Source organism: Channa argus, chromosome 13, assembly GCF_033026475.1.
Source record: "Channa argus isolate prfri chromosome 13, Channa argus male v1.0, whole genome shotgun sequence".
Taxonomy (NCBI): domain Eukaryota; kingdom Metazoa; phylum Chordata; class Actinopteri; order Anabantiformes; family Channidae; genus Channa; species Channa argus.
The window spans coordinates 11,090,138-11,162,226 of NC_090209.1; the positions used below are offsets into that span (position 1 = coordinate 11,090,138).

The 72,089-nt window shown below is 38.3% G+C and overlaps 3 protein-coding genes across 4 annotated transcripts; 2 read left to right on the plus strand and 1 right to left on the minus strand.

Moving 5' to 3' along the window:
* Window positions 1-8,344: 8,344 nt before the first annotated feature.
* Window positions 8,345-23,457, plus strand: opn7b (opsin 7, group member b). Its single transcript, XM_067526280.1, has 5 exons — window positions 8,345-8,432; window positions 8,523-8,685; window positions 10,501-10,628; window positions 15,781-16,115; window positions 16,208-23,457. Exons 1-5 carry the CDS (start codon window positions 8,345-8,347, stop codon window positions 16,706-16,708), a joined length of 1,215 nt encoding a protein of 404 aa, XP_067382381.1. The 3' UTR covers window positions 16,709-23,457.
* An 8,758-nt stretch (window positions 23,458-32,215) lies between these two features.
* spata2 (spermatogenesis associated 2) lies at window positions 32,216-47,851 on the minus strand. 2 transcript variants are annotated; one of them, XM_067527258.1, is made up of 4 exons: window positions 47,750-47,851; window positions 45,911-46,738; window positions 43,800-45,160; window positions 32,216-33,910 (listed from the first exon to the last, which is right to left on the minus strand). In XM_067527258.1, exons 2-3 carry the CDS (start codon window positions 46,259-46,261, stop codon window positions 43,805-43,807), a joined length of 1,707 nt encoding a protein of 568 aa, XP_067383359.1. In that variant the 5' UTR covers window positions 46,262-46,738; window positions 47,750-47,851; the 3' UTR covers window positions 32,216-33,910; window positions 43,800-43,804. The 2 variants fall into 2 exon arrangements, with proteins under 2 accessions (XP_067383359.1, XP_067383358.1); XM_067527257.1 differs by lacking the exon at window positions 32,216-33,910 and having other exon boundaries at window positions 39,904-45,160.
* A 1,373-nt stretch (window positions 47,852-49,224) lies between these two features.
* On the plus strand, window positions 49,225-56,216 carry rnf114 (ring finger protein 114). The gene is made up of 6 exons (XM_067527931.1): window positions 49,225-49,420; window positions 50,427-50,577; window positions 51,817-51,923; window positions 53,767-53,881; window positions 53,986-54,093; window positions 54,382-56,216. Exons 1-6 carry the CDS (start codon window positions 49,284-49,286, stop codon window positions 54,445-54,447), a joined length of 684 nt encoding a protein of 227 aa, XP_067384032.1. The 5' UTR covers window positions 49,225-49,283; the 3' UTR covers window positions 54,448-56,216.
* Window positions 56,217-72,089: the final 15,873 nt, after the last annotated feature.

The window sequence follows — 72,089 nt, forward strand, 5'->3', positions numbered from 1 at the left end:
TCCAAACTCTGAATAGAAGATGATAGATACAGCGATTAAAAGCAGTGGACAACTCGTCTGTCTGTCTGTCATATGAGGTCCTGCACCTCTCTCATCACTTGGCCCACTCTTGTCTAACTACGAACTTGCCAAGCTAATCTCGGCCTGGCAGACTGCAGCTTCAGTGATGTTTAGACACTATCAGTGACACCCAGTTCCAGAAAGCTTTTCTTCCCCAAATATTTCACTCCCAGCCTTTCTCTTGTCCACTATTATGTGGGGCTACTAAGACATGAACTAAAATGCTTATAGTAATCACACCTTCTCCCCAGAACAAAAATTAAAGAAAAAGAAGATGTCTCCGTACTGGGCATCAAAATGTCTGGAGACATTCTTGAAATTATTTATTTGTGTCTTTTATTAACATTGAACGTGAACCATAATTTCCCATCAAAGTGCTTCACCTAACCACATGCAGCACACGGCCGTATGCTGATAGCCCAGTCCCTGGCACCATCCACTACTAATCACCTGTCTGCACACTGGTTGCTCCATACAAATAGTGGCAAAAAGAAAACTTTTCTATATTCAGCGCATGGTGGTGGAGTGATTAGCACTGCGCTCTCACAGTTAAAAGGTCACCTGTTTAAACCTCTGGCCAGCTGCAGGCCTTCTGTGTGGAGTTTGCATGTTCTCCTTGTGCTTGCGTGGGTTTCCCTGTGGTGCTTCGGTTTCTTTCCACAGTCAAGACATGCATTCTTGGTTGTCTGACTGGCAACCTGTTCTGGATGTACCCCACCTCCCACCCATTGACAGCTGGGATATGGACCAGCCCCACTATGAAGATAAAAAGGGGTTTTACATAATTAATGGTTTGATTTGATCTTTGCACTCTGGGCAACCACAGCTTTGCCAATACTTATACTTATTATATACAACGTATATATTAGCACAGTCTTTTGGCTCCTTTTTGCAGGGCCACACTGCCTGTTGAAGGACTCATCGTTCTTCTTACCTAAACAAAGTTCTTCATGACTCTGGTTGAATGTTTGGGATTTTTGCCATCCTGCAGAATGAACTAAAGACAATTCACACACCAACACTATTCTGCACATTAATTAGGGGACCAGTGGAGAAAAAGACACAAAAACTGAGTCTTGTTTTGAAAAAGAAAGCACCTACAGATTTCACTTGTTGATGTTCCTAATCTGTGACAGACTTATTTGTTCTTCATCTGTATTCTCAGGTTTTCTTTTCTGTCAGAATGTAATAGGATTCGGGTTTGAGGTTTTTTATTTATCATCAGATGTTGTTTGTGTCAACAGCTGCTGTGGTAAACGTATTGGAGAAGAAGAAAATTAAATGTTTCTTACAACCTTCAATTACCATACTTAAATTACCTCATTTAAATGTAAACACAATAGGTGTTTCGCATGTATAATATATGTACCACTACCACAGCTCCCATTAACAAGGAATGGAGAGAGAGTGATAGGAAACGGGAAGGTTGAAGCAGAGATATGAGAAATGAACAGGATGATACATGGAAGAGACGAATAATTTGTCATCCTTAAGCCCCAATTTCTTAAGCACACATGACAGAACTTGCCAGTGGTAAATGATATAGCTTGAACCCTGGTTTTCTTTAAAAGTAAACAATCAAAACATTTTTTCTGATTCCTGTTATAAATGAAGCTCAAATGCGTTTCAATTTTTTGAAACGCATCCATCTACATCAGACTGTTGGTCAAAATGATAAATCTGAGACTTGTTTTTGGAGCGTGCAGCAGCTGAAGTTGGGGTGACAGATAGAAAACTCATGTCAACATTTGAGCTTCTGTTGGTGTAACTGGCAGAGATCAAGCAACAGATGACTGTAATTTCCATGAACTTAAGTAAAGAGGTGTTGTTTAAATGGAGGAATAGCTGGAAGGTAGAAATGAGTGAATGAAGGTGGTATAAAATAAGGGAAGATGATAAGAAAAACACTAGCAAAACTCAACTCTATGTTGCAATACCTATTTTATTGTGAATTATAGATAGGTTTTCAAGCAATATTTGGGTGTTCAGCAATATTATTTAGTAATATTTTATTATAAGTCATAATATTGTGGCGGTGTGTTTTCAATCCCCCTGATGCTTGTGCATCCTCAATTTTTTTAGAAACTGGAAACTTGTCTATAGAAGTAGTTCTTACAACTCATACATGTCCAGTCTTTTTTTCCTTTCGGCTGTTCCCTTTCAGGGGTCACCACAGCGAAACATGTGCCTCCATCTAACCCTGTCCTCTGCATCCTCTTCTCTCACGCCAACTAACCTTATGTCCTCTCTCACTACATCCATAAATCTCCGCTTTGGTCTTCCTCTAAACCTCCTGCCTCTAATATCTCTTAGCTGTACAACATCTGTGGTCTCACCACCGTCTTGAACACCTTTCCTTTCATTCTCGCTGATACTCTTTTATCACACAACACTCCTGACACTTTTCTCCACCTGTTCCAACCTACCTGCACTCGCCTCTTCACCTCCTTTCCACACTCTCCATTGCTCTGAACCGTTGACCGTTGAGTACTTAAAGTCCTTCACCTTCTTCACCTCTGCTCCCTACAACCTCACCGTTCCACCTGTGTCCATCTTATTCACATACATGTATTCTGTCTTACTGCGGCTAAGCTTCATTCCTCTGATTTCCAGAGCAGACCTCCACCTCTCTAGATTTTCCTCCTCCTGCTCCCTACTCTCAAATCACAATGTCATTTGCAAACATCATAGTCCATGGAAATTCCTGTCTAACCTCATCTGTCAGCCTGTCCATCACCAGAGCAAACAAGAAGGGGCTCAGAGCCGATAAGATGCAGACCCACCTCCACCTTGAACTCCTCTGTCATACCTGCAGCACACCTCACCACGGTCTTACAGCTCTCATACATGTCCTGCACCACTCTAACATACTTCTCTGCCACTCCAGACTTCCTCATACAGTACCACAGCTCCTATCTCGGCACCCTGTCATACGCTTTCTCTAAGTCTACGAAGACACAATGCAACTCCCTATGACCCTCTCTGTACTTCTCCATCAGCATCCTCAAAGCAAATACTGCATCTGTTGGACTCTTTCTAAGAATGAAACCATATTGCTGCTCACAAATCTTCACCTCTGCCCTTAGCCGAGCTTCCACTTCTCTTTCACACAACTTAATTTTACCTCCCTTGTTCTTAAAAATGAGCACCTCTCCTCTCATTCTGTAAGGTCTTGTTAAATAAACTAGTCAGAAACTCTCCTGCCACCTGGACACTTCCATGGTATGTCATCAGGCCTTTCCACTCTTCATCCTCTTCAATGTCTTCCTCATTTCACTCTTACTAATTTTTGCTATTTCCTGCTCCACACCAGTCACCTCTTCAACTCTCTGTTTTCTTTCATTTTCCTCATTCATTGGCTCTTTAAAGTTCTCCTTCCATCTTCCCATCACACGCCTGGCACCTGTCAATATATTTCCATCCTTATCTTTAATCACCCTAACCTGCTGCACATCCTTCCCATCTCTATCTCTCTGCCAAGTCATATGCTCTTTATGCTGCATCTTCCTGTACTCCTGTCTACTTTCTTAGGACCTCTCAGTGTCCCACTTCTTCTCAGCCAACATCTTTATAAACTCTGAACTTCCTTGTTCCACCACCAAGTCTCCTTGTCTCCTCTTTCCCAAAGACACTCGTACATGTCCAGTGGAATTGGTCATCATCGGACCTCTTAGGGATTCCATAGTAAAGTTCAATCCTATTTTTGTATAGTAATTAAATACAAAAGGGAGAAAAAAAACAGTTCCTCTAAGTTCCTCATCTCTAATGAGTATTGTATGAAATTAAATGTGTTGCTTTAAAACATTGTGGGTTTTAAGAAGCAATAAATTAAGCACAATGCCGAAAGAAAGAAATATGATTTATCCTAACAAAGTTAATATTTTAATTGTTTTAGTGGCTCTTTGTTTGACTTTACAGTCTGTAAATCAAATCATGAGCAATCAAAGCCTCTCCATAATTGTTTAAGACATTGGGTATAACTGGATAATTTTTCTTAAAGGTATTGAGTTTGTAAAAACAAAGATTTTATGTACACACATCTGGAACTGTAGTAATTACAAAGCCTTTCCATTTTACTTAGTATATGAGGTACAATTCCCCTGCATTGAAGACTTTAGATACTAGCTCACAGAGCCAAGCCAAAAACCTGTCATTGGTTTTTTTGCATCTGTGTCATTGTTAACAGTTGGCTTTATGCCAAGCAGAGGCATGTGGATTTGTACTCTGAAACTGCCATATGTGCAAACTGTGACTTCACAGCAACCTTGATAACAGTGAATTAAAAAGAGAGAAAAGCAAATTTTAAGAGAAACAAGATTAAAATGGAGTTAGATGAATTAATACCTGCAGATGAAAATACTGAGTGAAAACGTGAACTGATAGAAGCAAAGACAAATGATGGGGAGCATTTTTAACTTACATCCTTTCCCTTAGTTACCAAGTATAGCAGGAAGTGACAAGAAAAGGAGAGTTGAGAAATGGAGGAAGCAAGCCATAATGGAAGCAATTTGTGGTGCTTTATTTTCCACTTCATCATAAAAATAGACATGTTATTGATGAAGTGGACCTGTCATAAATGATGTAGACTGAGACTGAAGTTTGAATAACAGCCAATGCTGAAAATGTAACTGCTGACACTAACTGGCAACTTCACAAGTTAAAGCTAACATGAATGGCACGGCTCCACTTACAGTGTGTTATGAGTTAGTGTTATTCTCACAGTTTTGACAGTGTTGGGTGTTACTCATCCACTGATGTACTTTCCAGAGTAGCTTTAGGTCACCAACTATCATGACTATGCTATGAAGGTTACTGCTAAGAAGACACAGTGATTCTGAGACATTGATTATCTTCTGCATCTTTATTATAGGTAATATCTCGAGAAATATAGAGAAAGATAATTACTCATGTCCCGTTTACACAGTTATGGTTATTTGTTATTATTGGACCACACAGTGTCATTTCTTCAATCACAGAACATTGAATGTTCTGATGTTGAAACTAATAAAAACTGCAAACCAGTCAAGAGGCAGTTTACATGCAGTTTACATCTCATTTAATTAGTTAACCCATGAGTCCATGTATGCTTAGTCAAGCTATAATGAAATCACCTCCAGGCATCTTTGAAATATAGTGTTAACGAGAATGGGTTGGTGTCACACTGACCTTGATTTTAGACTTTTGACCAACAAATTCCAATCAGTTCATCCTTGTGTCATGGTGGATGCTTGTGTCAAATGTGAAGTAATTCCATCAAGGAATTCATGTCATTCTGTCATACAAAAATGAGAAGTATGTGAGGCCACAGTGACTTTAACCTTTGACCTATGACTACCAGATTCTTAGCAATTTAACCCCCAAACTGTAATCAGTTCATGTTATATAATTGTTTTTCAACCAAGGACAGAGGTGCGAGCACGGGTCCTGTGTGTTAAGAAAAAGAGCACAGAGCTTCTAAGAGTTTACCTCCAGGCTCTGGTCATCGGTTTTGGCAGAATTGTACTTTCCTTTTAGTGGTGGGTGTCCAGTATTGCATACGATCAGTATCAGGATACAGAATAAAATTCAAAATAATGTATTTGCTTATTACTTCACAGCTAAGATAAGGTTTTAAACCCCATTTAACTGAACGGGGCTGTGTTCCAAACTCAGACTGTATATAAATACAAATACAACCTTTCTTCATCATGTGCTAGTAGTAGTGTGCAAAGCCAATATTGAAGCCAAATGTGGCCGATTTAAATATTTTACAGTAAACTTTGAAACAATTAACATAACTTGTAATTTTGTAGTTTTGATGTCTCTGGTATGTATATGCAACAGTAGAAAACAATAGAAGTAATTAAATACAATTTGTATATAAAACATAGTAGATTATAATTTTGTATGTCTGAAATTATTACTAAAAAATGTCTAAGTAATGTTTCAGTAACACAGAAGTTTGATGTTCTTTGTCCAGTTTGTCTCCTGGGTAATCTCAATTCTGTTTTCAAGCCTTAGCTTCTGACAGTTTTGGTTATAGGACTTTGCGCATCCTTCACTCATCCTTACCTATTCGATCCAGTGCTCCATTGTTTTTGAACCATCTCCACCTCCCTCTACTTGACAAATTTACCCTCTCTCCTTGATACTGTTAGTACTGTTTGTCTGTGTGTGCCTGTGTGTTTGTCTATCTGTACGTTGGACTGTAAGTTCCTAGCTGTATGATGGTCTGGACATGGTCTAAGTTGTCACAGATGTTTAGCCTGAATACAACCATTCCCTTACTTGCTGACAGTGGTAGCTGTCTGGTTTAGCTACTCTAGCTATCTCAGGCTTAGTTAATGTAGTCGGGGAGCTAAGTGTCACAACAGCATATGAAACCACTGGAGCTAATGTAAAAACAGGTGTGAAATATAAAGTCAATGCTACCTTAATTTTCCAAAAAGTACTCGTGTTATTACAATTTACCACCATCACCACCAACAGTTTTACTCCAGATGACTTAAAAGGGCTTCATAAGTAGGCCATGTTTTAGGTGAAACTAAATGTAGAAAATGCAATGTGGTCGACTAAGCTCATGTTTCAAGCTCTGAACTGCAACACCAATGAAAAACAGATGTAAAAACATGATGTTTAAGTCAGATGGAATCTCAGTATGAAATAAAATACCTATCAGTAATTATTCATGTCTGAGAAAACATAAAGATATTGTTGTAAAGAAGTATTAGAAGAAGAAGAACAAACTCACAGGAATATCTGCATGAAACACGTATCCAACGACTGCAGAGCTAAAAAGTGTTGAATGTTGACTATTTTTTGCTTTTGAAAAGGTTTAGTAAAGAGCATGGTGTGATGTCTTAATAAAAACAAACAGAGCCCTGAAGGAAAGTGTGCATGTGTAATTATTAAATGTAGTTATTGTTTATTATCTAATGCCTCACTGCAAAAAATTACTACACATACGTCTTTGCTAACCCTGCACATTGTGCACATTTAATTTCATTAACTAGTGATTTAGTGCATTCATGTTAGTCTTGCATATACAGTTATGTCTGCACTTTTTATAATGTTGACATTTTGATTACAGCTTACTTCTCTACTTGTGAAACGTATCTTTGTAGCAATCTGCTGTGGGTGTGACCTCTTAAGCTCCCCGCAGGCCTTAATAAAGCATTAATACACCCCATTCATTCTTTTCACAGTCTGCAGACCTCTGAACATCTGTGGGAACAATCTCAGAGGAAAAAAGGAACAAAAAGAAACAAGACCAGACACTTTCTGGGATACTGTCACAGACTACTGTTTTAATGTTAGACTTCACTTTCAGGATGTAAAAAATAATTATACTGTATTACATTTAAATGTCTTCTGTAATACAAACATGTAGAATATATGAAACCCCCAACTACACACTCATGAACAACTGCTTATATTTCATGCACACATAGAGTATGAAGGGTGCACTAACCTATTCAAAATAATATCCACATACAGATTGTGCTAAATGTAAAGGGGCCATATAACATTCCACACAGAATAACATTAAATACATTTCCTCACCCCTGGTTTCCTTTGAAGTTAATCTCCTGAATGTAAAGCAATAGGGATTGATCCACAAGCAGCACCACTCACAACTGCAGGTGATTTGACATGTGTTTGCTTTGTTGTGTGTGTCAGTAGACTTGAAGCCATTGAGTAAATATAAAAGCTATGAATACATTTTCATCTTATCTCCACTTATACATTTCTTGAAAGAGATCGACTAAGCATCTTGCCTTGGCCACCAGGAATACTGTATTGGTAACAGGTCATGTAGTGTATGCAAATAACCTGCCTGGTTCCCATGTTGAGACTGATTTTGAAATTAAGAATTGGAACAGAGACACAGGCCTCACCTCTTTTCTGCTCTTTGATGAGACTGACTGCAGGGTGGAAATTATAAAAAGAGATAGAGGTGGAGACTTGGTAAATGTCCTTCATGGTTTGTTATGTCAGCATTTACAGGAAATGGGTAAAAGAGCTCACCGAATACAACTTCAGTACCGCAGCTCATACGTGTCTTGTGCTGTTAATTATAGAAAATAAATTTCGTGAAATTGAAGTCAAACCACATGAGGCTTCATGTGAGGGGATTAATTTCTTTTGGCCACTTACTACAAGCTGTTTTAATGAGGCTTGTGAAGTGAAGCTAGATTGTGTTTATTATCGCAGTTGGGTTTTAGCTCATTGAACCAGTAGCTGTGGTCTAAACAAGTCATTCTTTACATGTGTTTGTTTTTTCCATTTTCCATTTCCTTTCTAGATGGGAAATGCCTCTGAAACATTTCTGTTTTTGTCCAAAATTTCAAAAAGCAACGACTTCCTCATTGGAACGCTGTATACCATTTTTGGTAAGATTTCCTAAAGTTAACAGTATTTAATTCTGTGAATGTCTGCTCAGTTCCAACAGCACATTTAAATCCTGTCACTCTGATCCCCAGGTGTGCTGTCAGTGCTGGGGAATGGGACCCTACTGTTTGTGGTATATAGAAAGAAGTCCTCCCTGAAGCCAGCAGAGTTCTTTGTGGTGAACCTTGCCATCAGCGACCTGAGCATGAGTATAACCCTGTTTCCACTGGCTATTCCCTCAGCTTTTGCCCACATGTGAGTGAACTGTCATGTTTCCATCACTCTTATGCCGCTATGATATCTTTACATATCCATTGTAGATATGACGAATGAATGATTTGAAGGGATGTTATCGAACTTAACAGGAGCTCCGTTGATATTGCACAGTAATTGCAGTAAATCACAGTTTTACTTTATTTTGGCCTTTTAAGCAAGATTAGTTTACATCTACATAAGTTTGGTTGATTGATTAACAACAGCAGCGCTTCCAGCTGCTAAAGGCAATCTTCTGATGTATTCAGTAATCCTTTGAGAAAAAGCCTTCATACATTGTACAATGAACTTTATCAGCTTACAAATAGTGTATTTATGTCCATTGTGACCACTTTTATTCACAACTTGGTCCTTTTCAGATCCAAATACAGCATGACATGAAACAAATATTTTGTGTCACACAACCACAAATCACTCAAGTTGTCAAATCTTAAAAGTACAGAATGGTTTTCAAACTCCAACACTGTTTGGAAACACACAAACATATAAGATGGCATCATTCCATCACAGCTCGGCAAGGAACTACTGTTCAGGAAAACACTACGAGGGAGGTTTATTAAAGAGATTGTATCTCTGCATAATATGACTCTATTCACCTTTTGGGGACTGCTGAATCTTCATGTGAGTCTCAGCTGAAAGCTGGAGAACATTTTTGGATGGAATGGGGTTTGTATAGTCTGTCCCGGATTTCTTCCAGCATTGCTGCTTTTCCAGGGAAAAGCCTGAGGGCTGTTTTGGAAAAGTTACAACAACCAAAACCTATTCCAGTGTACAACCTGGGCACATTCATATTGTTGTAAGACAGACTTTAAAACTTCCAAATCTTTCTCTTAAGCTTTACAAGCTGTAGAGAGTGATTTCTAGACTTTTTAAATTGATTTTACTTTCAAGGCTTCGTGCAGCATGCCACACCTTAGATTTTACTGAGACCATCTGCTGCCATTTTTTCACCTGCTTCCAATGTTGCACTCAATATTCTCCCAAAAAAGATACAACTGAAAGAAGATGAATGAAAAAGGACAGCAAAGGATAATAGTCTTTGTATTAAAGATTAAACATGACTTTTGTGCCATTTATATATGTAACAAACAAAATAGTATTTTAAAGAGGGTTAAGAATGTTTTTGTTATGTTTTCCTGAACAGTAGTTTCACAATATGTAACAAAATAGCACTCATTTTTAGTTTATGGAAGAACCTGTTTTTCTAAAATAAGCCAGAACCCAGAGCTTGTTCAGGGTGGATACATCTAACTATGATCCTTGTATGATAACATCCAAGTAGGAAAACTTCATTATCATATGTCTTACAAGAAGCAAATCTAATATCCAGATTGGGACTATCATGTTACCAATGGAATCTGGATTTAGGATGTTTCCTTGAAGGACTCAGACATTGTCCCGTATTTGTAGTGTTAATATATATATATATATATATATATATATATATATATATATATATATATATATATATATATATATATATATATATAAAACATTACTGACATGTTGACTCTACATCATGGGGCTGCAGACAGCAGTTAGGATAAAAAAGGTTAAAAAAATATTTTTGATTTGTGGCACTTTCTTCTTGTATGTTTCTCTCCTTTTCTGCTTGCTCCTCATACCAAAAATTAGCAGGTAATAATTATCATATGCACTCTGTGCCACTGCTCACATTGGGGAAGGCAAGAAAATATATTTCCCTTGTTATCAACTTGGTGGGAAACCCTTAATGTGGATGTCAGTCAAACACAGATACGCATTGTCTTCTGAGTCTCTCCTTCCATCTTTCTTTAGGTGGCTGTTTAATAAGACAACCTGTACTGCCTATGCTTTCTGTGGCGTTTTGTTTGGTCTGTGCAGTCTGACCAACCTTATGGTGCTGTCCTGCGTCTGCTGGCTCAAGGTCTGCTGCCCAAACTATGGTAAGACAATTCAATTCAGTAAATCTACCAATATTACATAAAAACATCTTATTTTTGAGAAAAGTGTTTGAAAGGATTAAATGCACTGATTAGCTCTAAAGCTGCTCTACCCCACTTTGTTCATCACCGTATTGCTAAGTTTTGATTGCTGCCATCCTTTACAGGTAAAAACCTTGAAGAGAAAGTAGCTCAAGGGCTTGTTACAAAATAAAAGGGGCCATGCTGCAGAAAGGTTTGTGGCCATGTTTTAGCCCCTTTAAAACTGCAGGATATGTTAATAAGGAGATGTTTACAAGGCATTTTAATATACTCCCTTCCTGTTTTAATGTATTTCCCTGCAGGGCCTTGGTTTGAAAAACTTACAAACAATCTAATTATTGGTATTGCACAATTCCCCGACTGCATGTTTTGGCTATATCCACACTGTCAGTGTTTACCACTGAATTTCAGTTTGTGTTTTTCATTTTACAGAGGAGCATAGTGAATGAGCAGTGACAGGATAAAACACATTTAGGTTCTTTAGCGAGTTTCATGAGAGGGTTGAATAAATCCCGTGAGTGTGACATTATTTGTCAGTGACTGTATGTAGTATCTACTAATGAGCCATTTACTTTATGATGCAGTATTAAGCATTTATAAGCAGTATTCAGACGCGATATCAGGGATTTATAACACTCTGTTCAGTGGATGTAAGCAAATATAATCTAATTCTTAATGTTTGATAATGTTCACAATTATAGCTTCTTATATGAAAACATTTTTACTGATACAACTGTGTTTTAATACTGTATGTTGGGTGCCGATAGGAGTATTTCTAGTTTAAACAAAAACATTAAATTTTCACATATGTCTACAACTACATTATACGTTGTCATTATTATTATTTTATTATTTAATTCAGCCATGATGGTCCTTGCAGCGAGAAAATGTTTCCTTCACATACAGCCTACAGAGATAATATGTGTGGCTTAACTCAAGGTCTGCAGAACACATTCAAGTGTCAAACAATCAATTATTTTTCTAAGCACTAAATAGCAGCTGTGTGCACAGGTTACACTGATGTGAAACTAAAAGAGTTCTGTTTCATTATAATCCAATGAATCTTATTGTGAGCTGTTCTCAGGTTGCAAATCCATCATCAGAGCTCAGCCGAAGACAAACAGAGAGATAAATGAGTGTCATAGTGTTCTCTGGCCTTGTTTGCATTTGTTATATCAAAAGTCTCACATTAAATCCTGTACAATCCTGACCAGATTTCATAAGCTTGAATTTACCTGTATTCATATCTTATTCACATCTTTGCTGGCTACATCATAAATCTGATATCAGGTTCAGATCCACTGCAGGCCTGGTTACCAACTGTGAGTTGGCCCAGAAAGTCATATACTGTATGCGGTTGTACATTACCTATAACATTTATGTGTGATTTACTGTATATCTATTAAGCAAGCAGAGGATCAGTGATTTGATCAGGGACACATACAGTACTGTGCTTCCTGCAGCCACTGTAACTATACTGGTCTTTATAGGTGGTTTCACTCAATATCAGTTTCTGATTTTGTCTTTTCACCTCACTTTTTGTTACTGCAAACTGTTCAAGCTGTGAAATACTAATGATCATAATTTTTCTTCTTGTCAGTGAAGCCATAGAAGATTTATTTACATGAGAAAAAGCCAACTGGCGCAGATACATGAGTTAAGGTCCATTTCTTTTCTTAGAGACACTGTGAAACATACTGACCAGTGTTGGTTCCAGACTATTTCCATTAAGGTGGCCACACAAGGGTCAGAACTGAATTTAAGTTTTTCATAGAAATGAATGGGTGTCTTTTTCCAAGAGACACTCTCATTATTATTGAATTCAGTACACATATTTCTGGGCAGGAATTTGCAGAAACATATTTTCCATTTACAATATATTCAATTAATTTAATTTCAACTTTATTATATGCTACACACACTCATCCATACCAACCACACCATTAAAAAGACATGAGCTAATCTACCTTGTATCAATACAGTACAGGAGAAAGCAGATTTCTGGCACAAACATCCACTTGGACTCATGGATGAACTGATTCAAATACAAGTCTGGACAGAAATGCATGTAAATTGCTAAGGCGGTAATAAAAAAGCTTGTATCCTAGAAAAAAGTGTTCAGGAAACACTGTAAGAAGATTTCTACCTGGGATTATTAGGGAATAAAGAGATGGCTAAGCAGGATGGAGAATTCTCTCTCATTCTCTTTTTGTCAATTTTGCCACATTCTAGTATCTTATGTGGATGTTACTGTTCTTATCAGGCTCTTGGTCATAGAGAAATTACCCCTAAATAGTGTCCTATCACCAGCACCTGAATCTAATGCTTCCTGTTTTATTTAATCATCTACGGTCACATTTCAAAGTCCATCAGACAACATGCTCATGGTAGGAGGACCTAAATGTTCTGGCAATGTCCGGGTTCATTGTGGGAACAGCAGGTGGTTTACAGGACAGTTCTGCTTTGTTTTCTGTTTTTTCCAAAATGCAATAGACAAGCAACTATTGTATTTGTTTACGTTGCAGCCCAACAAGCTTGCGTTAAATAAGTCAGCAATTGTGGGGGTTGTGAATACTTTCTGAATGCACTGTATGCGCCAATGGTTTGTATAGTGTCGTAAATTCACCAGTTTTAGCGCTGTGACTCTTTTTGAAAATTAAACCTACTACTGGATATAAATGCATTGAATCCGAACTACAGGAAACAAAATTCATTCTCCAAGATGATTTTGATTCAATGGCCATCTTGTCATAGGGATATAACATTCAGTTAGAGCAAGCCCCTCGTTTTTGTGCCACACAAATCCCTGCCGTGACATTAAAATGACAACGAATAATAAGAGCCATGAGCTGCATACACAGACTTTTAATTTCACAATAAATACAACTGATATATGTTCAGTAGTTAGCATCAGCAGATGGCATTTAAGGAATAATTTGAGAAATCATGTTTTAGGATTTTTGTTAGAAATTCAGTTCAGTTCCTTGTGTAAAAAGGGCTCAGATTGAAACTTTAATTTGCTGCTCAGATAGCTGGAGAGTTTGTTCAGCTATGGGCTACTTCACATCAGGTAAAAAACAGCTATAATGGCTACCCACCCTCCTTTCCTAGAAGGGGCAGCTGAGTGAATCCCACAGGGCATAATCAAAACACTCCACCCTCAGCTTGAACTGTACGAAGGCTGAAATCTTGTGGTGTCATAAATAAAGATCTGTTTGCTCACCCAAAACATTCCCATTCCAAAACACAAAATAATGACACTTCCCATGGTGTCAAATATTGACATTTATAAATCCTTTGATGTTGACGCTACAGGTACAATTTGGCATCACTTTGGACGCCCCGGGAGGGCCACTATTTGATGCCATGGGAATGTTAATGCTTGTATGTCAGAGCTCTTGATATGAAATGCTCTGTTACAGTGGAGAGAACAACATGCTTTGGCTGACTGTTACTGGTGAAGGGGTGTTTCCTTTATTCATCCTCTGGATTAAAATGGCGGTAATGCAATACTGTGCTCTGTACAAAATACAAGTTTACAACTACACTCAATTGGTTTCAAATGGTTAAAATATAAAAAATTAAGAACATTACAGTAGGTATTGCAACATATATTGCTGCATGTTTTCTCAACCTCAGCATAGGACACTAAGACACCAGAGCTGTCATATCATATTGTTACATTTTCTTAAATTGTGACTTTTAATTTCACAATAAATACAACTGATATATGTTCAGTAGTTAGCATCAGCAGATGGCATTTAAGGAATAATTTGAGAAATCATGTTTTAGGATTTTTGTTAGAAATTCAGTTCAGTTCCTTGTGTAAAAAGGGCTCAGATTGAAACTTTAATTTGCTGCTCAGATAGCTGGAGAGTTTGTTCAGCTATGGGCTACTTCACATCATATATAAAAAATTAAGAACATTAGAGTAGGTATTGCAACATATATTGCTGCATGTTTTCTCAACCTCAGCATAGGACACTAAGACACCAGAGCTGTCATATCATATTGTTACATTTTCCCTAATATGTTACGAATCTGCTTCAAAACCTCAAAATACATTTTCCAACTGATTTATTGACTTCAGAACATTTAATCTGCTATGTTTGTTTACAGCAGATTTGCTGGGTAATCAATTGTTTGTTTCCTCTTTGCACATCTCCATAGGAGAGAGAGAGGTCAAATATTTAAAGCGAAACCTAGACCTTGAATTTAAAGATTTGATTGAGATATGTTTGGCCATGGATCTTAACAATTCTACAAACCACAGTAATAAATTAGGATAGGTGCAACAGCCAGTTCCATTTGGCATCTGGATCTGAGTTAGCAAATTACCCTGAGCTGCATACACAGACTTTTAATTTCACAATAAATACAACTGATATATGTTCAGTAGTTAGCATCAGCAGATGGCATTTAAGGAATAATTTGAGAAATCATGTTTTAGGATTTTTGTTAGAAATTCAGTTCAGTTCCTTGTGTAAAAAGGGCTCAGATTGAAACTTTAATTTGCTGCTCAGATAGCTGGAGAGTTTGTTCAGCTATGGGCTACTTCACATCATATATAAAAAATTAAGAACATTAGAGTAGGTATTGCAACATATATTGCTGCATGTTTTCTCAACCTCAGCATAGGACACTAAGACACCAGAGCTGTCATATCATATTGTTACATTTTCCCTAATATGTTATGAATCTGCTTCAAAACCTCAAAATACATTTTCCAACTGATTTATTGACTTCAGAACATTTAATCTGCTATGTTTGATTTGATTGAGATATGTTTGGCCATGGATCTTAACAGATCAGGGTAATTTGCTAACTCAGATCCAGATGCCAAATGGAACTGGCTGTTGCACCTATCCTAATTTATTACTGTGGTTTGTAGAATTGTATTTTTTGTCCTTTTAAAATCTACCTATGCATCTTGAGAAAATATTACAGTAAAATAATCTGACCATCCTCTTAGCATTCTCCTCCCTCGGTACACATTATCAGCATTAGGTAACCAGAAATCTGCTTTAGCAAAATATTGTTTCTATTTCCTCATCCATCAGTAATCATTCCTCCAACTCTGTTTCTGCATCTGCTCTCTTACACCCTGCCTCAGGTAACAAGTTCTCGTATTGCCACGCCTCCCAGTTGGTTGCTGGAATCTGGTGCTATGCTGGAGTGTTTGCTGTAGGCCCCCTATCAGGCTGGGGAGAGTACGGGGAGGAGCCTTATGGTACAGCATGCTGCATCAACTGGCATGCACCAAGCCAAAACTCTGCAGCTATGAGCTACATCATCTGTCTTTTCTTCTTTTGCTACATCATGCCTTGCACTGTCATCTTCCTTTCCTACACATTCATCTTGCTGACCGTCCGGGGCTCCCGCCAGGCTGTGCAGCAGCATATGTCCCCACAGAACAAGATCACCAATGCACATGCACTTATCGTTAAGGTAAATATATAGAAGGCTCACTTAGTTGTCTGAAATATTATTTACTAAATGAATTTGACACAGCATTATTTGTGCGTTGTTATGTCTTCAAGCTTTCTATCGCAGTTTGCATCGGTTTCCTGACAGCATGGAGTCCATATGCTATTGTGTCAATGTGGGCAGCATTTGGAAACCCAGAAACTGTACCACCCATGGCTTTTGCCCTGGCGGCTATTTTTGCCAAGTCCTCCACCCTTTACAACCCTATAGTTTATCTGGTCTTCAAGCCCAACTTCCGCAAGTTCCTCTGTCGGGATGTGGCCCAGTGCAGAAGGACACTCTGTGGATGCCTGTGTCAGGAGAACTCAGGACTGAAGAGAACTTGCAGTCGATCTCATCACAGAGATGAGTGCAACTCCACAAGGTTGTCCAACGGGCTACCAGAGAACCACAGGACATGCAGACACTGTCCTTGCACTGAAACAGTCATTTGTACCACAAACAATTTTACAGACTACAATCCCCAGCAGACGGCCACGATACTTAAAGGATCACTGCACAGTGAGGCAGTTGTCAGTCAGCTCTCCATGGAGTTGCAGAGCGACTTCTTGTAGAGGAACAAACAAACAAGGCAGTTAGAAGCTGAGAAAAAAAGACCAATGTAGTGTGAAATGGCAAGATAAGGAAAAGGTAAAATTTAATTTAAAAAAGATACAATTCTCAAAAATAGTACAATTCTGAAGGAATAAATATTGTTCTTATGCCTCAAAAATGCCATGTTGCCACAATAAAATAAAAAAGACAACACATTTTAAAGTCAAGACAGAAAGATAAGCAAGACAATCAGCAAACATGCAACCACTGATGTGTACATCAGTATTTAATCGGTTCAGATTACCAAGGTTCAATAACAACTTGGACTGATCAACATTCAGCAAGAAACCATGAAGCCAAGATGGCATCAATTGAAACTTTCTAGTCCTGAAAACTACCTTTTATTTATTTTTAATATTTACTGTATTGGATGATGTATTTATTCTTGCATGGCTTACATAGAAGGGTCACAGGGTTGCCATTGTTGGCTATTTGTTGTGATTCTTGTCGTCATTGTTACATGTGTAAACATACCGTATAATGTATGATGTACACAAAATGTTCGTTCCTCTATAGATGGGGTGTTTTTCAGCTGTGATCATCACAGACTTAGTATAACCAAATACTTTATAAAACATTTTCTCTCCCAGTTTGCTAGGTGGAGACATCTATTTTACAAAGTGTGTGTTATACATTCGTCACACCGCAGCAAATACTATACTTTACTTTTCCAGGTACAAATATACAATAAATACACTAATGTGGTTTGGATCTTATGAAAATTTGATATGTATCTAGAAAAACAAAGTTTTTAGCCATAGTTTGAGTGTTCAGAAAACCAAGCAATTGTGTTCACATACTGATTTCTGAGGCTGCAGTCAGGTGCAATCAGATAGTTATTTTAACCCAAAACATCACTTTAACTTTAACTTGAGACACTGTAACTTAAAAGATTTAGTTATGATTTTTACTGATTATGACAACACTGTGTTTGACAAAGTAATTGCAGAGATCTCGAAAAATGGGAATACTGTGATTACTACAGTAAAGTCAAACGGGGTAAATAACCAGTGGTGAGACTTTAGTGAGATTATCAAACCACTTTGTTGTATAACCCCAATTCAAAACACATTTGGATGTGTAAAACATTAATAAACACAGAATGCAATGGTTTGTAAATCTCATTAACCCACATTTTATTCATAATAGAACATAAACAACATATCAAATGTATCAGATGTATCAGAAACTGAGACATTTTACCGTTTCATGGAAAATATTGGCTCATTTTGAATTTGATGGCAGCAACACATCTGAAAAAAGTTGGAACATGATGATTTTTACCATTGTGTAGCATCCCCTCTTCTTTTAACAACTTTGCCAAATATTTTCTATTGGTGAAAGGTCTGGACAGCAGGCAGGGCAGTTCAGCATCCGGACTCTTCTCCTGCAAAGCCATGCTTGTTGTGATGGATGCAGCATGTGGTTTAGCATTGTCTTGCTGAAATATGTAAAGCCTTCCCTGAACAGACATTGTCTGGATGGGAGCACATGTTGCTCTAAAACCTCAATGTACATTTCAGCATTGATGGTTCCTTTCCAGATAAATAAGCTGCTAACACCATAGGCACTAAATGATCCCTACACCATCAGAGATGCAGGCTGCTGATAACAAGCTGGATGGATCTTTAGTCTATAGGACAATTTCCCAAAAAAGTTTAAATTTTGATTTGTCTGACAACAGAACAGTTTTCCATTTTGCCTCCGACCATTTTAAATGAGCTTTGACCCAGAGAACACAGCGGCTTTTCTGGATCGTGTTCACATACGGCTTCTTCTTTGCATGATACAGCCTTAACTTAAATTTGTGGATTGAACAGTGAACTGTGGTCAGACACAGTGATTTCTGGAAGTGTTCCTGAGCTCATGCACTGATGTCCAGTAGAGAATCATGCCTGTTTTTAATAAGGTGCCACCTGAGGGCCTTGTCACTAATGCACAGAGATTCCTCTTGATTCTCGGAATCTTTTAATGATATTATAAACTGTTGATGGTGGGATCTTCACAATTTTAGATTGAGAAACATTTCAATGAAATTGTTGAACAGTTTTTAGAAGCAGTTTGTCACAGATTGGTGAACCTCTGCCCATCTTTACATTCGAGAGGCTCTGCCTGTATGATTTGCTCCTTTTATACCCAGTCATGTTACTGACTGGTTCCCAATTAACCTTTTAGTTGTCAAATGCTCCTTTATTTGTTTTTTTATTTGTAGCAATTTTTCAGCCTTTTGTTTCCCTCTCTTCCAACTTTTTTGAGATGTGTTGCTGCCATCAAATTCAAAATTATTTGAATTTCCATGAAATGGTAAAATGTCTCTGTTTCAACATTTGATATGTTTTTTCTGTTCTATTGTGAATAAAATATGGGTGCTTGACAACTTTTTTTAAATTGGGGTTGTAAAATCAAAACTGCAGCACTAGTGCTCGTAAGGATAAAAAACAGTTGCAGAACTAAACAGGTCAAAGTTGCCAGGATGTCTGTCTGTGAACTGAAATGGATGTTTACAAGAAGAGAGCTGGGGAAATTAAATTTGCCTTTCTTTTTTTCTTCCAAACAGTTCGGTTACCCTGGGGTTCTTTTCCATATGAATTCACAGTGGCATCCTTCATCACACTATATTCAAGTGATGTTGCTAAGCTCAAATTTCAGCAATTCACTTTATCTTTGTTTGGTAAAGTTTTCTTGTGTTTAGCAAGTGAGAGAAGGAAAGCTTCGTTGGGTTGTTTATACTCTATGTGTGTCTGTTTCTATGTGCAGTTCCTAAGAGAGAATGCCTGTGTATCAGCAGTTTCTTTCTCTGATGCACCAAAAGCAATGAAAATAGAAATAAGATTATTAAACGTGTAGTTAGGCATTATTAAAAAGAAGAAATTAACATAATGTCTATGCTTTAAGCAGCAATAAAGCAGGCCACTTACCTTTAATGCTTCAGGCGCATCTGAAAATTAAGGCCTCGTTGTTCAATAAAAAAATTGGAAACATGAGAAAGACAAGGCTTTGTCCTCGCAACTGCCAAAATTGCTGCAATAAAAAATGCCAGGCAAGCACAGTTTAGCTTGATCGCAGTCTTTGGCCAGCAAGCAGTTCTCTACTTTTCCCCTGGCAGTCTTTCATAGGTCATCAAATGAAAGCCCAAAAACCTGCCAAATACAAAATTAGTTAGATGTGTTTGCAAAGCAGTTCTCATTTTGTTCGATGACTTTTACTGTGTCATAAAACAATTTGCTCTAAATCATGCAAAATAACCTTGGCAGCACTTGATGTATTCTGCTGCTTGCTGGTCTCATCAAATTGTTGCTCTGTCTTTTGTATTTGCTTCTTGACAAAACTGATCTCAAGCCAGATGACCTAATTCCCCACTTTAGGCTTTTTATATGATACTTAGCTCCGGGATAAGAGTTTTGTTCGTTCAGGGCTTCCAGCACCGTTAGCCTAGGGCATAGCCATGTTCAGCCATGTATTATCTCTGCATGTTTAAAAACATACTGGAGGCCCGTTACTCATTTCGATGGGGCCGATGCATTATGCAGAAACCTCCAGGCAAAAATGTTGAGCATAGCTCAGTTTGTGCTGTGATGCAACACTCTGTCCATCTCACTACATACTAAAACATGCACAAAAACCTGCATGTAAACCTATACTGCTGGGCATAAATCATGAGACACTGGGTTGCTATTAACCCCTGAACACAACATACATCAGTCAATGCACATTAGCATTGTTTTCACTTCAGAGGTGTTTTCAGTCTGAATGCTCCAACATTGTGGGACATATCCATCTAACCATTACAATAACAATTAATGAAACAATAAAACAGAGATGGGATATTTTAATGAGAATCTTTTACCTGGGGCAAATACAAGCAGACTTTGTAACTGATCAGCGAGTTAGTGATTACTATCAGGACGACATCTTCATTATTCTTTCACCTTAACAACATCTATTGTATACAAGTACAAGTATGGATATACAGGGTTGCAGCATGTTAAGCTTTCTTACTGTTTAACATCCAAACCTAAAACAAACAGAAAACTATTTGTCTGCAAACAAAATGCATCTTTGTACAGTAGTTACTCCTCTGGTATGTCGAGAATAATGCAGGTTTCATGTTGGCTTTTCTTTTTATGGAGAAAGGGTGTTTATAAGTTGCGTGTTTAAGGATCAATGAAATGTAAAAGGAATTATTTGCTCTTCATGCTGGAACCAAAGGTTAAAAGTTACATTCATTTTCAAAGCCAAAATTTTGTTGTACACAGATCTTTCTACCAATATGCAGGTTACCATTAAGACAACATACATATCAAAGACTGAGCTTCCAGTGGTGCACAGGCTTTGTTTGACCCAGTCTCTTGGGCAAAAACAGATTCAGATTCGGATCTTTTTTCTATTTTGTTGTATGCATACATTGTGCACTATTAGCAGTGGTGCTGCTACGTCTGAATCGGTGTGTGTACAATGTCAGGTCCATGTTTTCACCCAGTAAGTGGCGTTATTAATGTTTGACTTGTCATGTGTGTTTATTCGCATGAGACTTTTAAAACCTGACGTTCTCTAGAGACTCAGATGGGAGTAATCAAATATCACTCCTCTCTCCTGAATTAACATGGTGCTTGGTAACTCCCTGTCCTCACTGTTGGCCTCTCTTTTCTTTCCTCTCTTATCTGCACCACTTAGCCTTCTATCTAATAATAGAACAAAATTTAATGACCAGTATATTAATTGGTTTTCAGTCAAGCATTTACATATTTACATACAAAATAAGCTTTTCCCCTGACAAGCTTAAAAGTGTAATAGTTTGGATTTCCACACTTTATTAACCTCAGCTCATACATCGTCAGCATCACCCCATTTTATTGACCCCATCTTTAAGGCACATATGAACAATAAATACATTTTAAATATCATGAGTGACTTGACACAGCTCCACCAGTTTATTCTAAGCTTGTACATGTTGGCATCCAATATGATTTGGTTATTCATAAAAAAAACATTTATTTTACTTAGGCATTGTTTGTGCAGATAAAATAAAATTGGTATATTTTATGGCGGCATAGCATTTGTGAGAAATTGAACATCCTCTGTTTCTACTACCTTTGAACACATGCCATTAAGAGGGGTGGGTAGGTCAACTTCATCACTGTTTGCCATTTCTACAGAGTGAATTAGCTAGACACACACATGCACATTGCTAAATAGTAATGTCACTGTGAATGTGTATGTGTGAAAACACAAACAGCCATGTGATTGGTTGCATGTGTGTAGATGTTATGTATGTTCAGATGCCAAAATTAAAAGATATATTATTATAAATATCAATCTAATTGTGTAAATCAGGGATGAAGACACCCCCTGAAGTGTTTTGTAATAGAGTGATTGGTTTTATTTGGATGTTATTTCAGGTGGTGGCTGGTGGCACTGATCTTTTATGTTTTTCTAGCATTTTTATGTTTTTCTAATGATCAGGTTTTAGTGCAAAACAGCTTCCAGATTTGTGGCTTCCCTCACTACAGCTGGAATCTATTTTCCTTTAGCCAATTTAAAAGCTGTGTGATAGAAGAACAGACCTCATAGCAACACCAGTAATATACACATATTATAATGGTCATGAGAGTTTACCCTTATTATTTAGGCTCCATTTCCTACCATGGTGTTGCTGGGTAACTTAGACAATATTACTGTATTATTATGTTATTCTATATGCAGCTTTGATAAAGGTGACTCTTTCTACCTCCCAAATAATCATTGAATGTATTTTTGTGCTTTTGTGGTTGAATATTAAGTATTAATTAAGAGAGGTGTTTGATGTAATTACAGTCGCTTAGATGAGCAGTTTACTGCAAGCAAGCTTGATTATAAACCAAGTGCTTATTTGTCAGAAGTATGCATGAATTGGCTTCAGCTAGATGCAATTATCATTTGCCCTGTTATCAAGAAATCCTCTGTCAGCACTGGTAGAGCAAAATGCGTCATTTGTTAATTATTTAAATCTCAATTCTCTTTATTTTCTGTATTTTAAATGTCAAGATGCAGCCTGCAAACATGACAAAAAGACTTTGTTAAACTCAGTATTTAATATGTATTGGTTTATATATAATGCACTTACTGAATCTTTAAACCTACACTGAGGGTGAATAATTCATATATTCACCCGTTTCTATGTTGGTGCTCAACTGCTGTAAATAAACATAATTTGATCAGGAGGGTCCATCTTGAATCTGAATCTTTATCTGTAGAACAAAGTCTTTGTAAGAATCCCAGTTTTACCTCTGTCTTTGGAGAATTTGTCCTCAGGAGATATGCACTGTATTGTGCTGTCAAATGTAAATACAAGTGCACCCCTACTCCTCCTGTTTCTAAGACACAAACAAGGCTGAATGTGTATTGTAAATGTATTGTGCATAAATTTGTGTATAATTGTATATAGAAAAAAAGTCTATATAGATTTTAAAATGCTAATACATCTTAATTGTTGAACTAAACATCATGTTATTAGTGGAAGGTTAAGATGCACTGTGAAAGATGATCACATCTTTGTTCAAAAGTACTGAGGATTGTACAAAAAAGTATTTCATATGTTTGTCTAAAAGCATATCAGATGTTCTTGAGTAAAATGTAAAAATAAATTGAAATCAGAATTCAGTGAATGAGAGTGTTACTTATTTTATGTTTCATTGGCTGATTCTTAAACAGCTTTATTCCCAAAACACAAATTTGCCTCTAATGCTGTACAGCAACAATGTCCTCTGTCATTAGTCTCTTGATTAGAATTGGTTTACAGGAAAAAGAAAATGAAAGAAACACTCTCTTCCAAGTCGGACTGACATAAGCAAAGGAGGTTTACATACAGATCTTAAACACATAAGAAGTTAATCAGGTAGGAGGTCGGGCCATTGTCCTCAGGTGATCAGGTGGTATATTCCCATAACATTGATTCTACAACTTCATACAATGAGCACTAGAAACCACCACAACTGACTGTTGAACCAATATTAGAAATGTTTCCATTTCAACCCTCCATACTGGATGTGCATAAAGAAACACACAAAATGTCTTGCAGGGTTCTGTTAGCAGGATGGCAGTGATTTTTAGCTATAATTGGTCACAGTGTTTTCCATCTTTAAAACAAGACTGTTGATATAGATGCTGCTACTACTTGATGCTGAAGAAAAAAATCATGCTTTACTCAGCTCTGCTGCTTTTACCATCATAGGTTCATATGTAACAGTAAGAACTAGTAAAGATGAAAAAAAAGAACATTTGGTCAACTTATGCATTATATGCAATATATTGCAATATATGCAATATATGCTTAACACCATCTGCCAAAACAATCACACTCTGTATTAAAGCAAGATTGGGAGGTATATAACAATGGGAGCTGTCAGCCGCACACAAGTTCATGTCAGTCATTAATGACTGTGGTTAACTGGTGTTTGAACTATGAGGAAAAAGCAGAGAGATTTTAACCCTTAGAAGTTTGTGATCACGCCAGCTTCTAGCTTTGCTTTACAGTCTAAATTCATACAGCCAATCAAGGTCTTTGTCAATGGGCATGTTGTAAAATGATAAATACGATGAATCGTTTTCTTGCGTGCACAGTAAGTTAACATCCTTTTAAGATCTGTGCAATTGATTATTTAAAAAGGTTATATTACAATTGCAGAAATAAGGTCATGAAGAAATTAATAAGGTTGCCAGAGACAGCAGTTTATGACTAACCTTTATATAACAACTACTATGTATTTGCTAAATTTACTCAGATTTCCTTATTTTGCCCCTTCATGGATTATTCATAATTTTCTTATTAAACTTGCTTTGATGTGGGTTATTTTTCTTGCTTGTTTATCATCTTCCTTGGTTTCTTTTTTTCCTGGTGCTCTACTTCCAATTCTCAAGATGTGAAGTCAGGCATTTGTTGCTGAAAACAAATCTTTTAGAATGACTTGCCTTGTCTTCATGTCCACAGTGTGGATGGCAAATTCATACAAATTATGCTGCATTGCCAGAAAAGATAATTTCACTCTCCCATACACAAATGTGACATTAATATTATCCCAATTAATCTAAGTAATAAAGGAATCTCTGTCCCTAAACTAAGCAGTAGCTGTATAGGGAAAACTGAGCAGCATTTTTGTTTATTTGTTGACTTTCAGATTTTACATTTCTACACAGGTTCCAATGTTCTGGTATGAGCTGGTAATGTTTGGGGGTTCATATGTGTGTATGAATGACTTATCATTTAAAAAGCACTGAGGTTATGTTTTATGGATTTTTCTTTTGCCTGAGACACAGTGAGATACAATAAGCGTTGAAGTAAATGGGTGCATTGTATGAAATGTTTCCAAGCCACACAATGACACCACATTTTTAAAATCAAACAATATTTTCAGTTGGTTTGACAAAGATAAACAAAAGTTATAATGACTACTGATGATAATTACAGGAACAGATGAACTACAGTATGATGAGCTATTGCAGTTTAATAAAAAGAAGAACAGGCATGGCCAGTAGTAATGTAAAATATGTTTAATGTCCAAAACTAAAAGCATTGGTCTTTGACAAGATTCAACAGTGTAGTAATTGAACCAATCTACACGTACAGCTGGGATAAGAACACAGAGCTTCAGGCAGAGAAGTAAAACTGTACCAGTCAGAAGCTGGATTACTGAGAACTCGTAGTCCAGTTCTTACAACGAAGATCATTACAGATTTTATGATGCAATGCAGGAGGGAGCGATGGAGCGGTGAGTCGCTTCCACCGTCCTTCCAAGAGGACGGTGGAAGCCGAGGATTTAGGTGCCTCGGAAACGAGGAGTTGGGGAGGATGACTGGGTGCAGCAGGTTCTGTAGGTGGGGAGACACAATGAACGAACAAGGAATTCTCACATAGTTCAAATAAGAAGCCTTGAGTAGTCAAATACCGTGAAGGTTACTGAGACGATCTGGCGACTTCTGGCGTGCAGGAAACCGGTATATGAACAGCTGTCATCACGGTGAATGATTGCATGCAGATGTGGCCACCGCTGCAGTCCCAGGTGCGCTAATAAGCAAAACTAGCACACACATACACAAAACAGGCAGGGAGAGGGGGAAGAGGAGAGAGGAGGATGGGGGAGCGGGTGCTGTGACATGATGTAAGAAGAATATTCTCCTTTGTTCTTCTCTTGTTCATTAGGTCAAAGTTTTTGCATTTGGCCCATGAAAAGCTTTATTACACCAGCTTTGTGTACTATTCACAATCAGCAATAATGCTGCGCTTTAGAGAAGTGCAGTGAATCACATTAGAAAGAGATAAGCTGGAATAGTCATTTTAGATCTATCTGATCTTTGCACACTGAACAGTCTAAGAAGAAATGGCATGATACCAGTGCTAAGACATTCTTGTGGGTGGTTATTCTCCAGTTACTTGTACTTGATTGAATCACATTACAAACTGTAAGTAAAGATAATTCCCATAGAATAGTAGTAAAGTCTTGCATGTGTGACCAAGAAAACAAATAGGAGTCTCCACATCTTAACCATAGTAAGACTGTATTTTAGTAAAAGTAATGTATGCTTTGAGTTCAATTCCAACATCTGATTTACTGGTATGTTGCAATTTATGAACTGAACCTAAATTAAAGCTGAGGCTTACTGAATTTATAATCTGCAAATTAGTTGTCTTAACCTAAAGTGTTGTATACACTGAAGATTGCTGCTGGAACCAGGCGAAAAATCAGTCCAACAGTTATTAGGATTCAGGGCATCATGACAACTTATGAGCCCCTGTTCCGTAAGGGTTGACATATTTAGTTTAGCTGACACTGCCATTCTTACAGCTTTATTTTTATTACTCATTGCATCCAAGAGCAGCAAAGTTTCCTCTCTGTGTTTAATTCATCCTGTGTTTACTAGCTATTACTGCCTTGAAGCCATACATGTATGGTAAGCCATGAAACCTTTTTTTTTTAAAGCAGGTGGAAAACAGTCATGTAATGACTTTTTACGTAAATGTAAGTCATGTAAGTCACTTTTTCCATTTTGCTGACCTTGTAAACTCAGTTGACAGTCCTCATGGTGGATTTAATAATCTGAAAAGTCCAAATTTAACTGGATTAAACATTAAGCTTCAGGAACTTGTCAAAATAGGGTCTCTCTCTGTGAAGTAAGAGACCATAATTTAGGGCAATGCTATAAATATTAGAAGAGGTTTATGCCATATTTAACTTTGTGTCTTATATAAATGTCAGTTAAGAGTCAGACTCAGATGTTGCTATTCAGGGAAAAAAATCAGGACATGTTTGCTTTTTCACTGCTTGACATTTCACATGCCACATATACAGTAGTTTTCTTTTTATTTCAATGTTCTTTCTATAGAGTAAAATCTTGTTGCTTGCTACATCCTACATCAATAAACCTCTAACTTTTAAAAATGTTAAGCGACATCCTCATTCCCTTCAATTAGTTTCCACTGCATATAGCTGATCTCCACTTTCAGTCACTCATTTCTGTTTCTTTTTCCCAACATTTGGCTCAAAGATGTCAGTATGCACCCAAACCTGTTGGACGTTTCCCCAACATAAGCTAATCGTATTATAAAACCCTCTGTTTTATTATACTCTGTTTCTGCCAATTGTCCTTGCTATATTTGCTTTAACTGCTTTGCATGCATACATTTTTGTCTATTTAATATACTAGCTATATACAATGCTTGGTTATGTATTTCATTATGGCCTGTTCCATACAACATAATTCTTCCTAATTTAAAGTAAACCTATACAAAATAAGCACTGATACATATATCTATGCAATGTTGGTACAAGGGAGCAAAATGTAAAGTAAAAAATGGGTAAACAATCAGGGCAAGTATTAATACTGTGGGTGTTTTTTTTAAATGAGTCACTATGTTAATATGACATGGTACATGTAGCCCAGTGATAAATTTAAATATTTAAAATATATTAAGTGATTTAAATAGATAAATAAACAAAGTTTGTTAGATAAATAATTATTTGAAAATGCACAGATGAATAGGTAAAACTGGGTCAAATTGTATATTTTGTTATATTGGTTGTAAAATGTTTCTGATATAAAATGTTGAATTCATGGGTTAAAATGTTTCAAATGTTTTGTTGTATGTGGTATCTATTTGAGGTGATAACGTAGGATTTTATTTTGTTAACGGAAGTGAATGTGAACATGCGCTGAGAACGTGATCAAGAGAGAGCGAGAGGATGTTAACGAGCTAACGAGTTAATTGAAAGGGAAAAAGTTTGAAGCTGTACGCTAGTAACCTGTGGTGACAGTTTTAGATTGTCAGCTTGATAATCTGCAAGTGTATAGTTTTTTCTGATGGACTAAGTATTTCAACGAGACATACGAAGTGTTTATCAGGAGAGGACCCGCTCATCAATTCGATGAGGAGTAGTAACAACGTCGACCGAGGGAGGCAGCTAGCTAACCCAGCTAAACCAGCTACACGTGTCGTGTTGAACTGTTGCTGATTTGGAGGACAGAGACACCTTTGGACAGGCTCTACAGCTCTACAGACGTCTGACTCGGAGACAAGGACAGAAGGAGTCGCAGGATTGGTTGGATATATTGCTCACCTGTGAAAAAGGTATCACATTTTATTTTGTTTGTTGCTCTAGTTGGAGTGAAGCGGCCACTGAGTTTTTGGCCACAACGCCCCCGAGCACCGACTCAGGCCTGCAACTATTTTTTGGTTTTATTAATTAATTGAGTTTTTGATAAAAGGACAGTTAAACATCTGTAACTCAGGTTAAACAGCCTTGAAGGGTAAATGTATTTTTGTTTTGATACTGTGCCATATATTTGAGAATATATTTTATTTGGGAATAAGGAATGCAAACATTTTAAGTTATTATATATATTTATATATCTTTTTATTTTTACTTTTCAATTAAATAGGGATTTAAGTTTAAACTATAACTGTTTGTGATGTTATTGCTTCAATAATTTCAGATAGTTCTAAAAAGGTTTCTTAAAGGGGAGTTAACTAGTGTATTTGAAGTTAGTAATAATCTGCTTTTACAGGTGAAACTCAAGACTATAAAAAATATTAAAGTAATTAAAATTGTGTTTAGAGCTAAGTAAAAGAACTCAGGGCCCCTCATACACCTAAAAGAGAGTAGACGGGCTACATACAGTATAGAACAACTTGAAAAGAATTTACAAATATGACATTGCAGTAAGCACATCCACACATTATTGGTATGTAGTGTAAAATGTTGATGCACTGTGTCATTGTATTTTCTTTTACAATTGTTTTTAGTTGAGTTTGTTGTTATGTGTTGATGTCTGACTCAGAAGTTGCATTTTAACTACAGTAGCATGCAGCCATTGGCCTCGGTATAGTGTAAGTATTTTTTCTTTGAGTTAATAAGCATTCACGCTGCATGGTGATTAGTGATCAGTGGTTAATTAAGATAAATGCAATCTTGTTTGCTTACAAGTGCAGAGGTAACCTTTATCCATAACCATACGATGCCCAGATTTTAAAGCGCTGTTGAAGCTATACTCTCCAGTGGCAGCAGAGCTCAGGAGCTTTTGTGCATGATTTAACAGGAAAAACATGTAATAGAAAAACAGGCATACGGCAGAATAATGATCCTAAGCAACTATGCTAAATCCAGCATTCTGTATGAATGCATCATCTTACATAATTGTGTATGTGCATTTATATACTGTGTGTGTGTGTACGCCGTTATTAACACTGTATCTTTCCTCAGATCAGGATGTTACCAGACCTCCGTGTCCTTTCTGTCACTGTGACAGCACTATATGATTCATAATCCCTGGTTCCTAAATAACCTGATGTCAGTGACAACATTTAATGCATCCTAGTAACGAGTCACATCCTGTTTCTGATCATGTTTTGGACATGATGTTTCTAGTAAATTGGACTAAATTAGTTAGGTTTCCACATTTATATGTGACATGGTTCTGTATACATTAATGGGTTTTAGTTAATACAGACAAAGACCAGGTTAACAAGGTATGTCTGCATCTACATTTAACAAATGTTTTATTTATTTATTTTTATCGGTGAGTGTCTTCAACAGATATACATTTATGATCTAACTAACGTCAGCACTTCCTGTAATAAGTGTTCCTGTTAGATGTCAGTGGCATGTAACTTACCAAAGTGACTTTGTGATTATTTGTGTTCAATGCGAAATTATGTCTGGCTCAAGTTAGATACCTGTACATTTTTATTGTTATTTACACATCTACCTGTCTCTAATATTTTTATACCTTCTTATAGGAAAAGTATTACTCCATATCTACCTTCAATTGTGTGCTTTTTGATCTTGTGTGCTTCTTCAATATGAACTGAAATCCAAACCATGATTCCACTTTTATCTGTTACAGTCCACCTTCGTGTGGGCTACTCCATTGCATACAATACATCCACCTGCCTCAGAAACTGCTTTTTAATCTGCAGAGTAAATCCAAAGTGAAAGAGAGTGAGAGATTGCTCTGAGCTCAAGGCTTTTTGCCTGGTTATAAAAACATTAGTATAACATCCAGGTTTTTTATTAGTGTTTTTGACTCCGTGACATTTTCCCCCACTTCTGTGATTTCTGTATAGAATGACCCGCATCTCAGAAATTAGGACAAGGACCCACTTGAGTAAGAGGATGAGGGTGGAAGTTTGCTGCAGTTTGTCATTCTGTATGAATCATGAAGTTGGATGTTTGATCCCATTCTTACCACATGTCAAAGTTTCCTTTACAAGAAACTGAACCCAAATCAGTTGATTCTAATGGTTATGTGGCATTGAGGCTGCTTGGATTCCCAGAGTGTCAGAATGGATGAATGAGTAACAAATTACATATAATCATATAATGCTAATAAGTGTTAAATCATTGCAGACTAGCTTTCACCACTGAAGCTGCACTGAAGTCACTGAACATTACTGTCTCAAGCTTTCACTATTGAAGTTTTATCAATGTGTCCATAAGCTGACAGAAGCAAAACGTAAGATTCCAAGAGCATCATTACCATAGTTATGTATACCAAAGTATACACAGTTCCTTTTGTGTAGGGATAATGTTTACTCCATGCTGTCCTGGAGAGGATATTATTTTGCGTCCTGCAATTTACTAACTGCAGCAACTACAGTAAAAGGGAAACTAAGAGCTGTCAGCATATTATACTATTCAGTGAACTCACAGAACGTGTCATTGTGCATCATTTTTAAACATGTAATCTTTACGTCACATGTAGAAGATCTTCCATAAAAACAGCTAAGTAATCCAAAAGTAATCAGCATAAAGTCACCTCATTAGGGATTCAAGTTTTTATGCTCCGTGCTCCATCTTCACACATTACCACTCCTTCATTCATCCTCGTTACATCTGATAATTTTCCCAACACCAAATTAGATAAAGTGTTATGATGCATTTTTTCATGTTAAAAGCGGACAGACAAATATTTAGTCACAACACAGTGCACACCATCTGCTTTCCTGCAGTTTAAAGAAACTATGATTATGTGATACTGAGCTGATAAGCCTTCCAGCTGTCATATGATCTACAGCTTCAGTTTAGGAATCTACATTCCACCCTCATCCTCTTACTCAAGTGGGTCCTTGTCCTAATCTCTCTACTCACTCAGAAAAGCAGCACAGCCTATCTTGAAATTTTCTTACTTTTCCTTAGAAACTTTCCATTAATATAATTTAAAAGGTTAATGGCCCAAAGGTAAAACCGGTACGACGTGGGTAATTCCTTCACATATTCACGGAGGATTCACAGACTGCAAGCTTTGTTTTGCAGGAAATGCCCAGTTCTCAATCACACATTCCACACATTCACACTTGGGAGCTGCAGTTCCGCTGACCGCTGGGTAAATCCTCTGGAGAAGTGGCTCATTAAGGGGCTTCTCAAGGGCACTTCAGTTGTGGTAGTCAGTGACCTTCCAGCCTCATGCCCACTTTTCCAACATTAAGCCCATCACTGCTCACATTATATCTCCCTACATTACAGTGAAGATAACGGGGGCACATATGTGTGGTTTGACATGTAATATGCCAGGCTTTTAAAAAAGACATTTTGAAATGTCACAAAACCACAGGTGGGAATTATAAAAAAAATAGTGATGACTGATTCCATTTGGCTGCTTTAGTTTCAGGGTCCTGGTATTGTTCATGCAGGTTCACAGTCCCCCTGTCATGAATTGCTGAGCAAAAAATTCTCGATAATAAATAATAAAATGGTTGCATGTTCCTTCACAAAGGAATTTTATGATGACATACTGTATCAACATGTCTGCTGAAAAAAAGGCCAATTATTCACACATGTACTGTACTATCGTCTGTATGGAGAAAGGCCTCACACTGATCACTTGCAAACTATTTCCACAGAATGAGGGCAGCACCTCATTAAACCAGATTCACCTGCAGAGTTCTTGTGGAGCATGAACAGCAGTCATATGAGGCTGCTTCTACACTGACAGCCAATAATGACACTGAGGTGAGTCTCCCTAACCCCCCACTAGGGCAAGGGTCTTCCCCACCAAGCACCACTGACAATCACACGGCAGCGCGGCCAGTGTAATCAATTACAGGGTTTAATCTAAGTCCTGTGCAGAGAACCTGTGGAAAAAGTAAAATACACTTGACAAAATAAATGAATAGATGCACACTGTACAGTGAACAAGAATATATCTAATGTATCATATTTTTTAAGCAAGTCAGCTGAAATGAGGTAACGGTTGTAAACACACTACATTTTTAGTTTAGACATTTGTTAGTCTACACAGTATACAGAAAATAATGACAACAAGCTGCAATAATAATAAAAAAAATACATGGGACATGCAGTGTAAGTATTTTAAAAGCAACACTATGATCTCTGTATCAGCAGAGGGGCTACTTGGCAGCAGGCAAGGCAGGCAACTGCTTGGGGCCCCAGGCCAGTAGGGGGACCCCGAGGGCTGACAAAAGTTAAACTATCTACAGCACTAGCTTCTTTGGAAAGTTTGCAGCAACACTACAAGCCCCCTAAGGGGACCCTGGCTCTCACTCCGTTGCAAGTGGCACATGATTCATTGCAAACAAACAGGTCTAACGATACAACGAAAACCAGCTAATAAAAATGAAATGAAAATTAAGATGAGTTATAATTCTGGAGCAAAAAAAGAGGAAGAGGAGAAAAAAGCAAAGTAGTGGTAGCAGATAGTGGAGGAGAGTCAATATTAAATATAAAACTAAATAGTGTTAACTAAATGATGTTATTGTAACCTTAATCGTGGTGAATAGACAGTTGAATAACAGAACATCCATTGGTATCACATTGTTTCTTTTCTTTACTTGGAGTCGGGTCATCAAAAGTCAACATCTAACTATTTGTTACATGGTCACATACTCACTTCAATTTGCTGCATAGAGTATCTTAATATTTTAAGAGAAAAATATGAAAAGGCAACAGATCAATAATGTGTAATTAATCTCTAAGAATGTACAGTACTTGATGCCCTGGTATGTCCCCTACCTTTTCAAAAAGTCTGAGTGATCTGCACATTTAAAATCACAAACACATTTATCTATGCTTACATCTTTAAGTCCCTTTTAGTATAAAATACTTAAAATACTTACCAATATAATCAATTCTAGTATTGATAACTACTTTAGGTGTCCAACGATTACCAAACTTGAGCCAGACCTGAGTTGACCGGACACTGGGCAGGTCTCCTCTTTACCACAGGGCTGCGACACAAACACAGGCAACCATTCACACTCACATTCACATCTGGGAGCAATTTAGAAGAGCCAATTATGCAGGCTCAAAGAAAACTCATTGAGGCATATATTTCCTCCACCCTTTCTTTCTTCACCCCACCATTCTCTTTCCTGCCTCAGTTTCTCCGTCACTTTCAGTCCTCATATCACTCTGTCACACGCCCATGTCGGCCGCTCACTCCACTTCTGTGAAACACTGCACTCAGCTTTTCTGCTGATGGCTCACACTGATCTTCAACTCCCCCTGGTTCTATGTCCTTTAGTTCCTTCTTATTTCCCAGGATATTGCACAAATTATTTTTGCTGTCTGTTGAGTCAATGCACTTCATTCATCTCATCATTCCTCATCATTTTATTCGTCTTCCACTGGCCCTTTTCCATCAAGCAGCCCAAACAAACATTCTCTGTCTGTTTCCTAAACATAAAGAGAGAAAAAAAACACTCATTTAGCATGTTCTACATTCTACCTCAGCTTTTACCTAATGCAGGTCTTATATAACCAATTTTAAAGCACTTTTATGTTTTCTCTTTTTAATTATTATCATAATCAGCATTGCTTACGTGATTAAAATATCTTCTTATGTATATTAAAATGTTCTTACCTGTGAAATTAGAAGAAAAATGCTGGAGTAATCTACATTGCACAACATGATGTGTAGGCTGCATGACTTATTCATTATTTATGATACATGTTTAAAAATCCACTTAAACAACCTAGGTATAAGGGTGGCAGAAACAAGATTTAATATGAATCTCTCTGTCTACCACCATGAGATATACACCAATTAGGCATAATATTTTGACCATTCGTGCAATTTCAACAATCCTATACCGTGGCTCCACCATGAATTCTACTTTTACATCTAAAGTTTTGGCCACCTCATTAATTTTAAATACCACCTCTTCTTATAATCCACTTTGACCTCAATAATAAACACATAGTGGAATTATCACCTTTCTGAATGTTTTTTGTAAAAGTACAATTCATTGCGGAGCCACTGTTTTGGATTCTCTTAAATTGTACAGGTGGTAATAATGTTATGCCTGATTGGTGTATAACATATACTGTATATTGTGAGAAAATGAAATACATGAGTTTAATGACGCTAGCATGTCTCATGATCTTCTAGCATCAACCTCTGCACCCAAACTACACACACTCTATTATAATGGAGGGCTATGCGTTTTCTTTTGCAGCAGATCAGCACCTTTGGAGGCTGGCAGAAAACCGTTGAACTAAATGAACAGTAATGAGCAAACAGAAAGAAAGATCAATGTGTCAGCAAGAATGGTGAAGCACAAAGACTCAGGCTGCCTGTGAAGAAACGCACGTGACTCTGTGTGTATATGTAACACAATTTTAAAAAATTTTGTAAAATTTTACAAAAAAAGTGTACTTAAGTATATAGTGATTTCATTTCAACTCATGGTTGGGCCTATAGTATGTATAATAGGAAGTAAGCATAAAACTGTATTCACAGAACCATAGATAGACTGAGGCTAATATATCAAATTTTTCATATTATAGTTGTAAAAAATAAGATACGTGTTTTAAATAAAACACTCCAGTCAAAAGAAAAACACTTATTGCATAAGGATGAACAAATCAAAAATTCTTCAGATTTAACAAATAAAAGCAGAGGATGTGTTCTGAAGAGAGTTGATTGGACAGACATGCTTCTCTTTTAAAAGCTCTGCTTCTCTGATTAACACTCAAAGAACATAGCTTGCTAAAACCCTTATGCAGCACAACCCTTGTAAACCAGCTCTGTTTTTTGTTCTTTCAATTCATTTCCTTTGATGTGGTTGTGGCTGTTTTGTGAGTGACACATGTTGATAGAATTTCTGCCCGTACATGCAGTAATCTCTATAAATTATTTTAATTAAATACCTCTGGCAACATCACATATAGGCTTTGTTCCAGTCTAAAAAGTAGTGAGGTAAGCAGTTTCCCGCTGAATTATAAATTCAGCCTAACAGTCCCACGAGGAGTAGTTTCGGATTCTGTAGATGTTCATGGGTTAGCATGCATTTGAAAATAAGACAAATGAATTATGAGTCTGACAGAGTATTACATCAGTTTAAATCCAAGTAGCAAACAACGGTGCTCATATAGTAGTAGTAGCAGAGAAAATGCTAAGCAATACATAAATCATAGTTGGGATTTCTCAAATCAGCCAACCTGTGTTTTGATGAAAGCTTTCCACACTCTTGGCATTTAACCAGCTCCATGATGTTGTCACTTGGTATGGCTTTCCAAGGCCTTCCCTCCTATCCCCTTACTCTGCGATCTAACAAATTGAAATTCACATCTCAGCTGGGCTTAAGTTGGTTCATAGTGGAGGCCACATGATACAGCACAACATCATACTCCTTCTTGGTCAAATATTCCTTACAGCCCCTGGTTCTGTTGTTCGGCTCATGCTTTAATTCACTCTCTCTTCTCCAAGCAGCTGATGCTGAGATGTGTATGCTGCTTCTGAGGAGCATTGATGTGAGCCCTAATCTGAGGTGTGCTCAAATTTAAACACCAGTGGATTTATCATACACTCTGCTACATGGTCATCATGCAAGTTTCAACATAACGTCTGATGGTTTCAGTGACTTCATTTTCTTTTGGATTCACGTGTCTTAAGAAAGGTGTCTGCCACAGTTTTAAGACTATCACTAGGAGTCACCAAAGATGGACATTTTGGATATGTATTAAAAAATAGTGAAATTGGAAGAACAGAGCAGATTGACATTATGTGTTATAACCAGCATCCGTATGAAATCTTTCTGTTCATTACAGTTTATTACATGTCTGAATCAAAACACAATGTTTACCACAGCCAGCGATATTATGGGCAGATACTTCATCAAATAGTCATGGAAATATTGTGCTAAAGCAATATGTCACTTGACTTTCATGATTATTTGTTCAATATGTTACATAGATTATCAAAATTCAATCTGGAGATTTGATACAGACATATTATGTGTAGTGTACAATTTTGTTATGTGCTGCAGTCAGATGAGATGGTAATTAGAATAAAAGTCACCAGTTATAACATCAGTCGTAATCACAATCTATTTAGCATAATGAATGTATTATTCACATGGTTGCTCTGTCTTGTTTACATGTTGAGAGTTAAAATATCTACAACTGTATCTGTCCTATAAGAAACTACTTACCACATGCATTGTCAGTTTTCAGGGATAAAGATTATCAGAGCTTGCTGCTTGCTGTCATCCAGTTCTTTTTTTTTTTTTTTAAAGAAACAAAAGAAAATGCACTTCACAGGGTTGGATAGAGTCTTTGCGATGGCAACAGTAGTATGGAGCTTAAAAATAATGTAAGGTAAAGGGAAGGCTAGGGCACATTTAATTAGAAATCATTAAGCCCATATTAGCTTCAGGCTCTGAGTGTAGCAGAATTACACAGGGCAAAGGCCTCTAATAACATTTGCCTTGTGAGAACAAGAGCTAGAAAAAGAAAACATAATGGTTAAGTGCTGGAGTTTGCATACACTATATCTGTCATGGGGAGCTGTGTGCATTCATAGTGTGTCATTGTTCAAGCTCTGATATACTGTACTGTAGAGCATTTGAGATAAAACGCGATTTCATGGGTGGCATTTAAGATATTTAATTATTGAGAGTGAAATGTTGAGGGTCAATTGACCAATAAGATAAAAGATCAAGAGAGGAAGACAAGACGAGAGTGAGTCGCCCTGCAAGTGACATATGGGGAGAGACACCGTCACAATTGTTCTCCAATATGCAGTTATCTAGTAACACAAGGCATCCTCGGAACTGAATCACATCAAGAACACACACAAATTCTCGGCTTTGTTCTTGAGCTCTTCAGCATCAGTGTGTGTGTGAGTTATTTTAGGTGCGTGTGTAGTGTTATAGGTAATGTTGTCATTGATTGCATGTGGGAAATGTAGTTTATCTTTAATTGCTGTGGTAAAAAGAAACATGCTTTCAGATTCCAAAACTCACCTTCTTTATCTCATGGCATTGTGGTGATACATTGAATAAAAGTAGAAAATAGAAGTAAAGTTGAGACACATGACAAATGCATGGCTTTGTGCATTGTGTACTGTCAAAATACATAAACAAATGCTGTACATCTTTAATTGTAAGAGTTTCTCTGACTGCTGGTGGTTTTATTCAAAGACTAAACAGTGCCATCACTCCTCATCTTGCTCTCCTGCTGAATGCTGATGTTCTTTACTTAGTTTGGCTTATGCTCCCCAAGGCTGGTAAAGGCTGTTTGTCAGCACAACTCTGACATGTCCCAGACAAACAGATGATGCAGGGTACAGGGACTGGCACTAACTCAGCATTTATATTTTTTGTCACTGCAGAGGACCCGCTGATTTCCATCTCTGCTATTCCCTTGTTATGGATAATTACAGCTACAACTCTCTCACATCTAAAAGTTTGTTGTAGGTAGGCGCTGGTCTAAAATCTGACTCAATATAGAAGCTTATTAAAACTACTGATCAGCTCCAGATGCCAGTTCACATTTGTTAATGTACTGTGAGCCAAAATAAACTTCTGTAAACTTATTCTAAGCAAACATCTAGTTCAAATTACCCACTTGAACTGAGTTTTGTTGTGTAGGGTTTATATAAAAAATGTCATTCCTGTATTTCTTTTCGTCTAACAAGTTTCTATTGATTATTGATTATTTTTAAGTTTTTTTTTTTTTAAAGATTTATATTTTAAGTTTACAAACTCTACTGCCTGTCAGTCAGACTGAAGTCATGAGGAGCAACCTACATACTGATAATCACACTGTGTGTACGCTGTAATAAACCTACCGTTAGTTAAGGTGTCATTTAAATCCTCCTTTTGTGGTAACTGATTAATTTGGTTCTACATTGAACTGAAGTAATTTCTTAGTTTTTGTTCCATGTTATGCAAAGTTTGTTTCAGGTCAACCATTTTGTTTCTTTTTTCAGATAAGTTGTTCATCAAATGTAGAAGTAAGAAATTAATGGGGTAAAGTCATGCTTTTAAAACTCTCTGTCATTCAGATGAACATGTAAAGTTTTTAACAGGGCTGGTGTTTCATTCAGCTTCCGTAACACTATGTTTGGGTATTTATCACCATCTGCTGGTCAAACATGGAAAATAAAATCATCAAAACTAAATAGCCTGCAAACCTTACAAAAGCTGGTACAGTGGTCCTGATTGAGTGAGCTAAAAGGGTAAATTAAACCCCATTAGCTGAAAATGGTGAGAATATCAAGGCTGTAGCATGGAAGATAAGGGGGGGGGGGGTTACTTCTCTTTGTTAAATATGCAGAATAACAGTTTCAATCACCCACAAACCCAAGACATAAAACAGTTTCTTTTCCAGAACTTTATTCTTTAAATTATTTTATAAAATCTCATTTACATTTCTCATATATATATATATATATATATATATATATATATATATATATATATTTTTTTTTTTTTCATATTCATTTTTTTTCACCGATCAACAATTTTGGCAATTGTCCTTTCCACTCTCATGTATGCCCGCATATTGATCGTACAGTCCCTTCCCCTTCACATAGACATTGTGCAATGAACCTCAGTGCCAAGGTGGAGTGGGAGAGGGGAGGTGGACGGTGGGTGAGGGTACATGTAGCGTTGAGGGAGAAGAGGTATGGGTTTGGGCCTTGTACAAAGCATGCTGAGTAAGGGTAAGGGAGTTTAGGCATGGTGAAGGGGCTACCTAACTACATCACCACTGTTTATATCATTAAGATAACCACACAAGAGGTAAGGGGAGTACTGACTTCCACAATGAATCGAGTGTGTCCGGTGTGTGTTAAATTAATCACGTTCAAATGGCTCAATGTATTCCATGACACTAAATAAAAATAGGTCTTTTGTAGTTTTTTCCTTATAGGTAGCAATTCATACACACTGATGAATGTAAAGTAAGCTCCACCCTAGTTCTTTACCTATGACAAGTTAGTTTTTCCCAAAAAAGATTAAAACAGAGCCCACAAACTTAGCAGCAGCCCTGAAGATTGTTTAGCCCTTTGTAGTGACGAACACTAATAATTAGTCCACCGATCAAAGTTAAATTCATGCCCCATGGTGGGTAGGTAGGTATCTATGTTGATGATGCTTTCGAGGCTTCTTGAAAGGCCAGCATCTACAGACACAAGGCTAAACTTTAGCAAAACCACAGACTTATGATACATTAACTGTACATCCAGGAAAGCCACAGGATTGTTTTCCGTTCCAATACGATATTTGCTCTTCATTTGGCAATATGATCACTTGCAACATGGCTCAAAACTTGAAAACTTGACTGAAAGTCATCTTAGTTGCTGGTATGATTTGCAATGAACACAACTGAACAACTAAAATATATCTGTGATAAATATTTAAGATATTTAGAGAAGTTCATTAGATTAAAAAAAAAAAAACAATCAAACAATTGCACACCTCCCTTAAGGTCACTCAAATATTTTGTTATACTCATTTTAGCTAATGTGACCCTGGAATATCTTCACAGAACATTTAGGCTAAATCCTAACATCATCCCTTCTTTACACCATGAAGACAAACTCTTTAAAAGAGAAGGAATGAGCAGAAGTATCAGGTCAGATGTCCAAGTTTCTCAGCCATCCATAGTTGCACATCCAAAAGTGCAACTCAGTGCAGACTTTTCAACTTTCATCTGAAAGGCATCTTTAAATCTGAACAAGCTTGAGGCAAATCCAGGTGCCTCTGGAAAGCAATTGGAGAACCATGACCTGGATGATGGAGATTCTCTGAGATCATGTTTTTAGGCAAATCTGTCAAACAAAATACACCTCAAATTTGGCTTCCTTAAAAGAAAATAATAATAATAATAATAATAATAATAATAATAATAATGTTATTTTACACACATTGACCTTGATGAGTATTAAGTCAATATCATGTGTATTTCTGTTAGTATGCATGATACAATATGTTGCCTGTGTGGTGATTAATCCATACTACTGTGTATTTTTGAATAGCTCAGTGATTCCTTAGCTGTCACATGCATTTAGTTCATGTCATTTGGCAAAAACTTGTCTAACCTACAGGCTGGTAAAAAAAAAAAAAAAAAAAATACTCATGACTATATTAAAACCCTTTAAATGTTCTATGATAAGACAGCTGAAAGAGCTTAAGGCATTAAGAGGGTATTCTAGACAGAACCTAAAGGCCACAGTAGCCTAAACATTCTGTCAAAATAACGCCAACATGTTTCTTTTATTTCCCCTTTTTAAGTAAATGTGACTTAAAATTAGCCCTTAGTAGCTATCAACTGCAAAATACTGCATTAATTCTCCTCTTACATTGGGTATTCAAGCCTAATCACTAAAGGTACCTTCTAAATTTATGACCCCAGAGTTTATTTATGTGTGAGGCCTCTTTAAGGCATACAAATGAATTCACTTAATGTCACAGCATACTGCAATTTGCTTGAAGAAGCTTTGCTAAAAGCATGCACCAATATAGCCGTAAAAGAAGGGCCTCGAAGGGGGCTTTCAGGCTGTTAAATTATGCAAAATAACACAACATGTCATAACTAACAAGCTTGGAAATTCACCACTAAACATACAAATGACTGAATACTTGAAATCACTACGCTGTACAAGTGGCTCCAGAAAACAACATGAATCCCTGGAAGATATGTTGCAACAGTTATTTCATAAATACTGATTTTGTTATGCAAATAATGTTACGTGTTATTAACACTGTCAGAAAGGCACCAGTTCAACTCTATTGTCACTTTTGAACCTATAGTCATGTTTTGTAAACTGTAAGCTGTTCGCAAAATGGGCAAAAAGTACTATGCAAGGCATACACCACTGACACAAAATACAGGTTCAGAAATGACAATACAATTTCTTTAGCACCTTTCGGACAATATCAATCAAATTTAACAATTTCACAAAGACAGAATTTGTTGCATTGCTCAATTATAATGTACAGGTTGTCGTGTATTTTGTGTTCGCCCCATATATAAAGAATTTGAAAAAAGTTACAAGACAGAAAACCTTATGTAAAACCCAGGATTAGCTTTGTGAATAAATAACAATAATATTTTTATTCTTTAATAGTTACTGTATCAGTTTTAAGAGATTTAGAGATTGTTTAAAAAAAAAAAAAGAAAGAAAAGAAACAAGTGGGAAACCATAGAGTATAATGTAATAAATGCAATATTTCTTCTTAGGTTTTTAGGGCTAGTTTGAAACCACAACGCCAAACTTCATGAATATTCTGAAGCCTTTTGAGGTAGACGGAAACCATGTCAGAGTATACACCTACATACTGTCTAAAACCAATTAACAGGCGCACACACTGTCCAAGAACTGCAATGACTCGGTTTGTGGCCCAGCATGAGACTTCCTGTGACAATGCCTGAGACTGACAGGCAAGAAACCACTGATCTGGTAAGGGGGCACCACAACATCATGGATGATGGAGGCTTAAGGAGTGTAATGTAAAGGAATAGGGTGAGGGGTTCAGAACTGACACAACTCAACAGGCTATTTACCACAAAGAAGTCAATACCACAAATCTTCAATAATATCTCAAGTCAACAGCAGCAGTTAAACCAGTCATATAACCAGAAACAATTGAGGGTTCATTTACAAGGTATAATGTTTTAAATAGAATATATGGCATCTGACCATTGTCTCAATATGTCCCGTTGATATATCACCCACCCCACACCCACAGACATAATTAACCCTCAAAATCCCAATGCCAGACCTCATGCCCATTAACAGTCTCACACTGTTCTAGAGAATAGAGATCAAAAACATATACTATTGACTTACTGACTTCCAGTGTTTTTCTCTGTTTCCCTACTATGTTCAAGTTTAAAAAGATCTGCTTTTTTTACAATGCAAGCTCAGACATCTTTTCCACACACACGCGCACACACACACACACACACACACACATATATATACTGTGTATATATATATTTATATATATATATATTTATATATTAGAGGAATCTTTAGCTGACATGTTAGGCTAATAATATATATTTATTTGGACGAAATTCATTTAAGATGAAAAGGAATTAAATTCTCTTTTCTCCTGTTTCCCTTTCGAAGAGGACAAAACTTGAGGAATTTGGGAAGCGCTACAACATCACATGACTACTCAAGAGCAGGTAGCAAGGCAAAAGAAAGAAGAAATGGGCCTGATCTTGTACAAGGCAGAGAGATGAGCAGAAGATATGGTTCTCTGTAGCATGTGTAATTCAGGGCCCTACCAACATGACCATTAGAGAAAATGTACAAAGTTCAAGAAGGGGTCAGAGGGTGCGAAAAGACCATCAGATAAAAGGGAAGATAGTGAATAAAGTTATTTAAGCAAGAGCAGAGCTAAAGCAATAGTGCAAGACTATGCCATGGATTAACGGGCTGTTCACACATATAGATTCCAATAGCTGGGCCAACAATACCTGGTACCAATTGTGAATGAGACCAGACTTTGAAGCTAGTTGATCACTGATTATAGCTAAAGTCTGGATTCCAGTGGAAACCAAAGTGCAGGTTTGCTTACTACCTCACACCACTATGTGTAAGAACCTTTAACAGAATGATGAGAAAAGCTGCTTCCCAATTCTCTACAACTTGTCTGTAACAAGTTCAGCTCGATTTATACTCATGCATCAAATCTAAGCATTAGGTCTCAAGTAGGTTCTGCATAGTTGTGGAAGCTACTGAGACCCCTACACGTCAAAGCAAGCCAGACTGCAACAACTGTGATTGGTACACTCTGCCTCATTCCGTTCAGTGGTCATATGGACCATCCCCTCTGGCGTCTCCTATCCTTCCTGCCTTGAAGTAATGTCAGTAAAACTAACTGGTTTTCATCTGTAGCTGCGACTGAACATTATCTGCTCAGTTTCGGTCACTATTGTTTGTAGAACATCAAAAAAAACTCACCACAGTGGCAATTAAAACACAATACCATATCACAGAAGTAACTGCAGTGTGACAGAAGCAATTCCACAAGTGCTCAATACGGCGTAGATGATGTAGACTTGCATATCCTATGGCGTAGCCTCTGTAGAATTGATGCATCAATATAAATCAAGCTTTACACAAATACAAAAAACAGCCATGTGGAAAAAAATTGTTGGATATGTGAGAAAACAACTGTCCAGTCTAAGCAGTGTGTGTAAATAATGTGCTCAACACAACATACGGTACGGTACATACTGCCAGGTACTTTGTATCCATATGTGTGAATGCACCATAAAAGGAGCAGACTCTAGCAATAAACAAATATATTCCGCTTGCCTGATTCATCGGTACACCAGGTGAGATATGGTGCCAGATTTGAAATTGAGCTGATGGTTGGGCACAAAGTTGTGCTGAGGATTCTTTCGTGTGCACATATCCTTTGCATACAAGCCCATGCATGAGTCACATGACACCTTAGAGCAATTCACACAGGTGTGTGATGCACTTGGCTTGTTGCAAAACCCACATCTTGATCCACCCATGCTTATTCGCTCACTGCTGACTCCCTTTGGTGTTGTCAACGCAACAGACTTGCTTGAAAACAGCTTAGCGGACGTGAGGGGTTTTTCCACCATTTGTGGGTGAGGATGGGGGTGGGAGTGTGAATGTGTCAGTGTCAGGGGGTGTGGGTGGAGATGGGAGTGGGAGTGAGTATTAGAGTAGACAGAGAGCTTTTCCTTGACGGGGATGTATCCATCAATGGGACGTGGAGATTTTGGGTGGTAGTCCTGGAGGCCACAGCAAGGGGTGGGGTCCACATCATGACAGGCAGAACAGAGAATCATGTCACACCTCTGGCAGGAGGCCATATTGGAGCAGCCCAGCCCACAACCCTGACATTTTACACTACCATGAGCTTTGAGCAGCCACCCATCCCTTGCATCCCGAGGCTCTCTGGATGGAGGTCGAGAGGGGGTCTGCCTTCCTCCTGTCCCAGCAACACCTCTCTCAGTGTACAAGTCAATCTCATCCAAAGAGGAGAGGTGGTAGGATGTGTAGGCATCAGCTGAAGGAGGTGACTGAATTGGGAAAAAATCTGCAACAGGGCTATAGGATGGTGGAGCTGCCACAGAGAAGAGAGACGCTGAGGTGCTGGGCCTGATGATCTCATCCTTCATATCCTCCTCTGCGTCGACAAAAAGAGGCTCCTTCCTCAGGCTCAAGGACGCCTTCAAGACAGGCTTGTTAACTGCGGCGTGCCAGTGACCAGCCCCATCTGTAACATCCACAGACTTAGATGGCCGGCTACCTCGCCTCAGGTGATGGGCATGAGGCCTCTCTATATCCAGTGGCCGTACAGACAGTCGAGCCATATCTGCCCCAAGGCTGTCACGTCTACGTAGTGCCTCAGCACAACCAGCTGCATCATCTCTGCAACCTCTGCGAAGTTCCAGGGCCTCCAGCTCTGAGGCTGAACCTCGGGCCAGAGCCACAACCTCTCCCAGAAGACGACACTCTGCCTGGGCAAGGAAGAGTTCAAAAGATAACTGGCGGAGATGATTTATGCCTCCTGAATGCTCTTGCAAATAAAACTGTGAATCGTGGTCACATGTGTAGCCAATGGTGCGCATTAGAGATCGGAGTTCAGCATCAGACATGGCAGACTGCAGATGGTACACATATGGGCCAGTAAATGTCTGAAAAAGAAAAGGGTGAATCATCATTACCATGTATCATTTGAAACAACTTAAACCTCACATACTCTTCAGGATATAATATAATTCTAAGTGTGTTTGTTTAGCTACTGTGTTAAAAGAAATCACAGATGGTTACAGTATCAGAAAACATTGCATAAAGATGTCTAAATATACACACACAAATTAATAAAAAAAACATATGAACATTCCAGTGTACATTCCCCGTTTTTGTTTGAATATAACTTATTTTACTTTGATCAAAAAGTTGCACTAAAAACTTCTACTAATTAAATTAACTAAATGAAATGTGTAACTTGGAAAGTTACTATGTTTTTTTAGGTGTTCACTGTCACTTTAAAACTGTGCCGTAATGATATATAGCAAATACAAACACCTGGGGAAAGTAGTAATGGAAGCTGATGATTGATTCTTGTAAACCACATCTTAAGTAATAACTGGTTGATGTCAGCTTTAATAAATAAATAAATAAATAAATAAATAAATACTACAACCATCTATGAACTCAACAGCTTTCGGCTTGTCCCTTCAGGGGTCCCCATAGCGGAATGTGTTCCGCACCTTGATTTGGTTTTTACGCTGGATGCCCTTCCTGCTGAAACCCTCCCATTTTATCCGTGCTCCAAGGTTTCCCTTGATGGCTGGGCGGGATTCGACCTTCTGCATCCCAACCAAATGCTCTACCACTGATCCACCAGTCCTCCACTACAACCATCTATAAACTAAACTAACCTTTATACATCTGAACTCCTTCTTCCACGGGAAAAGCAAGAGGTTGGTGCAAATGGTTTCCAGGGTGTGGAAGGCTCTCTCTAGGCTCTTGAGGTTGCTCCCCCTCTGGCAGCGGAGTGAGTTCTCAACCACCTCATAGAAATGAACCATGCGGAAACGTTGTCCTGGATCTGGCTGGTAGGCTCCTAACAAAGCTGTGGCTGTGGAGAGTAGGGCCTCACTGTCCTTGTGTCTGCTCTTGCCCCCCTCTGGTGCATTTCCAGGCGTCGTATATTCTCCCTCCTCTTCCAGACGCCTCTCTAGTGCTGTCGCATACCTCCGGAACAAGTCCTCTTTTAACTTGGCATCCATTATCGGCAGCAGACTATCAGTCAGCTGTTAGATTTTTCTGAGAGAGTCTCACCCCTTTTAACACACCCCACACCGTGATGCCACATTCAAGCATCATTTTTGGTCATCATTATTCACTGTACACACTGGCACACACTTGACATTAATAACGTTTTAGAGAGGTGAAAAGGAATGAGACTTTGTGTCCAATCAGCAGCACATTGTCACAACAAGAAATCCAGTTGTCTGTTGATTTCAGTTGGTGTAGCTAGGGTGCAGCCTGTAGTGATGCCTTCTTATGGGCATCTCCGGGATTGGCTCGAAGCTTGACTTGTTTCCAGACAAAAAGACCTATGTCATGCAAGATGGGGTCGCTTCATGCGCCGTTTATGCAGGCTGGTATCAATTCCATTTGTGGTTTCAGCAAGTGTAGAGTTCAATGTCACTCATCATGAAGGCATATTCACGATCATGTGGATCTTCTGAGCCATATCCAAGCTGTAATGACAAAAGGAGATAATTAGAAAAATGCAAAGCTCTTACTTCATGCACACAAATGCAGAAAGAAATTTCTGCAGACTCATTGAGTTGGAATTATGTACAAAAGAAAACACAATTTTACCATGGTCCACAAGTAGTTTTTATTCTAATGGTTTTGATAGGAGGGAGATAAAAAAATAAATAAAAACATTACTATTTGGAGTAACTGTGACCGTTTTCAGACTGGGATAATTATGAGGATGCGCACATATCGGTCGTATAGTCTAGTAGGTTGCTAAGATAGATGACAGGGGGAATTGGTGTACATGAATAGGATCGGGATTTAAAGTTAATAACATTAGGCATATGTATTTTGTATTGCGCTCCTGTTTGCGCCAAAGAATGTGAGATGCTATTGGAACTAACCTGCATGCGTGTAAACAGTAGTAGTACGTAGCTAACTTTAGTTAGGTCAAAATCAGACGGTAATTGTACACATTGGTGACTGATTAAGGCTCAAGCTTATTGCTAGGGTTAGACCACAGCAAAGATAAGGATCAGATTCCTGTTCACAGACAAGCTGCCCGGGTATTCTAGTTCACTCACAGATCAACCGTAGCGACCATTCCTATACAGAGCTAGCATGCTTTAGCTTACACTCCCAATGCCTTACTACTGCGCATCTACTTCAACAAAAGCAGTCAGCCAAGGGTAATAATAAAACTATGCGAGGCCCTCTAAGAACAGCTTGTATTTCAATTCTTCATGAATCTTAAAGCTCAACCAACCCGATGCTGTCACTGGCATGGGCCCCAGTGAACGCCCATTTCACCGCAGCTGGCTAGCTAACAATTTGTAGCTAGCAGTGCGGTTCAACGCTAGGAAAAAAATCTCTTTCGATTTTATAATTATTTATCTAAACAGATACTGTCGTTATAAGACAGCTTAAATAGGACAACGTCTTCGCCTGTTTAAACTGCTAAATCACACAGTTTTTTACTTAAAAACACCATAACACGCTGATCTTACCTTTAAAAAGGGCTAGCCGTGGCTAACTACGCCTCCTCAGCTGTTGGATTTTCCCATCATCTCAACGCGCATGCGCTGGGTTCTGACAGGTCCTCAGCATCAGTGGCCCACGTGGTTAAGAAGGAAGAGATGCAAAGCCTAATACAGACGCTTTGGAAAGTATTACAACTATATCCACACTACCCCCAAACCCAAATTAAGCATAAACATGCTACATTTTTACATATTATTACTGATTAATAAAATATCAAAAACTGAAATTACTAAAGAATTCAGACCCTTTCTTGTGGTAGTCCAAAATTTGGTCATGTGCTTTGTTTGCCTTAAGTTTTCTTGATATTTTTCTAGAACTAGACTTTTTAGTTTTTTATAAATAATTAATTCCTGAAACAATATCCTTTCATGTTGTTGTTATGGGTTATAGTATGTAGATTGTTTGAGAATAAATTTTCATTGCAGTTAAATGTGCAAAAGGAAAAGTGTCAGAATGTCCAAAGCTGCGTATGCGTGTGTAGGGACGTGCACAGTATGCGAAGACATGAAGTTTTAGACATTTAAGAGGTAAATGTGGATATTCACTTAACGTGCAGTACACACACAAAAAGAAAGAACAGGTCAGGACTCCTTTTTCTACTTATACAGTCCCCAATGGTGTTGGAATATAAATTAATTTCCGTTTGTCTTGCTGTAGTCATTTTAAAAGATATGAGATTTAAGTTCAGAATTTCAGTTTCTATTTCATTATATTTACATATAGATATATGTAACAACATTAAATGTACCAATAATAAAATATTGATTTTAAAATTATGATTAACAGATACAAATGTGTAATTGCAAGCTCACAGGACCTATTTTTACTTTTCGGTTATCTATGACAAAGCAAAGATTACAGAAAGGTTTTTGCAGGCATCACTCAGACATAGAGAAAACAGTTTAGTTTTAGTTTATTTAGTTTAGTAGTAGTTTTAGTAAAGAAATCGTACAGGCAAAGTTTTTTTTTACCCTTATCTTCATGTGGATGATAAATAAACTAATCGTCAGTTACTGTCCCACTTACTGTAAATCTGCCTGATTGTATATTTGAGTCTTATACTGTTTACCGTTAGCTAGTATTTTAATAAAACAATTGTAATAAGTAATACTAGTAATAAATAAAACAATTGGAACTAGTGGTCTATTAAAATAGACCACTAGTTCCAATTGTTTTAGATTACTTGCAATATTCTGCAATACATTTCTTCCCCAGTAAAAAAACAAACAGACAAAACTGTACAAGATCTCCAAGTGTTGGAAGATGACAAATGTTTCTGGCGCTGGTCCTGTACAGAGATTTAAAGACTGACTTTTTAAAAACAATATACATTAGTATAATTAAATCAAATAAAAAGTGAGCGCTTCTCTTGTCAGCGGTTTTGATGCACTTGTTGACTCCGCCCTCGCGCTTAAAAAAGATCCAGGAGCCGGTGACGTCGTACGTGAACGGCTGCTGGACGGTTAGTAACGTGAGGGCCTGACTCAGTGAAGAAAAGAAATGGCGATGCTTGGAGGGTTTAACGCAGCACAGCTTAAGAAAAACGTCTCTGACGGAAGCAGCGACGTGTCAGAATTCGTCTGTCCAGTTTGTCTCGAAATTTTCGAGAGTCCCGTAAAAACACAATGCGGGCATACGTGAGTATTTGCCTTTTTCGGTTAAGTACCAGCGATGCTCCGATACGAGGCAAAAACAATGGGGGTAATGGTTGTTTTAAACACACCTCGCCACCAGAGTGACAGCTCGTCGACCACGCGTTTGTCTGCCTTTGTGATAACTCTGTAATTCTATTTGTCTCACTTGAATGTTTAGTAAACCAATGCCAGCTTGTTAAATCAGTTTCAGTTTTGTTTACATCAAAGAGGAGGCCTCACCTGGGAGTTGTAGTTTAAATGGCTTTTACTTGAACTCCTCAAACCACTTCAAAGGACTACAAGTCCCTGCGCCCTCTTGAGGCGGGGACTTTCCATCTCATTTACAGGAATCTACTTTAGAATTTAACAGCGATATTTCAGCAAAATAATGCATCCAATCTCTCATATATAGCGTATTTTAGCCTATTAATATCAGGTAGAGCGACTTGTAAAACGATTTCCCTTTCAGCTCACTAGACGTCTAATTAAAACTGACCACATGCACCCGATTTTAGAAACCTAGATAAAGCCAAATCCCTGTGTTTTATTTATTTATTTATTTATTTAAACTTCGATGTGCTACCTGGGGGTGGCAGGACGTAGCCCATGCAATTACTACTACAAACATAATCTATTGAGCTCTGATATTATAATTCATCATGACAACATATAAACAAAGAGCATAGCTGCCATGTAATCCAGTGGAGCTAGAAATATTATGTGAGAATGCACACTTCTTTTACAATGCAGCAGCAGTGAAAGAGCTAGAATCAATAGTTTAATACTGCTTACTGGATCTACTTAATGGAGTACTCAAGTAAAAACCAGGATACTGGGGTACATAACATATCTGAATATTCAATGTTGGAACAAAAAATAATGGCTGAAATAAATAAACAGATGTCTTGTGTTATGTCTTAAATATGATTTACTTGGAATGATCCAAACTGGCATCATAGTTTGCATGCAAACACAGTTTCATTCACCTTGTTCATCGTTGTTTTGTCAGGTTCTGCCACAGTTGTCTGCAGGAGTGTTTGCGTCCACAGAAGCCTGTTTGTGCTGTATGTCGGGCCACGTTGGGTCACTGGTCTAAAGCTGTTGATCTAGAGGCCCTCATCCAGTCATCTGTGGCAGCTTGCAAGGGATGTGGAGCCCAGGTATGTTTTTATGACAACGGTAAAGCTATAGGGCAACGGCAATTTATTAAGCAGCTGTTAAACTAACAAAACACAGACCTGTAGGAATATGTTTTTGTTGTCTACAGTCAACTTGCGGAAGTTCCTTTTTCAGCCATAAACCAAAATAAGTGCTCACATGGTGTTAATTATTCTAATTGTAGCAAGTTTTTTGTCAGCAAGATTGCAAGACTTTTTTTTCTTCTTTTTTTACCCCACTGATTAATTCTTTTGTTAAGCTGGCAGCATGTTTTGGACTATTGTCTTGCCCCATAATGGAGCTCTGCGCAATTATTAATTTTTTTTTTTGTATTGCTTAGTGAATTTGCAGTCCAATTGTTTCTGAACACCCCTTCATTTTACTCTGCTGCTATTATCATATGTTGTATCATCAATAAAATGTATAAGCCTGTTCCAGAAGCGCCCATATAGGAACAGGAAATGACATTCCCCTACCTGTGCTTCACAGATATGCTTTGGGTCATGAATAGAACATTCCACGTTTCTATTATTTTGCTGGAGGTTAATCTTGATCTCCAGAATGTTTGTGGTTTGTGGTTCTCTCGTTTTTACAATTTCAACCTGGCTTTCTGACTTTTCTTGCTGATGAAGGTTTTGCATCTTATGGTAAGGCCTCTGTATTTCTATGTATGAAGATTTCTTCAAATGAGGGATCGTGACACCTTTACCTCTGTTCAGTGGAGGTATTTGGTGATGTCACTGACTGTTATGTTGGGGTTTTTCTTCACAGCTCCCACAATCCTTTTGTCATCAGCAGTTGTTAATTGTTTTTTTAAGACATACTGGGATATACTATTACTATAAGAGGCTTCTTGCTATTTTTTTGTAGGTTTTTTCTTTTTACGGTGGATTAAAATCTTTCCAAGATGTGACTCATTTAAAAAAAAAAAAAAAAAAAGGTTTTTGAACAACTATGGAGCTCTACAGCATGGACAGATGACCTAAACCACATTCAGAATGGAGAGAAGTTATAGTTATTATTCACAATAAGTGTTTTTATTTTCTTCATGGGGTGTTACAATAAAAAATATAGGAAACTAGCAGCTTTTACCTATTAAGTATCGGATCCAACTCAGTATTAGCATATGCCAAATACTGAAGGATTCTGATCTGGACTATAATCAAAACTTGATCCCTAACAATTGTATGACATTGATTAGTAATAGTAGTCATACTTTTTTTTTTTTTTCCACTTTTTAGGTTGGCCTTTCTCAGATGAGAAGCCACACAGCTGCCTGTTCAAAATACCAGGAGTACATTGAGGAGGGAGTGAGAACCACTGCCCAGAGCCAGCCTGCCATTATCAGGTGAAACACAAATCCATGAACAAACATAACACGGTCACTGTTCCCTGTAATTCCACGTATAGTATGACATTTTTATGGTTCAAAGCAAGGCCTTGAAAACTCTTCTTGGAAAACATATGAAAAATAGGGACAGTAGTATATCTGTAAAATTCTTACATTCCTTTACTCAAGAGCTGTAACAGCTGGCAGCTGTTGACATGTGGTCAAGGATAAAAATAGGTTATGAAATGTTTGTTGCAAAAGTTCAATCTGATCTCACTCGAAGCTTGTAAATGCAGGTCATTATTAATATTAATCATGTTGCCACTCATCTCTTAACTTACTAATTTTTTTAGTTTTATTTATAACTACATACTACAACATAATAAGTACTATACTATTGTTTACTAAGCCCTTTCCATAACATTAGATGTGCTAGTGTCTTGCAGTATTTCTGTGAAGCCTGGTTGTCAATCATTGCCTCTTTATTATTATAAACAAATAAAATATTACTTTTGAAATGTTGCTTTTTTGATCTTTATATGTTTGCACTACTGTATACAATACCGTGTACCTTACACCGAAGTTGGGCACTCAAATTAAAAGAATTAAAATATTTTGTAACATGTGAAAAAATAGTAAATAGATTTAGTTCAAGTATTGAGCTTGTTGGTACAGCTCTGCATTTAGGGATGGGCAAAAAAAGTATGACAAAATATTGTCCTTAAATGAAACACTCATGTTATTACGATTTGTATTATTGTTACAGTTTTATTTACAGTCCAATCTGATGTGATCAAGGAAACTGAAGCCTTAAACTGGTTCTTTAAACAACAACTTTGTGTTGTCAGCCTGCAGCTTGAGCCCATACAGTAATTAAGCAGCTCTGCAGTGCATCAGATAATATTAGCAGCATATGTTTGCAAATCATTTAAAGCCTGTTTTTGAATGTAAATACTACAATACTGTGATATTTGGCCCCCCGGTGGCACTCAGGTGGGGACAGTCTGACTTGTTTATTTCAATAGCCATTATCTTTGATTCTTACAATTTTAAGAATTAATTTAACCAATCCCCCATGTGTATTGTGCAACTTTTCTAATTTAAAACATAAAAAACATTGGAATGAGCATCAGAATTTTATAGAAAAGGGTATGAAATCAGATATTTTAGGCCACAGTGATAAAAACATCTGCAAAATCCGTGAGGGACTGACATTTGCTGCCATCCAGACAATGTCTTTTTCAGGGAAGCTTTTATTTAAGCCAATACCAAACCACCTTCTGCATGTATTACAACAGCATGGCTCTATAGTAAGAGTCTAGGTGCTAAACTGGCCTGCCAGCAGTGTAGACCTATCACCCAATAAAAAAGATTTGGCACCTTCTGAAGCAAAAAATCTGTTGAGCAGCTGAAATCCTATTTAAGCAAGAGAAGAAGTTTTAGAGGAGAATTAAAGCAATTGGTTTCTTCAGTTCCCAAACACTTGGTGTTATTAAAATAGGGATAAAACACTGTGGTCGACATGTCTCATCTTTTTTGAGATGTGTTGCTGGCAGCCAAAACAAAGGAGCATATATTTTACAAAAATATATTTTCATATTTCATATTGTGTCAATTTGGAGAAGAAGTTTAATTAACACAGTTGGTTTACTGGCATCCCTTTGCTAGAAGGCTATAAACACATAAGGCAAATATCAAGAAATCAAATCTCTGAACTTCTCAGTATTATATTTAGCAACTCTGTTTCCATTATATCCAAACTGCAACTTATCCGTTATCTAAGAAGAAAAGAAAAAATGATTGAATGAAAATGCACCAATGCAGACCTGGTAGAAATGGCATACGATTGTCTTTCCCACAGTTCTGTGCCAAACCGCTACACTTTCACCTGCCCATACTGCACCTGCCAGAATCTTGATCAGGACGGCCTGGTTGAACACTGCACTTCCCAGCATGCTAGAGACGCACGTCAAGTGGTAATAAAAATGCTTTACATTGTACATACAGCAGTTTTCTTCACACAATGTTCTTATTTAACCACAGTTTGGGGTTTGTTCATTAACGTTTTACTCTTTTATAGGTGTGCCCCATCTGTGCCTCAATGCCTTGGGGGGACCCTAACTACAGAAGTGCAGACTTTTTTCAGCACCTGAAGATCAGACACACTTTCTCCTATGATACCTTTGTTGTAAGTAAAGGCCCTAAACACTTTTATAGCACGGATAGGAAACCTTGGTCCTCAACAGCCTCTCCATTGCTTGTTTTCCAGCTATCCCTGCCCAACACACTGCTTTTAGCTACTGATTGACTTAACACACCTGATCCAGGTAATCAGTAGTGGATTGGGCAGGGATTTTAGTAGGATAGGACCAGGGACTAAGGTTGGCACCCTTTATCTAGAGTTTCTCTTTTATGATATTGATACGTTAAATTGTTTTGTTTGTTTTTAATTCGCCACACACCCTTGTGTTTTCAGGACTACTCCACAGATGAGCACACAATGATCCAGGAGGCTCTACAGCGCTCTCTTTTGGACAACTGAAGTGTAAAAAGCAATTCAACTGAGGAGAAATTGATGCAGAACAACACACAGTATCATCATTCATCTATCATGAGGATGGTGGTACTGTATTACTGTGGGTGATCAGTTTCACTGGGAATTGGTATTGTAATCATGAATATATAGGTTTATTATTCAGAAAATAAATCACGCAATATGGTTAAAGAACATATTGTATCGTCTGATTTAGGAGTGATACTGTATTTCTGGTGTGATAATCTGTTATCTTCCCCTCAACTGAGTCTTTAGACTTGATGGTTTGTAGAATATCTACTAAGCTATGTTTGTTAAGCTGTTTATTTATGACATGGTGTCATACAGCCAAAACGTTTCAAAGTTGTAACTTCCTTGTTGTCAATACTTGATGTTATAAGAGGGTTTGACCACTAGGTGGCTAACTATTGCCAGCAAACAACAAACGTTACTCAGTGAAGACTCAGTCAAGTAATGTAAACAATAATATATATATAATAATCTACACAAGAGTGACAGTGCATGATTTAAAAAAAAGAACATTTTTCTTGTTTGTTTAGTTCTTGAGTTTATTAGCAGCTGTGTCTTTTATGCTGTATGTGTGCCTGCGTGTGAGAGTGACAGGATGCTTGTGGTGTGTTTCTTGTTTTCAGAGATCTACTTGAAAGAATTAATAACTTGAGGGCCAAACAAAGCCAGTAATGGCTGTTTGCTTTATTGTGATGTTTCTCCTTTATGTCGTTGTGCCTGCTAGTAGATCCTATTCCTGACTTCCAAAACTCATAGGGCTAATAGTTCATCCAGTAACGAAAAAGATGCAATTAGGAAACCATCTGTGTGTCATAACTGGTCAGTGTCATTTTATTTGAATTTTTTTGTGTTTGTAATTTTATTTCAATGTTTATGGCCATGGGAGGGCAGTAGAGTTCCACCATTCTGACCATCCATGATAATTGCTGGCCCCTACATCTGCCTCGTGACTTTATTGCAAGGCACAATTGATCCTATTTAATTCAATTATTGTTTTCTTCAATGTGTTCTTTTGGTTTTATTTTATTAATTTTTTTTTTTTTTTTTTTTTTTTTTTTTAATAGAGCTTCTTCACATTTATTAGCACACAAATGTTATTGGTCTTTGGGAAGTTGTTGGCGACATTTCTTGTTATAGTTTTAACTGTAAAACCAACTACACTTGATGAAGTGATAACTTTTAAATGTAATAGTGTAGTTTCTTTCTTTTTGCCTAGTGTCTGGTTTTTATATTTTTTACTATCACTACCAACAGTTTTGAAAAAATAAACATGCTGTAGTTATTCATTGTATGCTTCCAAACTTGACACTATGTGAAGTAACAAAAAACTTCAGATTCACTCTTGGTTTGGTTTCTGCTGGATTTGTTTCATTTTTAACTTCCAAAACGTGACCTGTCTCTGTCTATTTGAAGTTTTTCCAAACACGTGTAATTGTTGCAAACAACCATATACAGTAGTACAAATTGTCACATATAGTTGCAGCGCACTTGGGTGAACAAAACTTCATACACTCAGATCACGTAGCTCTAGAGCAGAACCTTAATGCCTTTTCCCTTAGTCTTTGGTGCCTCTTAGTCCTAGATGTTCGTTTTATGTTTGTTTTCTTTCCGGTAAAATGTGTAATTTTTGTATGTGTTTGTCATGTATAATGACTTTTTTTTCTCAATATATCTTGCATTCTCTTTTGTCAGCCCTACTGTCAGGGGGTGCTAAATCCTGATAAATTAAAGCTCTTTAATTATTTAAACCCTGGTCCCTAAAATCAGGCAAAGTGATTTATACCTGTGTGTATGAGGCATGTGGGGGAAGAAACAACATTCACTGCTTTGATGGATGGCCTCTCTCTCTCTGTGTGTGTGTGTGTGTGTGGGTGTGTGGGTGTGGGTGTTAGTTAAAGGAAGGTAAGGTGCACAGTGCATCAATTGAAACTCCACATTTCTTCAGTTGTCATAAGTAGGTGAAAGGAGTGTAAATAATTGTGGAATATATTCAGTTAGGCAACCGTTCTATAAACCTTTTTCCATAGATTTAAATTCAGGGTAGTGCTATGTCACAGCAACAGTGATCCTGCATAATGTTTTTGCCTGTACTTAGATTTGTGCTAAGTTTATGATGAAACTTAGGCCCTTCAGGTGTACATTGTCCAAAGGGAAAAGCTTCACACAAAAGCCTCTCATCTTTATTATTTCCTTTGTGTGCCTCTTGTATTTGTAATTACTGTCACTAAATGATATTACAGTTTCTCACCTTGCTCTTCAGAGAGTCTCACCCACCAAACTTCTTGATGTAGTCCCCCCTTTCTTCTCTTTATTTCCCATCTCGATCAGGTTTTTGCTCCTGGCAGATAGAGGAGAGATGTTAGCTGTGAGAGAACTAACGAGATACTCGTGCTTCTGGGCAGGAAGGAAGTCGAGCCGAAAAACATGGCAGAAGTCTTTCTTGTCTCTTTGGTGGCGGAGCTAAAGGAAAACAAAAGTGGGGGAGAGGGGGCCAAGGTGGGGAATAGGAAGAAAAAGAGGGAAAATGGAAGAGAAGTGAACACAATGAATAAAATTTTTATTAAGTTCACCGTGTGGTTTCTTTGATGCAAGCAGTAGATAGTGTGTGAAGTCTGCAGGCTCTATGGAGGCAGCAATTAATGCTACATGTGCCCAAAGGCACACAATGAGAGGTGTGGGATGGTGGCTTGTTTTAGAAGTGTGTCGCATCATCACTCTATCCTAGACACCCTATAGCCAGCCTTTTTCCTTTCCTTTCAGTGTAATTTAGATCCCCCATCTAACTCTCCAGTGATAAAGGCATTAAGACTAAAAGATAGCATCCCTGAAGTTGTAAGCTTATGCCTTTCTGTAGCTACCTTAACTGGTGATTGATAAAATGTTTGAACAGTCAGAATATCATACTGTTATCATACTGTTAAACTGTAAACTGTTAAGTTTTAGTCCTGAGTTAAGACCCATCACACCAGTCTCCCAGGATTACGGTCTGTCTGCTTTATTTTTGGCAGCAGATAATTCTTTTTGTGTCAGGTTCAAAAAGAGTCTTCTTCCTAAGTTAAAAAAGCTCAAAAGTAGCCATGTGTCTGTGATATTAAAAATAGTTTTGCAACACTACGGTACACAAAGAATGATGAGAAAGGAACTCATCAAATGCCTGGAAAGTTCCCTTTTCTCCATCTCAATCCAGTATTGCTGAGGCAGGTATCTGTGATGAGGTGTGTGGTGTGCGAGAGCACTGGGAGTTTGTTCACCGTGAATTTCCTCAAAGCCAGGAGAAACAGGAAGAGCGGGAATCCTGCCACCCAGGCGCTGCAGCTTGGCAGGTCGGTCCTCTCAAATGTTTGAACAGAAAGCGCCAGTGGGCTTCCCCGACATCAATACTGGTTCTACCCCAACTCCTCTTCCGCTTTTAAACTCTTAACAGCCGACCCCCTACGCCAGCCAGACGCACACACTTGCTCTTAGCCTAAGAGCGTGGAGGCTTAACTTTGATTTTATAATGCCTGCAACCAAATTGGCCCTGTATCAGCTTAGGTGAAACTTGCACGTCTTTAGCGTGGGTGTGTGTCTCAAACATGACCCTTGGCATCATTATGCCATAGGTGCTCAGAACTGCAAGGATAACACAGTTTGTCTTGTCCTCTAAAGCATCCTGTGCTCACTGTTACTATAAATCAACTACAATATGTTGTACGGGAAGAAAAATTATTTGGTCTGTGTTGTGTAAACTCACACAAGGGACTTTGAGTTCTTTGTGAAGCTACTGTGTGAGTAGCTCCCTGATTCAAGCTGCAAAAACATTGTGAAAAAAAATAATCGCATCAGTTTTAGGAGCCCTTCTAAAAGCTTGGAAAGTTCTCAAAATCACTGTTTCTGCAGAAATATACTCCTGGAAGTGAAAATTAATATGAAACACATTGATATAACTACCAGGAGAAATGCTAATCATTGCTTCCACATTTATTTATTTATTTGAAGTCTGCACAGCCACTGTACTAATATTTGAAATTTAAGCCCTCTAAGGTGTAAACGATGTCCCTGGTGTGTATGTGTGTGTGTTTGTGTGTGTTTGTGTGTGGTGGTGGTGGTGGGGGGCTGCCCAGGTCACAAAGGAAAAGCAGGCCAAGTGAAGCGAATGGATCTAAATTTTATTCCCCCCCTCTATCCCCCTGTAGACCGACCAAGATGTGTGTGGAAAAGAGCGGGGCCCAAGGCTATTATTCTCCCATTAATTTTTCCATTTGAAATCAAACCTCACTGGGTGTGCATGAGGGAATCAGAGTAGGGGAAGAGGGCTAGAGATAACCTTATCAGGGTGGGGGAACAAATGTTGGTTGTAGCAATATTAATGTCCAACAGGGGAGGCAATTTCCCTATTAAAGGAATCCTCATTATTTGTCTCCTGTCTCCTTGCTTCCTTCTGAGCCTTTCTTGTCCAGGAAGTTGTTGTGGGAGAAAACTGCCTGCTATTAAGAAACTGTTTGATTATTTTTATATTTTTGTCTTATAGCTAGTTTTAAGAACGGCTGACTACAGATTGAATACAGATAGAATTATAGCAAGTATTCCAGATTAGTTTTTAGATCTGACACGTGAAAGTAAGATCTGTTTTACTTTCACACGTCAGATCTAATTTTCTTTTTCTAATATTTTCTAATTTTTGTCAGATCTAAAATTTTCTGCTTAAAAAAATATATCATTCTAATGGTTTTATCTGCCCATCTTTCTTTCAATGACACACAGCTACATGAACACCGTGATCACTGTGCTGCAGAGCCTTAGAAACATTTTTATTCTAAAAATCAGTTCCATCTTCCACTTGAAAAACTTTGAATTCATAGAAGATGTCTCACAGTTTTATCAGCACTCACACAATATAGAAGACCTGTTGACCTTCATGTCTCTACTCTACCTACCCACACAAAAACACACCTCCTCTACCTCACACTTCCTCTTTCAGTCTCCTTCAATACCAATCCCTGCTCTCCACCCTGTCTTCTCTCGTCTTTCTTTAAAAAAGCGCCAGTGCTTGCTAATCTGTCAATCAGATGTTGTCCTGGTGTGGCGATGATGGGGGTCCGTGACAGTGGGCCATACACCTCGAGCAGCTTGCAGCTCGGAGCAGCTCGATGATTAACCAGGCAGGTACTGAGTCAAACTGCTGACAGCAGAAACACACTGACAGCTGATTTGGAAGACAATAGTTTCGCTCCCTCTACTTAACTTGTCAAGGCGATCAAAGCTCCTTCGCTATTAACTTCTGCCGTATCTGGAAAGATGGAGGGAAACACTCATTTACTGAGTTGCACTCAGTAGATATTTGGACAAATACACAAATCCTTGTAAACATGTAGATACTGTTTAGAGTTTGCACAACGATTACAATGGCATTTATAAGTAACTAACCATAAAACTTTAAATTAAAAATGTAAACCTGGTAATTTTGTGACTAATTACAAAATGTAGCACAAACAGTAAAACTGAAATTGATTAGTAACCTGAGAAAGTATGTTCTGCTTTGATTCATGGCCTTGATGTTACATTATAGGTCCATCAGAGCTTCTTAAATATCACTACTGTGAATAACAGCATAATGGGCTTTATTCAAGTGATGTAAATTGTTATTGCGGTTTTGATATTACTGTGAATGACTTATGGGAAACATTATGAGAACCTTTGACTGTATGTCCAGAAGTGAAGGCCAGACAGTTTAGTGTCAGAACCATAACAGAGCCAACAACTTGCTTTGTTATATTTTAGTCCAACACTTCCCAATTATTAACCGCTCCTGCCGTGCACTATTCATATTCAAAGCCATGTAACTCCCTCCACTTCCTGTGCTTTGTGTCTTGTGTCTTTCCAGATGGGAATAGATGATGCAGGCAGATCTGTCAATCAAAACCTCCGGTGGCTGTCCACAGACAGTCGTCCATACACTTCCGCTGGCTCCTGTCCCTCCTCAGCTCAATGAGTAACTAACCTGCAGGTACTGAATCAAACTGCTGACAAGCACATGGAGGGCAGTGAAGGTGTGGGGAGATGGTGTTTGTGTAGGTGGAAGGACAGAAAGAAAAGAAGGGGAGGATATAGATGACAATAGCATCATTTTACAGCTTGATGATGTAACCTTTAGCTTTGAAAAAAAAAATCCCTTTCCTGTTCATCCATCCTACTATTCCTCCCCCATTTCTCCCTCTCACTCTCTGAGTGCCATCCATTGATGGGCTGTCCCTCTCTCTCGTCTTGTGTTCTTAGACAGATGAGTGCTGTCGGTGCTCCCATCACTGCCCAGCTAAACATTAATGACTCTCTTGCCTGACAAGTGTTGGCGGGGCAGAGGAGAGGTGAAAGGGGGACACCTCTGGACAAAACCGGGGATGAAAAGGAGAAGTGATGGCTTTATCTTCTTGACAGATTCTCTTTTGTCTCTGCGAACTTGTGTATATGTATGTGAGCCATCAGCAGATTCTTGAGTCGACGTGACGGTTTTATTGCCCTGTTTTTCCTCCCATTAAAGAAGATGGACCTCTTTGTTTCCCATTGCCCATCATCCTTCCTTCTGCCATTGCTGACTTTCCTTCAAGTATCTGCGCATGTGTGTCTGTGTGTGTGGTCTGTGTGTGTGTGTGTGTGTGTGTGTGTGTGTGTGTGTGTGTGTGTGTGTGTGTGTGTTGTCTATAGGTTCTAGTGTATTTTCTTAATTTTCTCATGTGCATTACCTGCAGAGAGGATCCTGCACAATTAAAAATGGTGGGTTATTTTAATAATCCAAATGCTGGGTTGAGGCTGTCGGGTTACATGTTGGGTGGGTTTGACCCAAGAGTGGTTAAAAAAAAAATGACCCAACACAATGGGTTGGATATGCAACTCAAAATCGAGGGTCATAATAATAATGATGTGTGTCTGTAACTTTATTAACCAAACCTTGCTAATGCTACTTCCCATAAGCTAATATATGTTCACCATAGGTGAGTCAAGCTGTTGTCTGAAATGCATATAGTGGGGCACAACATGTCAAAATTGTTAAGAATGCCAGCTATTGGTATTAATAAACTAGCTGTTAGCAATAGTGTGCCAACATTATTTAGTTCTTAATTTTTTTTGTTAGTTTGGCAGCTTGCGTGGCAACTTTCCTGCGCTGCAACTAGCTAACGGTTAGCTAAGCAGCTAGTTGTGTAGGATGTAGCATTAAGGCTCCACCATGTGTGAAGACGAGATTGCCAGTATTCCTGTAGTTTTGCTTAGTTGGGTGAATGTGTCTGTGTGGATGTAAACTAGAAAGAAAGACACAACAGACCATTTTCACATTTGGAATCCAACAACATGGCTACTAACTTTTGTTTTGTTAAAACCCAAAAAATTGCAGCTGTGTGCGACGTCTCTTTTGTACACTGCATGTGTTCCATTAATACTTATTAATTAATACTTATGTCTTACAATTCCCTTTCTAAATGTCGTACCGTTAACTTAACAGTGTAAATGACATAAAGAACATTGTAATACCTCTGTTGTCTTATGGCTGTGTTAGTGGGGAGCCCCTCCATACACATAGAGCAGCAGATATAGAGCAGACGAATTTAAACGTTAGTCAAGTAAAATTAAATAAACGCAGTTTAATGCTATTGAAGCGCCTGTTGAAACCCCCACCCCACCCACCGTTGCTATGTATTAATCATGGCCTACTTATTGGCTAATAAATGAAGGTTAAAGCTTATGTATGCTAACTCTTGTGCCTAATTTGAACAAGTTTTTTGGAACTCTGTCCACAGCTTCCACTCTTTCAAACCTGCCCCTCTCCCTCTGCTGCCCAGCATCACATCAGCAGCAGAGAGAGGACAGAGGATCAGTGAGTTATGGTGAATGATTTCTCTATTATTTATTCTTTGTAAACTTTATAAATTATTAGATATGAATGAATTCCTAAAGAAACATTAGCCTGCGACAGGGTATTTGGAAGAGTGCCTTCGCAATGTCCGGAAGAGACTGCGCTGCTCATCACATGCTGGAGACCGCCATCCATAGGGCGCAACGAGCAAATGGGACGACACCAATCCAACGATAATAGCAAAGTTTACCCGCTTAGTGGACACTACAGGCATGGTAAGTTTGCATCTCACACAATAAGTTTGACTTTATCAATTATTGTTTGTGCCCTCCACCTTTTTCTGCATCTTTGTCTTCTCCTCTATTTAGATTTCACAGGATTTCTCAATATTACATCCAGAGTGTTGTGAGAGCTTATCAGGAAGCTGGAACCCTGTGTTCTCAACAAAGGTTCTTCACATGGCCAGGAAAGAGAAGACTGCTGACCTTCTTGCCAACATAGATTTGCTCTAAGGAGGTATTTACATTTTAAAAATTGGTATTTGATTCCTTAAATTTCTTGAGTCCATCACAATTTAAATTGACTTCAATGGATTCACTGGCAGAAAATGTCAGAAAGCATAGTTTAAAATGTTTGCTATTGCATTTAAAAGACATTTGACAGCTATTTATTTTTACAGTGCAAAATACTGATTTAACATTGCAGCCTGTGTGGTGTGCTCCCAACTTCACCTTAAAAAGTGGGAAAGAGAGTTTTTCACCCCCGCAAACTGCAGACTCTCAAGGCCTTCACTGATGTCTAGCCTGTGCGTTAGGACAATAATTTTTAATATCTTTAATTTTTAGAACTTTCATGGTAGACTACCTGACCCGAGTGACAACAGAGCACCCATGTGTTCTTATGCTGGGGGAGTGGCATCAGTGCTCCCAAGCATTTGTGAGAATAAATGGGACAGCGTTGGAGCAGCCGTCTCTTTCGGGTGCAGTTGATTTGTGTTTCAAGGCATTTTTGTATCTGATCTCAGTTACCCAAAACTTTGCACGTAGGTTTGAGAGTTCATTCAGACTATCATCTTTGAGATCCCAGGAAAAGAATCTAATGCAGTAAAGTTAATGAGAGCTCAGTTTGCAGTAATGCAAGGGTGAAATTTTGCTTAAGAAGGTGTGTGAAGAGCTAAGAGCCAAGATTTGAACGTAGGTAACACCCTGGTTCAGTAGTTCATCTTCAAGATGTGTTAAGTGCAAAAAATTAATAATAAAAAAAAAAAAAAAAAAAAAAAAAAATATATATATATATATATATATATATATATATATATATATATATATATATATATATATATATATATATATATATATATATATATATATATATATATATATAAACACTTTTATTCACTAAGAAACCAGAATTTTAGTTGTATTTTTTAATCCTTATTTTGGCAGATTTAACTCAACAAAGTGGTCATTTTAACCCATCATTTGTGTAGGAAACATAACCCAATCCTGCTGAGATAGAACAACCCGTGGCTGGGTCGGCCCCTTTTTGACCCAGCACTGGGTTACCAAAATAACCAGAATTGGGTTGTTTTTAACCCAGCAGTTTTAAGTGTGTGGACTTTGATGTTGGCAACAGTGATTGTGGTGACAGCAGGTCATGAGTCATCATGAGTAAAAAGCAGGGAAATCCTGAATGGAATAAAAAGATTTTGCAGGTGGAGGAGCTGCTCACTCATTTTAAATGTTGGTAAACAACTATTGGCGGCTGAAACCTTATCTCTTATCATTATCCATCCTGTGAATGTGCTCTACTCCTTCTTCCTACTGTGGCCACTTTTTCTACTTTTTCACTGGTCTCTGTCTCATTCTCCATGTCACTCAGGCCAGTGGCCTCTTTCCCCTGTTCTCTTTGAATTATTAACTCCCCAGCTCAGGGGAGTGAATGGGTACTGCTGAGTAGACACAGCACAGATCCGGCTTCACATTGCCCACATTTCGGAAGTCCATCCATTTAAAGGGATTACGTTGCGGGTCCCATCAGCCCCCACTCTTTACACACTCATACATACTGTAGATTCGAATGCATGCATTTAAATGAACAAATCCTTTAGTTATTATGAGCAGCTGATATTTGGATAGCGATACAAACAGACAAGTGATTATATCTTTCTGCCAGCATTCCAATACTGTGGAGGTGCAGGCCTCCTGTGGTGCAACCGCCCACTCTCCTGGCTTACTTCTCCACAGGCAGCCTCTATCTTCTCTGGGTTCCCGAAGCAATGATTAACCCCGGTTCTGATCAATGCTTCTGCTGACGCTGATACATCACTGGAGCCTTGCAGCTGCCATGTAAAGGAAGCGTCAACTCTGCGCTGCTCGTGATAGAGCATGCCCAGGGCATGCACACAGACACACACAAGCATGCACCCACACACATACACACAGGGGTGGTAAAAATAACAAGAACACGTGACACTGCCATGCAGTTTAGTTTAATAGACTTGCTTTAATGTTTTTAATACTTACTTAGTACTTTCAAAAAAATTGTTTATTTTTTAGGAATTCTGATGAGTATTTATTGTTAAAATGCTAAAATCCTATTTTAATATATATTTTACATGTTTAAATGTCGCTCAGTTGGTGTGGTGAATCTGTGTTTCTGGTCACATACTGAATTTTCTACAAAAACACATTTTTCAGTGTGTTAGCAGTTTTTGAATAGAGAGGTTAGAGAGAATGAGATAAACATAGAAACAGAAGAACAAAATGAAAGGAGGAACGAATAGAAAGATTGGCATCACTCAGTGCTTTACCTCGACAGCAGGGGGAAGCCCTGATTTCCTGAAGATGACAGGAAACACAATAGCAGAGTGTTCTGTCAGCACATCCTACTCACAGAGCCAGGTTAATGATTCTGTAGCCACAGATGAGCTGGAGAGAGGGATGAGCAGAGGGAGGAACATGGAAAAAAAAGAGGTGGAGGGGGCTGGCATTCAACTGCACATAGGCCATCATTACAGCTACATTAGGAAAGATGTTTTTTTTGTCATTTTAATTACCTTTAATCTGATCTCTTCATACCCGGGCCGTTCGTTAATGAGGCAGAACAAAAACTACATGTCACACATGTTTAACATGCATCCACGCTATTCGTTATACAGCTAACATGACACAGTAGCTACGCACTCTGAGAAAAGCCACTAACTTCATTGAGAATGAGAGTTATGCATCTTTAAATTAGAAAAATTAGAAAATAACTTGCTAAGGAAGTGAAACAACCATGTAAAATTATAAACATCCACATGCAAAAAACAGATTTGCACGCCTTAGTCACTTGCAGATGACTTGAAACTGTAATTTATATTTTATTTTACAGTGGAAATCACAATTTCAATGCAAATGCATATACAGTAAAATGCCCAAGTTTTCAACACAGAACATCAACCATAGCCGTTAAAATTTTAAAACAGCAAAATAGTTTTTTTTGGAACTAGATGGGTGGAGCTCTGATGACTATCATAGAACACAGCAGCACAGATTCAAGTTTTTTTTTCCTGCACATGCCAAACTTGACCCATGTCCTTTGCATCATTACATGTCCTTGTGAGAGCTTGACATCCTGTTCCCTTAACAACCCAGCAAAATGTACTTTGCTAGCTCAACCCTAGGGAAACAAGTTATAATCAAGGGGAGGACCGTTACAAATTAGCATGATTTTTTCATTTTATTTTACAGTGGAAATCACAATTTCAATGCAAATGCATATACGGTAAAATGCCCAAGTTTTCAAGGTGTGTTTGATAACTCTAAAACTGAAAAAGTCCAAGTGGCCAAGTTTTTTTTTTTTAAATATCATCTTTACAGGACATAAACCACAGCTGTTAAAATTTTAAAACAACAAAATAGTTTTTTTACCTTTCAAACTAAATTGCAAGTGGAATGCCAAATACAGCATGCCAAAAGCTTATCATCTCTTTAGCATGTTACTTTCTGGCTAAAGTTGTAGCTGTCATTTTATTTTCAGAAGAATCAACAAAAGAAATAGGAAATTCTGGATGTAACAGGGCAGGCTGCTGTCAGAGAAGAGAGAGGTGGTTCGGGAGGACTTCCTCCCTCTATCTCTATGCCTCGGTTAAAGTTTTAACCAACTGCTGCTTAACAATATTGCTGACTGGTGTGTGGAAACAGGAGGGATCAAAGTTATCATGTAGAGGAGAAAGGCACCTTTCACTGGGCCCATACAGCTTGTCCACTCAATCTTAGGAGCCCATTCACAGGAGCTACCCAGAGCACCACTCAAGTCACTCCCATCCTCCCACTCCTCACCTCCCTCATTCTATGCTCATTTTTCACTCCTCATCCTTTATTTTAACAGTTCCTCTTCCTACTTTTTAAAATTGATCTTTTTTTTTTTTTACGTACATAAAATTTTAAATTATTTCTTGAAATTCCTTCCAGGAAAAGCTACTTTTGTCCCTTTTGGAGTTTGTCCATTCCTTCCTTTGTGACCATCTTCCCTGTCCATCCATCTCTCCATCTGACACCTGGTGGAGTAATCACATCCACATTTGATAAGGCTGGTTAGGTGGGTCATAAAAAGTTTATGCTTGTGATGCTGGAGTCTCATTTATTATCCCTGCTAATGTAGCAGCTGGAAGAGGGAGGAGGTGGAAGACAGAAAGAGAAGCGGAGATTGGGAGTGAGAGGCCACCGCATTAAGGGATCATTACTCCTCTATACGCTCTGTCCCTAGCTTTAGTGCTAGATAAGTCCTCTTTATGCTTTATGACGATGATGGAGCCTGTACTCTATATTTAAGTGTTCCATAGCCACTAAGAGTTCAAGATGCTTATAGCACAGGAGGTAGTTACCGTTCTCTAACCACAGAACTATCAGCTTCAGCACTAATGTCTCTGTCCGTGTCCCTATATTTATCACCAGCAAAATTTGAAAATGTGCAGGCTTTTAACGTATATTTAGTGCTGCAGACTGAACCCGAACTTGAATCGGAATCAGAATAATTTTGGCTCATTTACATTTGGCATGTAGGTCACTAATTCTGTTGTAACAGTGATGTCACCTGATCACCTGGTTTCATCACGACAAACTGCGTAATATGGAGCAAATATTTCTGCTATTATATTTCAGGTTTTTACATGATACTTGTTAAAAAGACAACTCTACATGTGAACCATTTTGTACAGGGTATGGTGTGTATTAAGAATATGTTGTAAAGAGCAAAAACTAATATAAACGAATCTTCCTAAATATAAAAATAAAAAACTGAAATACAGTTGTGTACGTATTTCTCTGTCTTTGTCTTCCAAAAAATGTCTTCAAGATGAACCCATGAACACACACACACACACACACATAGACACACACACACACACACACAAGCTTAGGTCTGAATGGTACAAACTGGTTGGAGTCTGTTTCACCTGTCTTATCCTATTAAGACAAACAAACCTGCTCTGAATTATTGTTTGTGCTTCTTATAGAGTAGATTGCTTCTTCAAACATTAAACGAGAGCTACACAAATGTATAAAAAGATCACGGTGGGACCATGCAGATGGGATGACAAGGGAGTATGGGCATGTATGAGCGTGTTAGTGTTGGGGGGATGGAGGCTACCCAGAGGCGTAGATAGTGATAGATTGGCCTGGGAGAACTGTGATGCAGATCCACTCATCAAGATTGATGTTCTGCCATTCTGCTTTAAGTGCAATTAAATTGGCCCCTGTGTTAAAAAGCCCAGCCGATAACGTGGCTGGGCCAGAGATTACGCTACATTTCCCTTGCGCTTTCCTCCACCTACATCCCTGCCATAGTCACTCAGTGATTTACTTTACCTTCTCGGCCTCTATTGGACGGGAACTTTCCCGGCAACCTGACCTGTTCATCAGTCCTGATTTACTACTTTATGTACATCTCGTGTTTTTTTCCACATAGCCCGCAAAGTAGTTTTTAAATCAATGCACCCTAAAAGTTTTTAATCACTTTCTGGTTGTTGTCTTACCACAGAATTGATCACTTGTACATTAGTGCATGTTTAATGTGTAATAATGCATGGTGATTACTGAGAGGAAGGAAGTTAAATGTCTTCATGAACAAGTCAAACATAACTCATCTCTGGCGGTGAAGCTTACCTATTTAGTCCTAAAGCAAGAGTCTGAAGTTAGAACAAGGTCATGAGCCAATACACAGCCGCTTGTTTTCACTTTTGCTGTTAGTGTGCAAACAGTGCAAACAGTTCTGATCAAACTGTTTCCATGTACACTCTAGAAAAATCCATCTCACTTGTCCAGAAGCATGTATACTTATAATATATTCAATTTTTTTCTAAGTGGAAATATTTGCAATAATTCAAATTGAATGTCGATCACAGTCCAATCCATCTCTCTTGCTGTCTCCAACTCCATTCTGCTGCAGGCCTCGCCCATCTCTGTCAGTGTCAAGTTGTTAACCTCATGTCAACAGTGGCGCAGGGCGTATTTGGACCCAGTTGATGGATGGGTCTTGGTGGACTTGTCCCACGCAAACATATTCCCAGAGTCAGCTGAGAGAGGTGCAGCACGTGTGCGTGTCAACTCCTCCACCCACACACACATACACACATGTCCATCTGTGTCCCTGGACTCAGGCAGTATGGTGCCCCTCTCTGTCGTCTATTGACACCTAATGTCTCTGGTTTGGACCCAGATGGGTGGAGCTCTGACCCCACTGTCATAGAACACAGGAGCACAGATTCAAGTTTTTTTTTTCCTGCACATGCTAAACTTGACCCATGTCCTTTGCATCATTAAATGTCCTTGTGAGGGCTTGACATCCTGTTCCCTTAACAACCCAGCAAAATGTACTTTGCCAGCTCAACCCAAGGGAAACAAGTTATAATCAAGGGGAGGACTGTTACAAATTAGCATGATTTTGTCATCATCTAACCAGTCTTTAATTGATAATGCATAAATGCAGACATTTTGCTGCTCATGTCAGTGAGTTTTGTTGCAATAGTTAGCAATGACATGTATTTCTTCAGCTTGAAGAGCTGTAAGAAAAATAAATAAATAAATATATTAATTACTATAAATGGATATAATTGAGCATAGATTAAAAACAAGGTAGATAATATATGGCCTGCAGTACTTATCTTTTAGTTTGTTCTTACTAGGCTCACTTGTCAATCTTTAAAATATATAATAACCTTCTGTCAGGTCAATGTATCTTTTTCTAACAATCAGAACAGAAAAAAACAGCAGCAACATTACAACACCCTGTGCTATTGAACACATGGTTTGGGGCAGAGATGGCATCAGTGCATGACTGATCACTCGTCAATATCATAAGTTCATCCAGCACCATTAGTCATCTGCACTGCGTCCTGTCACTCCCCACAGCTGCTCGGCACCTCTCTCCTCTGCATCTCATTTTTCTCTTTCTGCTCAACTTTCTCTGTTCTTTTTATACTCCTCACCAATCGCACCCAGATTCTAAGGCATTCCTGTCATGGTTTATGGGTGCTTGGGATGAAAATAGGCTGAATAAAAAATAAAAGGGGTGAGTGCTGTGGCTCATATGTGGGCGGATGAGTTTAGTTACATGCCGTGTGTTCTATTTTTTGCTTTTTGGAGGGGATTGTCATAATGTGTTGCGTTGTTCTCTCCAGCTCAGAGGGTCAGATTAACAAGGAGTCCAAACCCCTCTTTGCAGTGGTTCCCTCACAGGGCATAATGACAGGGGCGATCCATCACTTCTGTCCCTAACAGGGTGGGGGTCAGTGGGGGTGGAGGCTGTGAGGCTAGGCCTGAATCTGGCTGGCTGATGGAGGGTTACGGAGAACAGGATGGGGCTGGTTAAACTTTAACCAGCTCTCTTCCTACACACTGAAGGCCACATTCAGCCACCATTCTCTGTTGTGGGAGATGCTGATGTTTTCCACACTAAAGATGCATGACCCACCGCCCACTGGGACACCCTCTCGCCCACTCATGGCCCTGCGCCCACCTGCTTCCATATGGATCAAAACAGCAAAGCACTAAACTTTTGGCTGTAGCGTGGGAAGAAAGTGACTGAGGTCTCATTTCCATCTGTACGTGGCCAAAGTAGCTTTATTAACCCAGCCCTCTACGTGTCACACAGCCCTCTGATGTACTAACCATGACTTCATATTCAAAACAGTCACACCTCTGTTTATCTGTGGTACTGTCATGTCTGGTGTTGACACCTTTTCAGTGGATCAATGGCCTCCTTGTGATTGTAAAGGGGTTAGTCCTGGGGCACAGCATGGTTATGGCAGGAAACATGATAGGTGGCCTTTTGATAGTCATTTACTACACAGTTGCACACTTTGATAGAATTTGGCAAAAGCTTCTCCCCGGTGAGTTAACAATGCGTACTGAAAATCATATTTCCATGGTGGTCCATTCAATCTTATCCCCTCTCTTCTGGGAAAAACTGCCGTGACAAATGGGATGTGAGTACACTCTGGGTGGCTGTGGGTCATATCAGGTGCAGAGCAGGTTAGAGGTGTTAACCCAATGTGTTCCTGTTCACTGGTCCAATCATCTTCATTGATTGAGCCAATGATTGAGAGGGTCCTGCCTTCCTTTATGATACTGGCTGGAGGAGGTGAAGGCTGAGGTAAGGGATAAAGGAAAATGAAAAAAAAAAAAACTGCTCAGCTGCTCTGTCAGTGTACATTTTTACTTAATTTACATGAATAGTCTGTTGATTTTTTGCGCTCTGATTAATAATTATATAAAACAAGTAGACCTATTTATTCCATATTTGTGCATGATGGGCAATATGAGTGGGAGTCATGTGACAACCTGATTTAATTAGGCTTTATGAGATGACTCTGGCTTCCACACACTTAATAATGCAGTATTTTCACCCTGTTTGACACAGCAAGAGTGAGAGAGTGACATATTAAGGGGGCTGGGGAAGATTTTGGAGAGTGGCTGAGGAGAGATGGGAAATGGTTAGAAAATATATGGGGCGTAAGAGAAATGGTGCTGCTGGGTGGTGGAGAGAAAAGGTGAGAGGTTTAAAGTGAGAAAGAGGGGAGTTGGAGAGCTGTCCATTTGTACAAACCTAAGAATCTGTCATGTGTCGAGTCGTGTTTTCTTTGCTGTAGCGTTGAGGTGGTTTTGACAGCCAGGACTTTTCCTCCTTCATCGATGGTGCAAATGACATTACGGAAATTGTGTTTGTGGCGCTGCCTAGGCCAGGGACTCCAGGGAAACTGGCAGGGTCACAGGGGTCAGGAGAAAGACAGAAAAAGTGGGAGGGAGATAGAGAGAGAGAGAGAGAGAGAGAGAGAACAGGAGAAACCAAGACACAAGAAACACAAGAGACTTAATTTAAAACACCTGAAAACTTAATATAACCTCAGATGTAGAAAACTGGTGCAATTTTTTAATGGTCATAATATGGAAAAAATGGGACTAAATAGTTAAATTATGCCTAAATACACATTTGCCAAAATGCTGGCTGTAAAATGTTTAACCCCCGACAAAGCTCACCTGGGTGAAGATGTGTAGGGATTTCTCCCTCGAGCATACACACATGGCTGTGTCTAATATTTGCTAGTTCTAGTCTCTTAGGGCATGCTCAGACTCCTAAATATTTCAGCAGTAGAAATGAACTGCTCTCTCAGGGGGGCAATTCTGTGCCTGATTGCCCTGGCCTGGCGTTTATAACCTAGGTGGGTCCAGCTCGACCTGGGCTATGCTATGGTCCCCACCATGCAGGTCTATACATCTCTAACCTTCACTGACAAGGACCATGGGAGCAGCAG

What these genes read in the sequence shown, in the direction of transcription:
- spata2 (XM_067527258.1), bottom strand. Translation starts at nt 46,261, where the DNA reads ATGGATGCCAAGTTAAAAGAGGACTTGTTCCGGAGGTATGCGACAGCA. An exon ending in AGGAGTTCAGATGTATAAAG is followed by an intron (nt 45,161 to 45,910) that starts GTTAGTTTAGTT and finishes TTTCTTTTTCAG; the next exon opens with ACATTTACTGGCCCATATGT.
- rnf114 (XM_067527931.1), top strand. Translation starts at nt 49,284, where the DNA reads ATGGCGATGCTTGGAGGGTTTAACGCAGCACAGCTTAAGAAAAACGTC. An exon ending in GCAAGGGATGTGGAGCCCAG is followed by an intron (nt 50,578 to 51,816) that starts GTATGTTTTTAT and finishes TCCACTTTTTAG; the next exon opens with GTTGGCCTTTCTCAGATGAG. An exon ending in TCTCCTATGATACCTTTGTT is followed by an intron (nt 54,094 to 54,381) that starts GTAAGTAAAGGC and finishes TTGTGTTTTCAG; the next exon opens with GACTACTCCACAGATGAGCA.
- opn7b (XM_067526280.1), top strand. Translation starts at nt 8,345, where the DNA reads ATGGGAAATGCCTCTGAAACATTTCTGTTTTTGTCCAAAATTTCAAAA. An exon ending in CCCTCAGCTTTTGCCCACAT is followed by an intron (nt 8,686 to 10,500) that starts GTGAGTGAACTG and finishes ATCTTTCTTTAG; the next exon opens with GTGGCTGTTTAATAAGACAA. An exon ending in CACATGCACTTATCGTTAAG is followed by an intron (nt 16,116 to 16,207) that starts GTAAATATATAG and finishes TATGTCTTCAAG; the next exon opens with CTTTCTATCGCAGTTTGCAT.